Source organism: Pararge aegeria, chromosome Z (genome assembly GCF_905163445.1).
Source record: "Pararge aegeria chromosome Z, ilParAegt1.1, whole genome shotgun sequence".
Classification (NCBI taxonomy): Eukaryota; Metazoa; Arthropoda; class Insecta; order Lepidoptera; family Nymphalidae; genus Pararge; species Pararge aegeria.
In genome coordinates this window covers 7,992,683-8,053,630 of record NC_053208.1, presented here as the reverse complement: position 1 = coordinate 8,053,630, position 60,948 = coordinate 7,992,683, and the positions used below count along the sequence as shown (strand labels likewise).

The 60,948-nt window shown below is 36.0% G+C and overlaps 1 protein-coding gene across 1 annotated transcript; it reads right to left on the bottom strand.

Annotated features, from left to right (window-relative positions):
• Nucleotides 1–2,279: 2,279 nt before the first annotated feature.
• On the bottom strand, nucleotides 2,280–40,913 carry LOC120636280 (leucine-rich repeat and death domain-containing protein 1). Its single transcript, XM_039907692.1, has 8 exons — nucleotides 40,552–40,913; nucleotides 9,609–9,777; nucleotides 8,513–8,719; nucleotides 7,473–7,661; nucleotides 6,386–6,613; nucleotides 4,736–4,957; nucleotides 4,196–4,394; nucleotides 2,280–3,583 (listed from the first exon to the last, which is right to left on the bottom strand). Exons 1-8 carry the CDS (start codon nucleotides 40,875–40,877, stop codon nucleotides 3,156–3,158), a joined length of 1,968 nt encoding a protein of 655 aa, XP_039763626.1. The 5' UTR covers nucleotides 40,878–40,913; the 3' UTR covers nucleotides 2,280–3,155.
• Between the last annotated feature and the right edge of the window lie 20,035 nt (nucleotides 40,914–60,948).

The following is a 60,948-nucleotide window of genomic DNA, read 5'->3' as shown; positions in this document are numbered from 1 at the left end:
CAAAACCCCTATAAAGCCTACATTGCATGCAGAGCATTGTGTCCACAAGCAGCGAAAATGCCCCGCGCACGTCTTACTTAACACAAATTGAATAGCTCACAAATTTTATAAATTTTCCCCATTTTATGGTACCTATAGGTTTGGAACATTAGAGGTAAAATAATCACTATCAACTGCTAAATGGAATTAAGTGACTAACTACTACTACACTACTAAAGTGGAGTGGTTTTTGATGCTTCAATATTAGTCGTGTGCACGGTTTCTGTATGGTCTTAATTCTATTGTTTTAAGGTTGCATAATTTAGGAAGTAATCAAAAAAGAATATTATGGGACGCACGCGCTTACCTCTAGTGTATACTATAGTATAAAAGAGGTCAGTGGACGCATGGAAGCGGTCTATGAGTGAGGTATCGGACTGGCTAACATTAAAATGTTACCTTAAAGACTATTAAGTTAACGCGGGTGAAACCGCTGGAAACGGATATTTTCTAATATGATGGACAAATAAATCCCCAATACATCTATCTATAGTTATAATCAATAGTTATGTATGATAAATTTGTAACGGGTCGAATCATGTAAATTGAAGATATTTGGATTTTTTTTAGAGTGCACTCTGTAATCGGCACTGAAGACAAAACTGTTTTTTTTTGTTTGTCATTTAGCAAAACCAATCTTGACAAATTTTAGTATAGATAAAGCTTCAGTAGGTGTTGCTTAATATGAAGCCCAGCAAAATAAAATAAAAAAGGTGAAAGAAATCGCGTACAACAGCTTATTTAAAAATAGTTTGTCACACACACACACACACACACACACACATCTTCCGATTAATTGCAGTCTAATGTGATAGGGAACAAGGGTTTAAAAGGTCACGAAAAACTGTAATAATAGGTTCCTGGCTCCTAGTGACTCCTTTGATGTCGTCTGTCCACCTCGGGTACCCAGCAACACTGCGTTTACCGGCTCGCGCAGTCTCGGGTCGCGCCACTTCAGTACCTTGGGACCCCAAGCCTTCTTATTAAGCTCATAGTATTTGACCGCGTTATAGAGCCGTAAGTAATCGTCACTGGCAACATGCAAAGTTCGTAGAGGTGCACTGACGAAGAACTTGACTGAAGGTTTCAAAATATAATAGGTATATATGAGCACAGAATTAAGAACACACAGAACCCTTATTCAGCCATTTTTGTATGCAGTGCATTGTGTCCAAAAACAGTGAATACGCCCCGCGCACTTATCACTTGCTACACTTACACCCGCGGAATGTTGCTAGCTCACAAACTTTTTCTCATATTCTATGGTAAACGTGTCGAAAATTGGAATGAAGTGGTATGAAGTGACTAACTGTTTGTTTGAGAATCACTACTAAAGTGGAGTGGTATTTGATGCTTCAGTATTAGTGGTGTATACGGTTTCTGTATGTTCTTAATTCTGTGCCTATATGATTCTCGCTTTCTGCTTATTATTCTTAATTATTCACACTATTAAATCTTTTGTGCCTTGGGTATCAATTCTACCTTAGGTATTCTTTTATTAGGTTTCATCGCTGTATTGACTGTCTGTACCTACTGTATTATCAAAACTGTTTGTTAGTATCTAATTCTGGATGTAACCATTGAGGAAGGAAAAGATTATGCACCACTACGCTGGCTGCTAACTGTGGTTGATGCGGTCGAAACGGTAGTTATAGCAAATTAATAATAATAGTAGGTACAATCAATAAGATAACTGCTTTTCTAGCTTCGTTTGATAATTGTATCTGCTTACTCATCTTTAAATGAAAACTTTCTGTTGATTTAATTTAAAGGAAAATAACACATACACAAAGTACCTACACACCATTTTTTTCTATTTTACAAAAAAACAGATGAGATAGGTAGGTAGGGTTAATATTTAGTAAACTGTTTCGGACTTATAAATAATAATAATAATAATAATAAATATATTACGACAATACACACATCGCCATCTAGTACCAAAGTAAGCGTAGCTTGTGTTATGGATACTAAGATAACTGATAAATATATTTTTTTTTTAATGAATAATATACATAAATACTTATAATATATAGATAAACACCCAGACACTGAAAAACATTCATGTTCATCACACAAATATTGTCCAGTTGTGGGAATCGAACCCACGGCCTTGGACTCAGGAAGCAGGGTCGCTGCCCACTGCGCCATTCGGCCGTCAAATCTTTTGGTTAGGTCTGTTCTTACATAAGTAAGAACTTTCAAGTGAAGGTGAGAAACTAAGTATTATGAACAACGGCTCTTTCATGTATTATTTATTCCAAACAACAACTACAATCGTTATTTTATCTTCATACAGTGAAATTATAGCTATAATTATAACGGTTTTCCTGTTGGTAGATTATAAGTAAAAGACTATTTTTGTTTAGTATTTTTTTTAGATTACATGTTAATATTGTACTTAGTAGGTATACAATCAATTGAAAGAAATATTTAAAAAAGCGTGTCTGTCTAAAAGATAGATACAATTGAATTAAAAGCATGCGTTTTTGTGTAATTTTATATTACTAAGTATTGCCAGAAGCAAAACATTTCTTCCAGTCCTAGTATACATTAAGACATTTCCCCCGCCATATTGTTAATTGCCAATATAAATTAAATTAATATCTATATTCTACAATTAATAATATTACATTACATAAATAATTTTAGGTAGGTACAACTTTATAGTTTATACATTAGCTGAGAGATTGTTAGAATAATCCACGGATGCGACAATTTTCTACACGTTAATAAAACTTTGCGACACCAATGTTTTGTTTATAACAAATAGTCTAATACACAACATAAGTAATCGAATTTATTGGCTACAAATACATCGGATACACAATCACTCAAACAATCATCGAAAATAAATCATTTATCTACACATTCAGATTCTATATTCTAGGTATAAACTTAGTTATGTGCATCGCTCGTCGCGTTTAAAGACTCCAAATGATAAAAGATGCATTGAATTATGTCTTCTATATACATCGCGAAGGCTTAAACAAGGAATTCCATGCATCCAAACGAAACAGAAGATACTCTGCCCAGGTTAGGTCAGTAAGTTTTCTAAGGCGAAGCACTGAGTTCTTAGACGTCGGCGTGCGGCGGCGCCGGTGAACGACACTCTTTCACTGCGGGGAGGTGTTAAGATCACGAAGACGCAGATGATCCGCGAGAGGGTGAGATTTGTCTCTCCTTTCATCCGGCCATTTGACAACCACGTTAGTGTTTTCCGGGGGCAGCGTAACTGGTGGGTCCACGACGACCGAGATACCGTCTTCGCGCTCCGGCATAACGTGCCCAATTAGCGCGCCGACGCGTTGATACGCAAGCTGGGATGGTATTGTCTCTCGTCCTTCCACGACTTGGACCCCCGTTCCTAGTTGTGTGACGACAAGAACAGGAGTATCGGGAACTATATCATTGAGCGCCCTCATCAGAACGGGCGCCGAAGTTTGTGTAGCGACACAAGTTGATACGCCGCTGAGTCGGGCGTTTAAGCTTCCCAGTATTGTCATCAACTCGTACAAACGCTCGTCGCATAACACAGGATTATCTGAAATAGCATTACTATTAAGTAATAAACATGTAGCTTATAATCGTGTAGTACATTTTTCATGCAAAATATTTATTAACGCGCCGCGCCATAGCATTAAGATCGCCCATCTGTCGTTGTGGCTTTACTTACTTTGTAATCATATTTTGTTGTTGACTATAGTATGTAAATATATTAATTAAAATATTTAGCTATTCACTTTTGTGAAAATGTGATTTGTGATTCCTATTTTTCCCATCACGTATACTATTTCATATTTGATTTAACTATAGAAACTCTATTTTATGTTGTATTTTTACCATATATTTTTTTCCTTTTATTTTACGAGATTAAGGATTTAACAAATTAATGATGTATGATATTTAAAAAAAACAATAATTAATTGACTTAAGAAATTAAGTGCGAGGGTTAAATATTGCTAGAAGTTCGCAAAGCACGCTTTTCATAAAACTATAACATATAGGTTAGTAGGTACATTCGCAATAAGACACAAAAATGTAAATGCTAAAAGCTTGGACAAGATAAAATAAATAGGTACAAAATGCATAACAGGAGATATAAATAGTGTAAGTTATCAGAAATAATGTGGCATTTAGAGTGGGTTAAACCAACCTTGAAGATAAATCTTCAATATACTGGGCACTCCATTGATCGTACATCTTGATTTCGAAACGACTTCATAATTCACTGACTGAATCTTATTATAGGATAGATCGGCCTTGCACAGCGACGGCAGGCCATGAAAATCTTTGTCCAACATGGTTATGTTGTTATGGTGAGCGATAAGTTCCTCAAGCGATGGCAAAAACGTCTGGAAGTAATTCAAAACAAATTGCAATAAAATAAATCAATAGTCTAAACGCAAAAGCATTTAAACTATTAAATAAGTACTCTTTAGATAATTTAACCACTTCTCACTAAACTAGTTACTGTACAAGTCATATCCGCGTGGAATGGCGCCTAGAATGCTAGCTGCATTTCCGCGCTGAAAAGCCAGGCTGATCCTTTCCGCAAAAAATCAGTAAGCTCTTCTTTCACCAAAGAGGCAAATCAACCGCGGTGTAACTTAATTAACGTCTTAACTTAACTTGATTTAATTCGCAAACGATCGCAAGCGAGAATAATTTCACAATACTTCTTAAAAAAACAAACCTTCGAGGTTTCCTCCAAAGTAGTAATATGGTTGTGAGATACATCCAGGTATCTCAGATCTTCTAGGCCGATAAGGTCATCAGGTGATATTTGTTGTATCTGGTTGTTGCTCAAATTCAGCGTTAGGAGTCCACGAAGACCCATCAGCGCTCCGCCCAAGTTCAGAATATGATTGTGATCCAACCGCAACTCTAATACTCTGGTTTCAACATCCACAAGATTCTGTAGCAGGTAAAATTCACAAAATATAAAAATTAAGAATGAATAATCCATGTACCAAAATAAAAATAAATTAAATCTGAAATGTCTCAAAACCATCTCAACGAGGCATTGTGCCAAAGAAGCTGGCTACATTCAGCTTTGGCTCTAGATATTTTTTTTTTATCTTTATTTTTTTTAGGGACTCTTTTCCTCCAAGACATGCCAGCAGCTCTAGGTAGACTCTATAATCCTTTCAGACAAAAAAAGAGAGTCTCCAATCCAAAAGGGATAAATTGGATTAAGAATAAAAAAATAATTCTCTCATCATGATTATCATTCCCAGAGTATTAATGTTCCTTCTCTCTCAAAAGACAGAAAATTTTAAGAGCATAGTCCTACCACGCTGTTTCAATGCGGGTTGGTGGGCTCGTATTTGTGATAATAACCGGGACCGACGGTTTAACGTACTCGCACGGGAGTTGACAACGCCAATTCGCAAACTTCGGATTGTTACTGAGTACTTCTTAACAGAAAATCCTACACAAATCACAATTTTTGAGAGTGATAACTCTGGACCTTTTGAACTGTAGTCGAATATTCTATAATGAATTCGTTTAATTTATTTTTCCTTGCTTGGTCTTGTAAATTTAGTTATGTAGATATTTGAGCCAATGCCCTTTGAAGTGCATAATAAATTCTTGCTGCAAGTCATGAAGTATGCTTAGCTTGATAAAAATAAAGCAACTCACACTCGCGACAATATTGTGTTATACGAGTAGTATATTACGAAACAATACGCTGGTCTTCTAGAATAATCTCGCTCTCGTTTCGGTAGGAGTTATAAGGCATCCTCAGCAGATGTTGTCTTTACTAACCAATATTACAAAGCACACGTGGAATGTGAAAATATTTTGCAAATTCTTTTTGATGTAGCGTATAGACAAAAAGTTATAGGTACCGTAACGGTTTGGCTTGGATCTCGCAGATTATAGCAAATTATAAAATGAAGTTCTGTAAATAGTAATGCTTGTTTACATACAAGGTTTTATTTTTGTAGGTAATACTTTTAAGTGACATCTTTTCATTTGCCTGTTCAAGACATCTTACAATAGATAGATTGATACATTCTTTATTGCACGCAGTTGAGTGCCGCATGTACGCGCTGGTAAGATGTAAGGATAGAATAAGTGAAGAAGATCTAGCAAACCACTCCATAGGAGATATTGTTAGGTTCACAAAAGGGACTGGTAGGTTTCAGGGGGGGATGTTGACGGGACACCAGTAAAACCTGTGTCTCAAACATTGGAAATAGGATGGAATGGTATTTATATAGGACAGACCGTCCGTCTGGCTAAGGCAGGCGTGCCCTTAATAAATACAATACAACATCTTTCCAACATCTGAAAGTATGAATAAATATTAATAACTGCTTATATAAAAATAGGTTACCATATTTCCGGTTATGCTGGTTATTTTGTTGTGAGAGAGATCTATCACAGACAATCGTTTAAGTCCTTTGATATCTTGTAAGGAGAATTCAGTGAGAAAATTGTGAGTTAAATTTAAATAGCGCAAAGATTTCAAATTTCTTAGAGAACCATTCAGAGACCGCAATTGATTATATGCCATATCCAATTCTGATAATATTTCTGTTTCAGCAAACTCATCTTCGGCCAACTGTAAAAAAAGATAAATGAGATTCAAAAACAAAAATTAGTAATGATTCTTCCCTAAAATTATTGTTGATGAAAAATGATTGTTGAAAAAATAAACAGAATGGAATAGAAAAAAGAAAATATTTACTAGGATCAGTAAAAAAAATCAGTACAAAAAATCTTTGGAAACCTGCCCCCCTAAAGTAGGAATTGGGATTGAATAATTGAGATAATGGCTGGTGAACTTTTAATTGAGCATTTTTTACAATGGTGTGTAGAGTGAGAATAGCATGCCGACTTAAACGCAGGTGCATGTTGTTATATGTTTGTGGGTATGTGTGCGTGTGTGTTTGTGTGTATGTGTGATGAAATGATAAACCCTTTACTAAAATTAATGACTTATCCGTGATCGTGCTGAAATCAAAGTTGCCGTCTGTGGAATAATAGATAAATAAATAATTAAGATCTAAATATGTTCATTTTATAATTGAAAAACGATATTTCAAAGAGAATGGTGTATAGATTTAAATTATAGGTTTTGTAAGTTTATGCTAATTTAAACCCATGTTAATACGTTGTCTTATGCCTATTCCAAGGTCCAAGCAGGTTCCAACTCCAGGCTTCATTTAAAACAATCCAATGCTTAAAAACTATAAATAAACTAAAATTATGTTGGTGGATAAAATAACTAACATTTCCAGAGTAGGTAATGCGATATATTTTTCTAAACAAAACTAGGATGGGTCTTTTTCGTGTCGAGCCTGGGTGCAGGCAACATTTTGTCCAATTTACAAAATAGTTTATTTATAAAAAGAGTTGTGAGATGTATGTAATGAGATAGATGGACGCAAAGGCATTTCTCGAAAAGCACAACAACTTACACTTTCAATTTTATTAAACGACAGGCCTATTCTTGTAAGCCTTTTCGACTTTTGCAGCGCTCCGTCTAGTGATTTGATATGATTGTCGTAGAAAAACATGGCTTCCAGCGACGGCATTTGCGTCAAATCTTTCGGCAAATTTTGCAACTCGTTATGGGCAGCGTGTATGAGCGTGATCTTTTTGGCTTTCTGGAAAATATAAATAAAGATTCTATTATTATTTAAATTCATAATGGTATTTCACGGTGTAGACCTGCGCCGCAGAGCACACAGCTTGCAACTATCAAAACGAAGTGTGGAATGCACTATACGTTGCAAGTTTTCCGCAGCGGCGTTTCTCTTCTAGGGTTTCCATTGTAATGAATGTGCTATTGCAAATCTTGTCTCGAACAAATAGTCAAAGACGTTTTTCTGCGGCATGCTCCCGATCAGCAGTGCACACTTTATTCCTTTAATAACTTATTGCGGAAGTTGCGAAACCGTGCGAGAAGTAAACGGGGGGTTGCGGGGTTTCTCACAGAAAATGTATGAACTCTCTTATACAATGTATGGCAGCCAAGATACGATTATAAAGGGGACTCTAATTAAAATATCACAAAAAAGCCGCGGAGGATAGGATCTAAACTTAAAAAACTCCTAGTGCAGAAGCTTCGTAAGCTCATGAACACTGTTCTGCCGATTCCGGGCACACTTCTCATACTTTACTAAGATTTTACGATTTAAAAAACGAACTACCGTAATACGAATATGCAAGCTTATTTTGACCTACACCCGGTTTATGACATTGAGCTGCTCTGATGATAGAGTCAGAAGGGTGGCCACGGGAATTATGTAATAAAATGACTAGACACCATCAATCTTCGGCTTGTTTGTCTTGTTTTGACAGAGGCTTTATAAAACAAAACAAAAAAACATATCTATGACAACTATGTTTAAAAATAACTAAACATATGTTACAAGTGTTTTAATTGTATTTATTTTCAAAGAGTCAACTAACATAGCAGTTTTTAGCCTTAAACTCTATCGCAGTGCGTACTTACCACAGGCAATTCGTTGTCGATAGATTTTAGGTGATTCGCGTTAATGAAAATCCACTCCAAATAATCCAGGTCCCGCAGAGCTCCGTTCAAAGAGCTGAGTTTGTTAATTCCCAAATGAACATGTTTCAATCCCTTCGGAATAGCGTGCTTCTCAATTTTGGATATTTGATTGTCGGCGACCACCAGATGTTCCAATTCTTGAATGTCCTTTAACAAGATACATTTCATGTAAAATAGGTAAACCCTTGATTAGGCTATTTACATAATATGATTTGTTTGCACTTATAATATACCAGCTTCTGTCGACTTCGTCTGCGTGGATTTCAGAATTGTGTCTAAAGCTTCACTCGTTAAGAATTTTAGTCATTTCACGAGAACTATTTGAGAGATCGATGTAGAAAGTAAATGTCATTTTCTATAGCATAGGTGACATGCCTACCAAATTTCAAAGCTGTTATAGCTTGTGAACAATTTTCAATTTTCCCTCGAGAACTACTTAAGAAATCGGGATAAAAGGTGGCCTATGTTCTTTTCCATGTCAAAGGCTGCAATTGACTGAAATTTGGCATGCATGTTACATTTCATCCAAATTCATTCAGCCGTTTTTGCGTGATTGAGTAACAAACATCCCCACTTTAACATTTATAATATTAGTTGGATTTATCATCATCATCGTTATTTAAAGTCGGACTCAAATCACACAGGTAAGAGCAGTCTTGTAGCAGTTGGAACGTGTCCTATAGACGTATGCAGGTTCTAATTTCATTTAGATTTAGTCATTGCATCGGACCTGAATAGGTACTGTGATAAATGCCATAGCACAAAAAGTAATTTTATGTAGCACATATGCACATATGGTTAGAACATCCTGTAAAACCTTACTCAAATACTACATCTTACATCAAATGTGTTCTTAGCAATTATTTGTAATCTCACATACGAATGTTTTGAACGAGTACATTCATATTAAATGCTACGACTTCCGATCGTTGGAAGATGAATGCCGGTGTACGGATCAACCCGTCGTGGTTTTTCTACACCGTCTTTACGTAATAAACTATTTAAATAAATAAATAAATTCCTCGAAAAGCCTTACTTGAAAATCCTCCTCCGTGAGTTTGGTGATCTTGTTCCTGCAGAAGTCAAGGGTCTTGACGTGCGGCATATGTCGGAGTACGTGCCTCGGCATTTCCGTAAACGAGTTATCAGCCAAGCTGAAGTAGTCGAGTAAATCTAGCTTCGTGAAAACGCTCTCCTTCAGATCACTGAAAAGAGGCGATAATTCTTTATTCAAACATTTCCGATGAATATATTTGTAATTAGTAGGTATTAGAGTTTTTGTGACAGAGCTCATCTGTGGAAGTACTTCCACCCTGCTTATATCTGCCTCAGGCAGCGCCACAGACGAAGGGTGTGTTCTTTGAGCCAGCGGAGTGATGCTCTGTTTTTAAGCGAGGGTTACTCCTACCATCGGGTGGGCCATCCGATTGGTCCGTCAAATTTTACTTAAAACATATGAACGTAGTATTTATTCTATCTCTTGACTAATAATAGGGTACAGGGCTCAGGAACACAGGGTACACAGGGTACAGGGCTCGATTCCTGGAAGCTTTACCGACAAAGACGTGCTGCTAAGCGATTTAGTGTGCCGGTGCGATGTCGCGTAGAACCCTATAGGGGTATGACTACCATACTCCTTAACAGGTTCCATCTTAGACTGCATCATCACTTACCAGCAGAAGAGATTGCAGTCAAGGGCTAAGTTGTAGTGGAATAAAAAAAGACTGGAGAAACCTCATCTCCAGTCTTTTCCTACTGAGAACTCTCCTTCTTATCTTTCATGTTGAGAATATGTGACCCTCCAGAATTAAATTTATTTCCAGCCACGTCAATGTTCCTAGCTGCCCTAAGGAGATAAAAAGTACAACCTCGTTCTATATTTCGGGTTGCACTGCATATCAGTTAACACAGCGTCGACCGGCGAAGGATAAAAATAAAACTTTTGTTTAAATATAACTTTTATCGTATACAATGTAACGAGAGACGTATATAATTATTATTATAAAGCATATTTTGTTATGGTTCTTGATAAAATTTATAGTTACCTATTTGTTCTGCTCCTACAGATCACAGTATGTTATCTATTCGAAAATAATATCGGGTTGAGCGAGCTTTGCTCCGAGAGACGAATCCAATTTTCCCGCAGAATGGATTTTAACCTATCAGTTACAGATTTGAAATCAATATTTCGACAGTAAATCTAGCAACGAAAACCCTTACTGTTTGATTGGTATTCATGCATTCATCGTTTTCCCACATTCCTTGCGACTTGCTATTATTTGTAAATAGTTATGTCCTTTATCTCCGACAATATTTATCAGATCTTCATTAAAATTAGACAAAACATGTTTGATATTGATCTTTTTTTATTTGAAAGTGTATATTAATACACTTTCAAATGTTAAAAGAATTATTAAAATCGATTCAAATTTAACAGAGCTATGAAGTAAAATTGATAAAAATTATCATCCCGTTTCCCGGAGGAAACTTACTGTTTATCGGGATAAAAAGTATCCTATATGTTGACCCGGAATATCAGCTACTACTATACCAAATTTTATTTAAATCCGTTTAGTAGTTTTCACGTGATGCCCGGACAGACAGATAGACAGACAAAAATTAAATAAAAATCTGTTTGGACTCAGTATCGATTATACGCAACCAAATTTTCAAAATATATTAAATTTTTATTACAGTTTTATGATAAGTATATATTTATAACAGATTTTCTCTTAATCGTAGTTAATTTTATAAAAGTAACAACAATAATTTGTCAAACACTTATTCTAATTCAAAATGTATTAACCTATTGAATCAGCATTAATATGAGATTATTTTAAATGGGCTTTCAAACTTCAAAAATTTAAACCTACTTAAAAACTTCTAATACATTTCTTTCATATTTATGTAATCCAGAGTACGTATCTGATATTTTAACGTTCATTTCATTAAGATACTAAAGAGGTCCACTCTCGTACGAAATTGAATATCCTATTCTCCTTTCAAGTTGATAAAATTAGCCCCGCAGGTCTAAACTCACCTGCGGTACGATAAATAAATTTGAGTACGTATATGCTAGATTTTCCTTCAGGCACGTATCGTGAATGCCAGACGTATTCAATTACGGGCAAAGGGGAATATGCTTCACAAATTTGCAGTTGAAACTTAATTGTAGCGTATTCGTTCACGTAGACTTTATGCACAGCTATTTGACGATTTATTTAAGCCGGAGTATTACGGTGGGTAGGACTTCGAATCCATTTTCCTGGGGGCGTGTTCAAAACTCCAGCATGCATCTCTAACTTTCAAAGTTAAGTACGTTTTCTGCAATTGAAATATCTTAACAATTATTCATTGTAAAGTCAACATCTCCTGAGTTTCGGAGCGAACGAGAAATTGTAAATTGCACCATAAATATTCTACTGCTTTACGCGGAGTATAGCAAATTAAGCTTGATTTTCATAATATATCATGGATTTCCGCAAAGTAAATTCTTCTATCCAATATTAAAATATCACTTGGTTCAACCGTGTAGGAAAACGTCGTGAGGAGCGCTGCATATATGAGAGACTAGAGTTCTCCATAATGTTCCCAAAGGTGCGTGAAGTACACGAATCCGCAGTCGGCCAGCGTGTAGGACTACGGCCCTAACTCCTTCTCATTGTGTGAGTCACGAGAGAAAAATTATCACTTGCTTTAACGAAGAAGGAAAACATTGCGAGGAAACCTAGCGTGTTAAGTCGACCAATGGCCAGCGTGATTTTCTAATTTTTGATGTGCAATATATTTTGGTCGTCTGCGCAGTACCTAACGACTCTCATGCCATCTCGGAATCGGCATAACGTTCTCTGTTGCCATCTTGGCTCGGGTTATTTACGTATCTTGTATTTATATCCATTATTATTGCAATTCAAAATATAAGAAAAATTGTTATTTTAATTTTTATATTAACTAATTCAATTTAATATTTCTGTTTTTAATTAAAACTTCTGCTTTCAACTTTAATGTTTTACATCTTCCCAGAGTGCCGTTTTTTTTGTAATCTATTCTGTATTTAATTAATTTACCACAGAAATAAGAACATACGGAAACGGTGTATATGAACTAATATTGAAGGGAACAGACGGTTAGTCACTTCATACCATTTCGCAGTTGAAAGTAATTATTATACCTCTTATGTTCTCAACGTTTACCATAAAATGGGAAAACGAGAAAAATTTGTGAGCTAGCAACATTCCGCGGGTGTAAAGCTAGTATGTGCGCGGGGCGTTTCACTGTCTTTGGACACAATGCACTGCATACAATAATGTCTGAATGAGGATTCTGTATGATCTTAATTCTGTGAATGAAGGTAATAATATAAAAATTACAAACTTCAACCTAGGTATTGTTTTACGTATTTTACAATTTTACGTTTAATCAATAAGATATTGCTGTGTTTTGGAGACTTATTTTTTGGTTCCGAATATGCTGTGTTTAATAGACACCAACCAGTTCTGGCTTCGCATATTGACTATCGAGATAGCTGAAGGGTAGCGCTCGGAAGTTGTGAACACGGAAAAATTACACAAACAGGTGTAAGTGCAAGGCGACTGGCATCAATTGTGCATATAATGCCTTAGTAAACACAAATGCGAGGTCAACGTGCCGGGGTTATCGTAGCAGGGGCGGCGCCAAACGGTCGCTTGTACAGCGCACACGCACTACTAAGTTAGTGACGCTGCAATTTGCAAAAATGCAACTACACTAATATTTGTCGAGTTGCAAGTGCCGGTGACGTAGCTGCTCTTACGGGCCTTCTATCTCAGCCGACAACAGAAGGTTTCCGGTCTTTCGTTATGATATTTTTGAGCAGGCAGCAACAGGTTGATATTTTTGGTAGCAGGCATCATTTTAATTATTATGTTTTGATATCTATGTTACTTAAGGGATAATGAGGCTGGCAGTGGCGAGCATAGAGGGTATGCACAGGGTATGCAGATTATATAAAATGAAGAAAGTCCCCAGTACGAGTTATAATTACTTAAGAGTAGGCTTTTTATAACTTTTACGATGCACATCCTTAAGTTTTTTATAACCCGTACTGGAGATTTTCTTAGTTTTATATCATCTGCATACCCTGTGCATACCCTCTATGCACGCCACAGCACGGCTAGCATGGGCAGGAGACAATTATATCCCCGGGGAAAGGATATAAATATATCTCCTCCCACAGCTTTATAAACTCTCAGAGTACCTACTGGCGCACAAGTGGAAATAATATACAAATAATATATGTGTATTAAAAACCGGGGGTAAACTTCGCCTAGGTATTCCATGTTCCATTGGTTTAGCAAGTGGGTTGTCAGGGATATAATCGGGGGATATCATTTTTATATCCCGCCCGTGCTAGCCCTGCTGGCATATCCTTGTTGGATAAAAGTCACTAATAAAGAAATAATAAAAAATGTGAGAAAGTGTCAAGTGATTAGTTAAATGATCCGTATGAACGGATACACATTTATGTTTGTCACTTGACATGTTTACTTAATCACTTGTCACCTGCTTCGATCAATAATGTACATAACAAAGGACTTTCAGCTAGTTCTATGTCATCAGAGACAGCATTTCGTATACTAACTCCGTAATTATCCTTTGCTTTTCTTGTGATAAACGATACCTACGCTGCTAGTTTCAATATTTCTAGTATCTATTGAATGAGTTTTATTGAAATTTCACCCAATCCCTTAGCTTCGATTGAGATTTCCGTGAGTTCATCAGTTATATTCTTGAAATTTATTATTATTATTGATATTGTCATAAACATGTAAAGTATGTAAACTGAATATATCTCATATTATGCAGTCCCATAGGAAATCTAGCAGTAAAAGCGACGAAACCGTTATTTATTTTTATTCATAGTTATTTGTCGAATAAATGTCTTTTAAATGAATTAAATATAACTTACTATATTTCTAACTTAGAATTGAAAATTGTTAAACGAGATGCGGGTGAACTTCATTGGCACCGGAGAATTTTGTACCTATCTACGAACGTAGCAATGACGTGTATAGTTTAAGCTGAGTGGGTGGTTTTCATAAAGTTTTTGTAACTTACTTTCATAAATAAATAAATGAATAAATAAACTACGACAATACACACATCGCAATACAGCCCCAAAGTAAGCATAACTTGTGTTATGGGTACTAAGATGACTGATGAAAAATTTTATGAATAATATACATAAATACTTATAAACATTCAGACACGGAAAAATATTAATGTTCATCACACAAACAATTTTCAGTTGTAGGAATCGAACCCACGGCCTTGTACTCAGGAAGCATGGTCGCTGCTAACTGCTGTGTCGTCAAAGTAAAATTGACCTAATATCGCCTGTCTTGAGGTCGCGACCACTGTACTTTTGTTTTACAAAAGTTCTGTCAATAGTTCTGTAATTAAGTTTACATGACGTTTTGTAATTGACGTGCATAACAGTCCATGTTTTGGTGTGTGTGCTATGTTTAAATCGTGTAATATGCATGTTGTTAGTGCTCTTAATAAAAAAAATAGCCCTAGCTAAAGAATTGTTGACAAAATTGAGCTTTAATTCAATGTGAATAAATAGATTTTACTTCGATGTTCAAGTCATTCCATACTCGAAAACGACTCATCGAATGCGAGCGAGCAAACTTGTGGATACTAAAGCTACAGATATTTTATTGTAACGAATTCAAGGGAGTCCGTTAGTATATTATAATCACATTTAAAACAATAATCATAACATTTTTACATACCCAAATAAAGAATCTTTTATTTCCCCTATGCATTTTTATTTTGCTTTGTGAGATACAAATAAAATAGGATGCAAGGATTAAATTAAAAAAGGCCTAAAACGCCTAAAAGCCCAATCAAAGAAGATACCTAGGCATACATCTACCTTTCACCAAATTTACCTAAATTTCGAATAAAAAAGTTACAACGTTGAAATATGAACGAAAACTGTAGTTTCGAAAAACTTTTCGATCAGAATGTTAGCTGAAATAATCAACAACAGGCAAAGTTAAAAGTTTCCTACAGCTTCGTTTCGCTGTTACCAGCTTTTATTTAACTTGCGTTGTTCCGACGTCTATCCGAATCATAATTGGTTTTTTGAGCGTTTGATCGCATCCGATCGTACATTTTCACTCCACGTGTTTTGATTTCAGTATCGGATCGTTATTATAATGTAGACTTATTAAGTTAATCATCCAAACACTATTAAAATTCCAATGCTAAGTTTTAATTATTAAAAGTATGGCAAACATGACACAACATGATTTATGATCTGTCTACAAAGATATAAAATCGAGTTTTGTGGGTCATGCATATGACCCCCCCTGGGAGACAATTATATCCCCGGGGAAAGGATCAAAAATTGATCTTCTCCCACAGCTGTCCGAGAGAGTTGATACAACTGGCGCACAAGTGGAAATAATATCCAAATAATATGTGTAATAATAAACGAGGGCAAACTTCTCCTATTTCATTTTCCCGTGCTTTAACGGGTTAACCATATCCCTTGTCAGGAGATAATCGGGGATATAATTTTTGTCTTCTGTCCGTGCTAGCCAGGTGCCGCCCTATAGTTACGCCGGCAACCACACCCTTCAGATTCAACATGCCAAGGGTATAGACTATGTATCTATCTATGGTTAGCAACGCGCTGAAGGCGCTCATCTTATATATGTTTTTTGTATTCAATTAAACCTATATCCCACCATTGCAACTATGCTGCTTACCAAAAGAAATAAGCGTGACGATAGTACCTACAGCCGTGGCGGGAGCTCTGACCAAAGACTCCACTGCTACTAAAATTTTGCAATGATGGGTACTACTAGACCTTCCTACTTCTTCTTCCCTTCGAGTTTGGAGATAAGGAGTATATTTGTGTTTGCAGAGCTTAGTATGCAGTTCTGAGAATATTCAAGATTACTTCTTTATGTGCATATATAGAAGTAATGCACATACTCGTTCGAAGCTACATATAATCAAGGATGCCCCAATAAAAAATTGGAAAATCCCTCCATTAATATATTTGCTTAACAAATTATTGTTAATTATTTAGTAGTCTTATGTTATGGCCTTTATGGTCAAGAACTATGAGGCCTCTTAGAATCTGAGAAGGATAAGTTATAATCGGGTGTATAGTCATGTTAATAAAATAGATAGATATATATAGTACACACATACATACATGCCCTGTATTGCAGACGAATTCAAAAAAAACAACACTAAATACAGCAAAATAATACTTTCACAAACATAGTTATGCAAAGGCAGTCCTATTGCCAGAGCAATTTTTTCAGACAACCCTTATTAGCTAAGTTATTCAAAAATTAAAGAGTAGTGGCGCATAATACAAAAAATATTTTGTATTATCATCGATAACATAAGCATTAGCGTCGAACTCTAAATAAATAATCTTTTGTTTATGTCGTTTATTCTTTTTAGAAAGCTTTTAGCAGAGCGCTCGACATGAGGTAAATCTTATTAATTCTGCTCGCAGGTGAATCGCACAGGATTTATTTTATGTTCTTTGTCTTAATGCACTCTTATGAATACTATTAAATACCAGTATATTAATATACTATTAAATTAAAGTTGCTTTCCAATGCAATTCTAGAATAAGCGGAGTATTCGTCGGATGCTCATAATTCAATTTCATATTACAAAGCATAGCGAGCTATGAATTTCAGTTTACCGTTACAATCTACTTTAGCGTTTTGAATATACTTACATGCCTTACCTTTATGAAACAGGTTTTTTTATAAGACATTTTTAAAAGATTAAATACATATATAAGTCGATAAATACTCGTACATATAGAAAAACATGTCAGAATGTCCATTTACTTGTTTTGATAAATTTTATAACGTTTTTTTGTTTGAAATATTTTAGCGCCATTTCAAAAACCTTCTTAACACTATAAAGTATTGTTTTTTTTATATTTGCACAGTTTAGAAAAACCTGCCAAGTTCTAGTCTGTTTCTTTTACGAACGTTGCGGTACCATTATCTGTAAAAACGACAATAAAATCGCGTTTGTTGTATGGGACCCCTTAAATATTTATTTTATTCTTATTTCATTATCTGTGAAAATTTCAACTGCATTACTATCACGCTTCATGAGATAAAGCCTGGTGACAAATGACAAACGGACAGATGGACGGAAATTAACTATCAGGTAGAATGGCATCCAGGGGCTAACGTGGAATTTAATAAAGCGTATTGCGAATATCATGAGAGTAAGTGAAGTGGATTACAATATCGGATATTCGACGTGTAGATATGTATCGAGAATTTATTATTTCATTCCACTGAACTCGAAGCGCCTGTTCAAAGTATTCAAATAATAAATCCATAAATCTTGCACAAATCACATAAACAAGCTGTTTTAATTCACTTGTGAGCATGCATTGACATGCATTACATAGCATGTTTAAATGATTGGTGTTTTTGTAACTTTTGAACCAATTCTTGTTATCTGAATTGCTTTTATTTGGTAAATCTGTATAAAACCGAGAGCAATATAATATCTATCGAACTAACTTTGTTGCGGGCTTGTTTGATCAACCCTGGTGGCAGCAGTATGTAGCGTTCCACCTGACACACACACACAGGTGTGACACGACATTATTATAACATTTTTTATTAAATTTAATACTGATACAAATGCTATAAATTTTCACAACTTTGTGACAATAAAGATTATTTCTTTGTCTTTTCCTTCCTTTCCTGTCAAAATTGCTCTTCCTATTAAAATTGTGTATAGGTGCTCAATTTTATTGTGGTACCCAATAGCTTTAAATGAATAAATAATAAATAAATATACTACGGCAATACACACATCGCAATACAGCCCCAAAGTAAGCATAGCTTGTGTTATGGGTACTAAGACAGCTGATGAATATTTTCATGAATATAATACACATAAATACTTATAATATACAGATAGACACCCAACACTGAAAAACATTCATGTTCATCACACAAACATTGTCTAGTTGTGGGAATCGAACCCACAGCCTTGGACTCAGAAACCAGGGTCGCTGCCCAATTCGCCAATCGGCCGTTCTGTCAAATGTAAAGATTGTTATGGTAGTAGAAAAAAGGGTAATATGAAACAATTCACACACACGTTTTTACGCAGACTTGGGTTTGTCAAAATATATATAACTCAGCCTACCTACGTTAGAGCAATATAATAAAGCTGAAAAGTTCCTTTTTTTTGTTTGAACGCCCTAATCCCTGGTACTACCAGTCAGATTTAAAAAATCCATTATGCTTCCAACATAGAGCATTTTTTTCCAGTTTATGAATATCAAATAAAAACGAAGCGAACATACACGTGCACATATTGATTGTCATCAACATCAGGGTACTGTAGTCACCCTTAGTACGAGATCATGCAACGACGCTCGATGAATTTAGAGTTAAACACAACCAGTTAATATAGAAATAAATGATATACAAACTAAAAAGTAAAAAAAAATGTGTGTATTGGTGTACACACTTGAAACTTCTTTATGACACTTTTTTTTTTAATTTTGTTTAAAGAAATAATTTTTTTTTTTGGGAAAAAAACTTAAAAGTTTTTTTCTATTTTTATTTTAGTAGGATATATCACACTCTGTCTACACCGATATTACTTAACTTCGGTGATCGGACGATAACCGGTGTATTCAACAGAACATGACGATCTGTCAGATAATATACACACAAGGCATATTTAGCGGAACACAAAAAAAAAGGAGACGTATAAGGTTGCTGGCTGGTTTATACATTTAATTTTAAAAGAAATATTTTCAAATTAAGAAAACAACTGAACTTTTATGCAATTGTTTTAATTTTATTCAAATACACCTTATCTGTAGCGAATTTCGAGTATTCCTTCCTTCTGAGTTTGATTTAAAATTTCATTGAAATACTGTTTTTTGTTATTTTTAATCGCTTATCTATCTGGTCTGAATTATGCCTTAGCCCCAACGTAGATTGCCAGGGCACTCGAAATGCGAAGAAATGGTCATACCTACAGCGTGATATCCAGAGATCTTCGTCAACCAGTTGCAACGATCCATCGCAGTATCCAACGGTTCAGGGAGACTTATGTGAGAAGAGCAGGACAAGGCAGATAAAGACGCACTTCGAGAAGGGATGATCGTTTCATTCGGCTTCGTGTACGTAGCCCCGTTTGACGGCCGCCCAAGCCCGACATGAGTTAGCAGTGCGGGGTGTAACCGTAAGTGAGCGTACGGTACGAAGAAGGTCCGAAGAAGCTGGTTTGGTAAGCACAAAACCCTTGGACACACCCAAAAGGTGTGTCTAAGGCTCGAAAATCATCGTAGAAACAGGTTAACTTTTGCTCAGGAACATCGACTTTCGAACGCGGACCAATTTAGTAAGGTATTGTTTAGGAATGAGTGCAGAATTCTCTTAAATCAAATTGACATTCAGACAAATTTTGAAACTACAGTTGCATACGGTGGTGGATCAATAATGGTTTGGGCGGGCATTTGTTTAAGAGCTCGCACAGACTTGGTTTGACAGACAGTGTGTTTTGTAGTGATTGACAGAGGGATTCTGACTGCAGACCGCTATATCAGAGAAGTTTCAGAAGAAAATGTCGTACCGTTTGCCCCATACATCGGTGACGATTTTGTTTTTATGTAGGATAATGCTGGGTCGCATAACGCTCGGGTAACTCAAGCTTATCTTAATGATAAGAAAATTACTGTTATGGAGTGGCCGGCGAGATCACCGGATAAAAAAAAAAAAGAAGAGTAAGTTTTCACAGCGGTTGCACCTCCTCTCGTTAAAAGTGCACCTCTCCAATATCAGAGGAGTGCACTCTAATCTCCTTGCAGTCCACCACCATCTGGAGACTGAGAGGCCGCATTTACTCTTCTTGACGGAGACGCAAATCGGAAGACCAGCGGATATAGCATACCTGCAGTACCCCGGATACACGCTTGAGCATAACTTTAAATCACGTGCGGGGGTATGTTTGTTTGCAAGAAATGATATCTGCTGTCGGCGTCTTCGCAACTTGGAGGTACCCGACTTATCTATCTTGTGGTGCTTATTGGATACGGGCATGGAGCAGATCATTTAAGCGCTTCGCATCTTTGAATAGAATAGAATAGAAAAACTTTATTGCAACACAACAAAAAAAAAGGAAAATACAAGGAAAACAGTAATAGTACTTAGTGCTAGGGTGCAAAGGCGGCCTTATCACTAAAAGTGATCTTTTAAAGGCAACCTGAGCGTACGAAGCCGATAAAAGAGTGGAAAATGGATGGTGCATAAAGTAAGTTACAAAAAAAAACAAAAAAAAAAAGAAATGTTATATAAACTTACATGAACATACATACTACATTTACATATTAACTACACAAATACCAACATAAATTTATATATACTATGATAGATATATGTGATATATATTTATGCTATTATAAACTTACATACTACTCAATTACATAGATAAGTAATAATTCTTTAAGCGATGTTTAAACAGGTGAATGGTTTCGGAATGACGTATTTCCCAGGGGATCTTAGTTTCTAATTCGCACCGCTAGGATCTGGAATGCTCTTCCAGCTTCCATTTTCCCCAGTTCTTACAACATTAGTACCTTCAAATCAAGAGTGAATAGGCATCTTCTAGGCAAGCGCGCTCCACCTTAGGCTGCATCATCGCTTACCATCAGGTGTGATTGCAGTCAAGCGCTCGTCTATAAATATAACAAAAAAAAAAAAAAAAAAAAAAGGATATGAACCCAATAGAGCACTTTTGGGACTTGCTGAAAAGAAAAGTTAAGTCCAGTATTCCAGCACCTGCCAACGTGGGTAAACTGCGAATTGCCGTAGTTGAGGAATGGCGGAGACTATGCCAGGAGACCATCGATAACATCATTCTCAGTATGCCTAGACGGGTAGAAACATTAATAAGAGCACGTGGAGGAAATACGCGATATTAATCACATGCATAATTAAATTAATTGTTATTTTAATATTATTTTTCACTTTTCCCGGTTACATGAGAAGTTCCATAACGTAAATTTTTCACAAATAGCCTTTACTCGCAAAATCTGTTCTTAATGTGATCTCATTTTAAGTAAAACTAATGAAAATTGAAATAACAAATAAATGTAATTTGATTTAAAATAAAACGATATTTTAATTATGGACCTTTTTTTGTATTCCGCTAAATATGCCGTGTTAACAAAGATAATGCTGTATACACTTATAATTGATTATTTTAGTGGCACTAGACAGAATTTGTAATTCTAACACATAATTTGATGTTTTTATGAATGTGGTTACAATTAATTGCTTGTGTGTCTTATGAATGAATAAAAAATAAAATAATATAAATACCCAACCATGGCAGCGTTAAGCGTTTAACGCAACCTTGTTAGAAGTCGCATTAGAAGCTCCACATCAAAAAATATTACTATAAATCAAGCTTGAATACTAAGTGCTTATTTACTTTTACTGGCTTTCGGTTGCGAAAATTTTTGCAACTACTACTAACTTTGACAGAAAATGTGGGTGTACCCCGGTCCCCGACAAACATGAATACAATTACGTTACCCTTTTGAGTGTTAATGCGTAAACAATGCATATTTATGCCATAGCTGAAATCGTGGTTGATTGTCATTTTTTAATAGTTCCGTTTTCATTCTCCAAAGCTCTTTATCAGATCTATCTGAAATTTAAATAGGACTATTTCATAAAAATAAACTAAGTAATTTCTCAAATAAAGTTCAACAAACGTTAATAAAAGGGTTCATTATTTGATTGTGCATTAATAAGTAGCTTATCATCCAAGCTACTAATTAAATTAATTAATTTATAATCAGGTGTACACATAGTTCAAGAATAAAGCATTGTTATAAACTAAAGGGCACGTGTAAGATTTATCTCGTAAATAACGTGTTTCATTTTTAAACTTCATTTGTTATAAATAGTTACTTTATTATACATTTTTCTTATATTTTGAAAATTAAGCTTAATTTAGTAGTTGGTAGTCCGTGAAAACCAGGAGAATCTGTATGGTGTTATTTATGTGGTTTAGAAAACTTTTCACGAACAATTATTTATTGTAAAGCCAACATCTCCTAAGGATGCTCCGATGTCGGAGCGAAACGTGCGTAACGAGCAGGTACATTGCCGAAAATCTGTTTGGTGTGTATAAAGACTGAAATAATGATAAATTACACCATACAGATTCTCCTGCTATTCGCGGAGTAAATTAAGCTTAATTTTTTTTGTATGCCACGGAATTCCGCAAAATAACGCCTGCTCCTATCAAATATTTTTCTTATAAAATGCACCGTTATTCTGTACCTTTTTTTATAGTATAAACTGACCCACCTGCGGAAGGACAGTAGCTCATAACCACCTTTAAAGTTGTAACGGAGTCAACGGGAGAATGGGGCGAGCGTGAAAGCACGCCATCAGAAGGGTCCTAGGGCTCGATGAAATAAGGGGGAATGTTGCACTCGAACCTATAGGTGACGGAACGTGACTCTATATATACGGACGGACTCTATATGACGGAAAAACTCTAGCCGATCTAGTTTCACGCACCATGGATGCCTTAATGGATGCTCAGGCATGCTTCTGTAGATGAGCAGGATATCAGGAGAGCGCACTGGTATAGACAGATATTAATGATAAACTTAGATGAGGTTAGTAAGAAAATAAGAAAATCGAGATCTTTTTACAGCGTATGGTTTCATATTTAGTCAAAAATGAGAACTGTTTGGCGTTCACAAATGCGTAGCTATATTTTTTATCGCTAGATGATAAGTGAAGAGGGTGTTTGTTTATTTAAGTTACGTAACATAGATAATTTTCGCTAGAATTTAATTAATCTCTCGCCGGATCTCTGAATTTACTCTAAACCATAAACTAAGCTATTAAGCTTATATTCCTTTATAATATATTCGTACCTTTATCTCAGCATTAGCGCAGAATGCAAATATCTTATAATATCTAAACTGAGGTTATTATCAGTACGATTTCCTATTCGTTACTAGATAATAATTAACATGGCGGGTTTCCTCTACAACAAAATAACATTAATTAACCATATTTATTGTAAGATAATCAAAGGGCGTTAACGTAGCCCCGGGGCAAATCGACGTGGTGTTATTAGTTTGTCGTGTCTGTCTGAGGAATCGTAGCTTCTGAACGGATGAACCGTTTTTCATTTTGTTTTTTTTTTGTTCTAAAGTATAGAGTTAGTCACGAGTGTTCTAAGTTAGCTATGTTTGATGAACACCAGTCCAAGATGGCCGCCACAAAATGAAAAATTACATTTTGTTTTCACAACTCCCTAATATGAGTAACAACTAACAGTGCCGGGGGTTTATTAAAATATCAATTTAATCACTGACTCATTTTACTGAAAGCAATCGAAGAAGAGAAGCGTTTATAGCCTAGTGTGTAGGATTTTAACTCCACTTTCGGGAGGCTGAATTCGATGCACAGCACGCACCTCTTACTTTTCTAAATTATGTGCATGTAAGCAATTAAAATATCACTTGCTTCAACGGTGAATGAAAATATAGTGAGAAAATGAACTGAACCCTCAGAAATGCAGGTTGCATTTCTGAGGGTTCTCCATAATGTTTCGAAAGGTGTGTGGGGTCCACCAATCCAAACTCGCCCAGCGTAATGGACTACGGCATTTTCATTGTGGGAGAAGAATCTTGCCCCGTAGTGGGCCAGTAATGGGTTAATATGACGTTGATGATGAATCGCAACCACTAATCAAAGTTACAACAGAAATGCCTTAGGCATTTTATAGTTGTATCGAGTCTCGTCGGTAAGTAAACAACACCGGTGTATAAACAAATATCTACCCATATAGAAATAACCGATAGCTATATGACTTCTTTACACAGTATAAAACAAAGTCGCTCCCGTAGTTTGCACTCTTAGATCTTAGTAACTACGCTAAGGATTTTAGTGCAGTATTCAGCAATAGAGAGAGTGATTCAATAGGAAGTTTTATATGTCTTTAATCTTGCATATTTTATGAGAGAAAAGCAAAGAAATTTAAACATTTGTAATGTGATGTCCTAACAAACATATTATTGTACTCTTACATTGGAAACGCTGGCTAATCCTTACGAAATAGATTATAATAATGTTTGATGGCATTGTAATATTATGATAATATAAATTAGCAATCCAAGAACAAACATTCAAAAACAAACTTTAAAAAGCCCCTGGTGTCCCAAAAGCAAGTAATCTTTTGAAAAATACAATTTGCAGTAGGTAATAACTGACATTTAACATTTTCATATTAAAACAGAGTTTAAACAAATTAATAGTTCAAAAAAACTAAAATACACGCTTTTAGTTTAGTTTACTTATAAAAGCGTGATTTTTTAGTTTTTCTTAAACTACTATTTTTATTAGAGCAAAATTAATCGGTAAACCATTCACCATTACATTTGTTAATCGGCTAATGTTTTGAAATTAAAATTAACATCATTCCTGCCTTATCGACTATGTTAATCATATAAATTAACAAAAATCTTATTTTGCAAATAAGGAAATGGAATGAGCAATTAGCAAAATAAGATTTTTGTTAATTAATGAAGCTAAAAGCGTGTAAAAAACTGTCTTACGAATACCATCAATGTTTTCGTAGTATATTCGTAGTAGGCAGCTGTACTACAGTAATATGAGTGTAGGTAGAAAGGGGGGTGGATGTTTCCCCCTGTTTCCACCTGGACCGAATTCGAATACAAAGGGGTTAAAGTTTCGGAGTGAGTTTCGCAACAAAATTGTAAAATGAAATCCTAACGGTGGGACTTTATTATCATATTTCACAGTGCAGACATTCATGTAACTACAAATGCCATCGGCTTGAAATTGCATTGTTTATTTCAGACATTAATACTACAAATAAGTACCTATTATTATATTCAAAGGAAGAATTTAATAAAGAGTCAAGTTTCTGAAATATAAACTATCCAATTGCTATCATTGACTAATGAAAAGTAAAATTAAACATGAAATTATAATTCTTCTGTCGGTTGGGCTGTTAAGATTGTTTGTCACCAAATTCCTCCTAATCCACCTATTTGGATGAAAGTTGTTATGGACAATGCATTCTTAGATGATATGGAAACACAATTAAACCCGGTAGATGGCGTTTTGATTCATCGTCATCATCATCATCATCATAATATCAATCCATTTACCGGCCGACTACAGGACACGGGTCTCCTCCCGCAAAGAAAAGGGGTTATAGGGTCGATTCAATATCATTATCGTCATTTTCAGCCAGTTCAAAAAGCTGGCTGAGTGCGGATTGCTAGAGAACAATTCTGTGGCTGGGTTTTAACACGTCTGCAAGGTCCGACATTTTTTTAAATATTTATAAAATCAATTTCTAAACTAGAAATTAATGAAGGTGGTTTACATGACAAGACAAGTAAGCAAAAATGGAGCATACTAATGTTATATTCAGACACGGCGGGAACCGCGCGATCATAGAATCGCACGGAAATCGCGCGGGTCTTATTTATATGAGTTATAAGTAATCGTTCAGACATAACCGCGCGGTTGATCAAGCCGCGCGGTTACCGCAACCCAACCGCCAGAAAATAGAATCGCGCTGCTCCCGCGCATTTCTATTACTATGGAGTCTTTACTTCGCGTTCAGTTGCGTTGCGGATATCGCGCGGTTAGCACCTCACAGCTCGTGAGTTCGCCACGGATCGTTTCGAACCTGAACTATTTATTGATGAAGTGGAGAAGACACCTACAATATGGGATCTTCAGTGTGAAGATTAGTCAAATAAAATTATCAAGAACCGAGCTTAGAATGAGTTGGTGGAAATATTTGTAAATTGTGAAGTCACGTTGGAAAGAAAGAATATATTAAGTAAGTAGGTTTATTCACCAAAATGCACTGACAGAATTATTATCTCTACTGCATTTTCAAACTGACGTTATCCCCGCACGAAAATCGCATAGTAACCGCCGGCGTCTGAATAGTATCACAATTTTGCGGGTTCAAGCCGCGCGATTCGTAAACGCGCGGTTCCCGCATGTCTGAACTAGCGCTTAAAAGTACATTGAAGTCGCGTTGCAGCGTCACTGTTGTTTCGATGGAGCAAATATAAAGAAGAATCTTTTTATCAATGAAATTATCACTGTGGCACAAGTATGGCCGCGCTCGGGAACGATTCATAATTGTCGTTGGCTTAGGCCAAAGGGTAATTAAATTACAAAACGGGACCAATTATTAAACGGAGCGCTAGGCTCTGCCCGGCGTGATTGTACTGAGACCTACATAATTGCACAGTGGCCGAGACACACATCGAAAAATTTTAACTTTTTTGCTATCAACATTTTTTTAAAACTAATCCACACTAATTGTTGATCCACTTTGCTGGTGTCGTGGGTGGGAAAGGATAACACGTTTGCGAAGTATTACTGAAATGTCGTAATGATAAGTTGAAGTATTTTATCTATTTATATTGTCGCCTGCGATCTCGTTTGTTTCGGTTTTTAAATAATATAGCGTGCGCTTTCCTTGGATGGTTTCATCAGTGGCGAGCATAGAGGGTATGCACGGGGTATGCAGATAATACAAAATAAAGAAAATCTCCAGTATGAGTCATAAAAACTTAACGGTAGGCTTTTTATACACTTAACAACCTAAGTTTTTCTTTACTCTTACGGGAATATTTCTCCATTTTATATCCTCTGCATACCTTGTGCATATGCCCTGCATGCACGCCACTGGGTTTCATCATTTTCAGACTTTTATTTTTATTTGTGCCACGGTGACTTTTTTCTATGTACCTAGAACCAGGTAATCTGTCAAAAGTATAATGTTCAGCGGTAAAATAAAGAAACAAGAAAGTAATATTAAGAAAATTCATATATAGCTTGGGGCATAAGAGGGATCCTATACCGAGTGTCAGGATGCGGTGAGGTAGCGTAAAAGATATTCGAATATGTAATTTGATCAGCTGCTTCCAATTTCTAAATACAAAAATGAATGTTTGAAACTTTACCTTATCACTGACGTACCGTGTAGTAAAAGACTCGCTTAAACCTCTTTGACTGGTGGGGGCTTCGATTATATTCAACCAATCCCTTTGAAAAATACATCTTTTACCGTGGGATTGGTTAGATATTTTTATAGTTTTTTTTTATAATTTTTTATTTATTATATTATATATTTTAAATATTTTTTTTTTTTTAATTAATTCTAAATTGTATGGTTTTGTTCGCGGTACTAGATCCGGCTAGTTTATGTCACAGCTTGATGGATCTTGCAGCTTATACTCTTATGTCTCTCTTCTGAATCGTTTTTTCTCATTTATAACTGAAATTCTAGTTTTTTATTCGCAAGTTGTGGCAGACTCTAAGTGGGTCTACAATATTACATTAATATGTTTTTTTCATTTTTTGTTTAGTTTTATAAGAGTTATTGTAAGCTTGTTTGTCGATTGAATAAATAAATTAAAAAAAAATATTACCGAAGCCCCCAGCGTTTTAGCGTTCCGTTACGATGCCGCTTAGAACATTCCAGGCTACCATCTTAGACAGCAACACCACGTACACAAATAAAAGGCTAACTTGTAATGGAATAACCATAAAAATAGCAAGTTTTGAAACTTTAACACTTACAGCAATTCACGAGTTTAAGAAAGTACGTAGTCATGCATAGATAGTCCAAATTTGTAGCACTTATAGATTTTTATATGTTTAGAGAAACCAGTCAAAAAAGACAAAGGGATAATCCAAACAAATTCGGTAGTGGGTCCTATATAATTAATTGAAAAAAAATTACCATAGTAACAGACACGTTCTGTTTATCAAATTATTTGGTTAGTAGGCATTTTATAACTTAATCGTATGAGGTGCTTTTGTAGATTTACTCTTGACCTAATTAGCTCTTTATCAAATGGCTGACGTATCGTGTAATAAATAATTTAAAATCTATTTATTACGAGCGCGCGCGATTTTATCCGCGTTTCTTTCGGTTTTATAGTATTAATAATATATTACCTTATAAGTATACAAGGTTTTGCGAAGTCAACACTATAAACTTGTAATCACACACAATGGAATACAACCATCCTTTTTTTTTCCTTTTTTGCACCAAATGCAAAAGGATCTTTAGTTTTTATGAATATACTTTTATACCCTCTATTTACAGTATTAGCTTTATTCATTAATTAGCAGTGTGGAGTATTTATACATCCTAAAACATGTATTTTATTGAAAATAAACGGATCCCCCATTTGTATTGAAAATTTAAAAGGCCCTAAAAAAAAGTTTTTTTGAATTCTGCTGGTAGTTAAAGACATGAGTTCGTTCAAACTCTTATGCTTTATTATAACCTACTAGCTGTTTTCCGCAAGATAGTCCGCCTTTTTTTTCGGTTATTGAACATCAAACGAGAGTCGTTTCTATTCCCGAAATAAAAAGTACCCTAGGTGAAAAAGTTGTTATGCTGACTTTTTGTAGGTAATTCATCCGAGTATTTCTATTTATCACTTCAGAAATTTTAAATTAGGATTGCGAAAGTGGTAATACTCGTAGCTGGTGCATATTATGACTCGAAGCATAAATAAATGTTGGAGTCCAAAGGTGCTACAATGGCGACCCACCGATATATCGCAGCATTGCTAGAGACTCCAATAGTTTTACTGAGGGCATCGAGGGCTAGTCACAGGGAGTGGCTGGGCCAAGCCGAAATCTATTTCTTATGCTATTCGCAACGATCGGTTTTGCTGTGAAACTGTGCATAGAAAATGTATTCTATATTCTAATCTGCGATCACACGGCACTAACTAAAAGTCGTAATGTAATAATATTAAAGTTTAAGAACCGCTCACTCCTAGATTTAAATTAACCAAGTCATGTCTAGCGCTAACTATCGAGCCCAGATTTTATATGACGTTATTTAAGTTTCTAAATATCTCCTAAACTTCTTAAAGCAGCGGTGAGACCAGTGGCGTACACTGCAAAAATTGCATAAAACGGCATAAATTCTCCTCCTATACGAGTTATATTTCAATGAGAGGGTAGGCAGTGCTTTTGTGTATGGAGTGCACGCCACTGGGTGAGAGCTGATGGTTTTTTGAAACCCGACACGGGTAATTTTTGACTTTCTAACTTATACCCTTCGGCCGGCCAGTTACCACACTACCGATAAACACGTGCCACCAAGCGATTTATCGTTCCGGTACGATTTCGCGATGAAACTGTTAACGTGAGAATGCAGCTAAAAGCTATGTCATAGTTTAATAAAAAAGTATGCATTCAAATCAAATGCTGTAAATGGCATGAGATTGTGTTATTATAGGTATAATTACTTTTGATGACGTTGGAAAAGCATCTTTTAATTTTTAATTACTTTCGACATAAATGCTTTATTTGGCTTATGCATGATTTAATAGATAGGTGTAAGGCTTAACACACTTTTTTCATTTAGATTAAATAAAAATATACTTTTCTGAATTGAAATTATTGACTTTACATCATTGAGAAGTACCCAATAGGTTTTGATAATACTCAGCCAATGCGTTGGACACTTTTTGTCTGCATTTATTCAGACGCTTAGAATTTTCACACTAATTAAAAAATGATGGCCTTTAATATTCAGTATAAGTATCAAGTTCCACCTGTATTTCTGCATGCAAGCACAATAGCACTGCCTACCCAAACTTTACATATAACTTACCCACTTATGCTTATTACACCACTGATCTAAATCTATCGTATCTGAAAAAATGGAGGGGACACATGGACGCAAGGACATACAGTCTACGGAGTGATCCTTTGAGGGTTCAGATTCTTTCAGAAAATTAAAAACCAGCTAAGAGCGGGTCAGACGTGCTCGTAGGGTTAGCGGGCGTTAGAGCCCGCTTATAATTTTTATTTTTTTTAATTATATTGGACGAGGCTCGCCATTAAGAGAATGCAGTGGGGCAAGATGGAGTAGGCCTCTACCCGCAGATGCGTACCCAAATAACTTTAATGTATGTTTATAATTTAGATTTTTCTTTTTTTTTCCATTTTATTTATTTCTTTATTTCTTTTTTGTAATTCGATGTTTAATATGTTTAAAATATTTCACTAACTATACTTTAAATATTTCAAGTGTAATATAAAAATAATATTTCTAATATAATAACAATATAATATATTTTTAAACACGCAAAACACGTGTACGAAATCGCTGGCATCAGCTAGTTCACAATAATAATACTACTGTTTCTTCCTTTCCTATCTATATGTGTCGGGGAAAATAACTGGGTGTTACATATCGATAAACAGTGTTTATAAAATTCGCGAAAGCTTTATGATAAAACTTGTACCGCAGCGTAGCTATCTAAAATACCGTATCTTGTTGGATAAATATTTGATACTAACTGTACCCAGCCAAGGTAGGCTGTGGCTTAGCCTGATTACAATTCGTAAATGCGTCCCGTTCCAAATTGTAAATGCAAACACTTACATATTAGAATGAAAAGTTGAGTAAAAATTACAAAGGCATTACATAGAATAAGAAGGATACAAAAGGCGGCCTTATCGCTACTAAGCGATCTCAATTCGAGAATTTTTCAGTACCTATCTCCTAAACCATGCAACTATATAAAATACTGTTAAGTGCAAGGTTTATCTCCATATCATTGTGTATTGAAGGTATAATGACTTTTGTGTAAGAATTAATATTCTATGCTTGCAAAAGATTTTAATTGACATTTTAATTTCTTTTTCCTTATAGATAGTTATATGGCTCCGCGTTTTTGTTGTATTTACAATCTAGCAAAGTATTTATATTGTAGGAGGAAGGGTATTTACTAACTTTATTCTTTGAGTAATTTACTTATGAAAGTTTATTAAGTCAGCGCACGCGGATACAACATTATTTTAGGATTAAATATTAATCTCTGTATAAAAGATCTTCCCAAATAGGGAAAGAAAAAGATTAAAAATACTTTAGCAGAATATTTTTAATCTTTTTCTCTCCCTCACAATCTCCCTTATTACAATGTAAAAAAAATATTATTACTAGTATCATAGATTCTATTGAAGTTCTATGTTTTGAAATTTGGAGAGATGAAAAACGTTTTTAAGTCATACACTACCTATATATGTCGTTTTGAATCTCTCATAGGGGTAGCAAAAATACGATTCAAATAAAATGCCGCGAGTAGAATATACAATTATTGTAAAAATAATATATTGACATTGCGAAATTATGTACGTTGGCTTGTCATTCGATCACGCAGAAAATAATCATCGTTTATTTGTGAAGAACTAGGAAGTGGCATAAGATACTTTTGCCATTTCCCAGTTCTTCTTATCCCGGATTCTTTTCATGCCGGAATCCACTTGAAGTCATGCAAATACTAAACTAGCAAAACAACTTGCCACTCCCATGTTTAGGTATATTGATTTCATAGTTTACATGCAATTTTCGAAATGCCATCCATTTTACATCTATTATTATCTACTTCACAAGCTCAGTTGGTCTTTAAAACCGGCTGCTTTTACACAAGTTAGAATTGATTTGCTATGATCTTTGTTTTCTTGTATTGTTTTTAGTATTCAATTACAATCTGTTCGGCTTAATTTTTGGACATAATTATTGGAAGGTTTATGTGTTTGTTTGAAGGAACAATATCTCAATGCTATGCAAATATTTTTCATACAGCTTCTTATGTCGTCGAGCCCTAGGGTTCTTCTCACGGCTAACTTTTGCGCTCGCCCCATCTCCATCTGTATTGTTGACTCTGTATTATCCCCTCAGGTCGTTTTCCGAAAAAGGGAAAACTAAGGAAAGAAATGGCGTATCTACGTACGTTTAGTTTCAATTTTTAATCCAACACGGGCTGTTGTAAATTAGCAACTTTTCAAATTCGAGTAAAATTATATTTATTTAAAAAAATAATAATATGCCGTGACATAAAAAATTTAGGGTTATATATAACCTATAGGTTATATAGGTTTCATAAAAATAGTTATTTTTTTAAATCCCCTTAGGTAAATAAAATGTGTGCCATTAAAAATATTTTATTAATCTATTTTAAGGTTAGGCCGATACATAACTGACCTTCCTGATCTTTGGTGAGCCGTAATGAACATACCCGACTTCTTTACAGATACCAGATTTGTTATTATGCTTTTGTAACTTAGTACCAATTTAGCTGCCGAAACATGTATCACTATTATTTTAAACTGTACCTATAACATTGCACAAACATTGGTTTTTTTTATTCCACTACAAGGTGATAAGTGTTGATGAAGTTGAAGATGGTATCCTCCTAAAACACCGCTGCATCTGGGTATCTAAAGTCCTAACCATCATTAGGACTTTAGCTACCTACGAGCTCAGTTAAACATGGTTGGAAGTATCCCAGAAAACTACTTTCAAGGTTAAAAGTGGTGAGACTTTCACTAGCAAAGTTCTTCTAAAAGTGGTGCTATTTCATAGATAGCCCCGGAAAAACAGAGATTATTTATTATTTTATTATGAGCATAGTAAGATTTAGACGTTGATAAGACGAGACAAAATTTCCTTCATGATTAGTTCGGATAATGAGTAAGAAGATTTCAATTCATAAACAAACAGAAATAGCATTTACAATAAGAAAAATTTTTTTTTTTTAATAGTATGTAAGACATGATAAATTTTGGGAAAAGCAAATGTGAATTATATTTCAAAACTAGCTGACCCGCGCAACTTCGTCTGCACCTAGTAAAAAACCTAGAAACTAATTGCAGCGCTACCTACCTACGGTGGATCTGTTTTATTTCCAAACTACGAAAATGTTATTCGCGGCCGTATAAGTTATTCTATACCCGTCGCAACTTCTAAGCGATAGGTTCAATTTGAATATTTTAAAACTGAATTTGCAGGTATATAATCAAACTTAATATATAACCATATGCGACTTGATGATATCTCCGACAGTATCTATCAGATCATCATTAAAATTGGACAGAACATGCTTGATAGTATATAATTTCAAATAAAAAAAGAATTATAAAAATTGGTCTAAACTTAACGGAGCTATGAAGTAAAATTAATAAAAAATTTCATCCCATTTCCCGGAGGAAACTTATTGTTTATCGGGATAAAAAGTATCCTATACGTTGACCCGGTATATCAGCTACCACTATACCAAATTTTATTTAAATTTAAATTCGTTCAGTAGTTTTCACGTGATGCCCGGACAGACAGACAGACAGACAAAAATTAAATAAAAATCTGTTTTGGACTCAGTGTCGATTATAAAGCGTCCCCCGGTCAAAATTTTCAAAATATATTAAATGTACAGAAATCTTCCAGTTACAGTTTTATTATAAGTATAGATTATAAAAGCTAGTTGTGACGAGAAGACTTGCAAGCTTTCAGAGTAATTTGCCTTTTAAACAATTAAATACTAATTGCTTAACCGATGAAGAAAAACATGAGGCTACCTGCATGTCTGAGAGTTCTTTATAGTGTTCTAAAAGGTTTGTACAGTCTACCTATTATTCTGAGAGGATTCCCGTGCCCTTTAGTGAACTGCAGCTTGTTGATAATGAAAGCCAATAGCTATATGAAATTTTAGTGCTTTTCGGGGTACTGGGTTTTATTTGTTCCCCAGCTATAGGTAATGTACACAAGGTTACATTATCAACATCGATATATCTTGTGATCTCTCCATAAATGTAACTGACACAAACGTTTGTTTTTGCTTTTGACGAACGAGAATTTGCAATTTAAATTGGTAGGATATTTTTAAAATGGTCAGCGATTATAGATTATCCACCGTTTGGGATTGAACGCAAGGGTTTAGAAAATAAGATCTTTACGTTATAGTTATTCGAATGGATATTTAAAACTGTTTCTATTTATCTATTTTAACGTACTTAAACTTACTCTTAGAAGTACGCGCGAGATTCCAGCGCATTATTCAATAGGGCTGCTACATTCACAGTTTCATCAACATTAAGTACCATAGGTGATTTTGTTATTTTACATTTAATTGCGTGTTGTACTCGATTGTTTGCTAATTACAACGCTGTATATTATATTTATCTGTGTCGTGTAGTGACGGCAGGTCATAATATAGTAGTCACCACACCTCCTCTTGCTTCAGGCATCGTACAAGGCAGGTAAGGGGTTATAACGTCCCATCTACTGCGATAACCAAAATGTGGTGATTTTGGGCAAACCCAGCCTATTATTCCAGCAATGGACTTTTAAAGGCTATTAATAATAATGATGGTGATGATGATGATATGTTTTGTGATGCAAAATATTAAAAGAATTTTCAAATTCTTTAATACTATGGTGAAACAAATGTTTAACATAAGTAAGGCACCATTAAGCATTAATAAAAAGACACAAATAGAACGGTAGAACGTTTGTTTATGTTTTTGAAGATTAAGAGATGACCGGCGAGCGATAATGTGACCTGACGACGATGAAAAGCTGCATTGGTTAGTAAATGCATCGATAAAGATCCACTTTATACTGAGTACCCCACAGAAATATTCACGTGCTATGAAATAAAATTTGGTCTGTCTTATACATTTCTTTTTACACCGAACCGGACTGATCGAAATATTCATACTACTATACTACTACTACTATTTTGACAGCCGATTGGTGGAACCTGCTTTCTGAGACAAAGGTTTGATTCCCACAACTGGAAAATGCTTGTGTGATGAACATGAATGTTTTTCAGTGTCTGGGTGTTTATCTGTACATTATAAGTATTTATGTGTATTTATTATATTCATAAAAATATTCATCAGCTATCTTAGTACCCATAACACTACGCTTACTTTGGGGCTAGATGGCGATTGTGTATTGTCGTAGTAAATTTATTTATATTTATTTATTTTTATTTTCCGGAAAATGCATGTAAAAAAAATGTATGCCTACTTCTCATTGAGACCTAGTGTTTTATAGGAATAATTTATGTACCAAGTATATGAAAATGTTGAAGAAATGGTTGCAAAGGAAAAATTTATACTCCGTAGATGATTTTTTTCCCAATATGACAAAAAACCACTGTGACATCATTTTATTTTGACATTGAACACGAATTTTCAATTTATGCTTCTGATTTATAAATTATTTTTTTTACTCTCATTATTATTACCGCTATTATTGTACTGTATTCAAATTGCATGTGTTTTTTTTAAATTGATTCTATATGTTGATTACAACCAATAGTTCGTAAATTTGTACGCAAGCTAATGGCAATACACTGTGACTTCGTAATTGATATTTAAATGAATGAATAAATATCTATCTATACATGAACAGAGCAACACTGAGCAGAGCTTGCAAGGAACACTTCCTGCAAATTGCCGTTGTGTGTCTGTGTTAAGCTTTATGTGCCTTTCATCACACCGGCAAAAATCAATGCTGCTTGGCGGCTAAGCATGGCGGTAGTACCACTACTAGTAGAGCCATACCCATGTACATTTGCGTAAATTCTTCAGGAGGACTGATTAGCCTAGCCTAGCCTAGGACTAATGAGTACTTAGAGCGTAACGATATATTCTATACATATAATAAAGCTAGGATTCCTCTTAACATTTAAGCTAAGCATTAACGATTTTTATTCCGAAAAAATGAGGGTTTTTACAGGATGAGGTATATATGAAGATCTGGTAAATATCATTAGAGATAGAGGTCAGAACTCCTCAGCAAACAGCAGTATCATATAACCCATGCACTAAGAGTATGTGTTACCACATACGAACATACATAAAGTGCACTCGCATGCTATATTATATGGAGGCGATACAGCTAACACTTAAAAAAAATGGAACTTTATAGCGTAACATGTTGACTCTTAATTACTATTAATTTAGTTTTAGTGACTAGTGATAGAAGCTGAAACCGACGTCGCAAAATTCAAATCCTCAAATTTTGTCACAATTCCATTTACTGACTTCAGTCAACGTTGCTTACCCAATGCAATTAACTATTTTTTACGGCTACTACCAGACGACACTTACCTCGATTATTATTTGTAATATTCAAAAATATAATAGACAAGGTGAACCGTAGTAAGTCCCGGGACGGTCATTTGCGTATGACACTGGTGATTGTGAAAGTTTGTCTGTCTGCTGGTTTGTTATTTATGTTTGGCTCAATTTTAAGCGATCTGGATGTAATGTTGCCCAAAATTAGTCGGCATCCTGAATACAGACAAACGGTTTTATATCCCGGAAGAGCACAGAGGGACCATTTCCACATCGTTAATTACTTAACCATAACCTATAAACACGTCGGAATGAATAGTGACAAAATCTTGCATAAATATGGCTTGCATCCTGGAGACATACTTCTCTTTTAAAATAAACCTTTGAAATTCTCTTTGTTTTTTTTTTAAATAAAGAAATCTTTATTGTCACACATTTGTGTCATAAATTTGATAAAGCATAAAAAAAAATGTGTGACAAAGGAGCTGGCTCAGTATAGCTGCATACTAAAAAGCGCAGCACTGGTTTTCAGCCAGCCCCTTGTTCCCTACTTCACAACTCTAGTTCCATCTCGGGGCTACTTACAGTCAGGCAGCTATATATTTTAACCATAGTTCTAAAATGGCACAAAACTCCACTTCCAGAACTGCATTTACTGGAAATCAATATCCAAATTCTCCGAATTACGAAATACTGTTGAAGGGGGCATAAATTTCATAAGGAATCACCCTGTAAAGATATTAAATCAAAGGAAGCATATTTATTCTTTCATACAAACGAATTCAAAACATTCTACGTGTTGACAACCCTATTAAAGATAAAAGACCGACAAGCGCATAGTACCTACGCTACGCACAACGTACCCAATAAAGTGACTGTGAAGTGAAAGTGGAGTCACTTCATTTTAATTTGCATGTGATGTTAGGGCTGTATCTTATTTCTCAGTAAAACTGAGGCAGTGGTTTACTCAAAAACTATGAGCGTTTCGGTTTCACAGATAAGTCTCCGAGACAGTAAATAATGTATCTATAAAGCCTGTGCAGTATTATTTCGGGTATAAATTACACGTATTAAATTAATATTAAATAAATTTTTATTATCATTAAATTATAATTAAATGGAATACTTATTAAAACGTATAATAGAATACTAAGTATAATAATAGAGCGTAATCACACCGGCTGCGACTCACTCCGCAAAATCAAACACATACAAACTCTCACATACATACATACATACACACACGCACACCCACACAAAACACAACACACTTATATATTGTAATGTCCTTTTCAAATACAAGATTATGTTCTTTTTGTACATCTACCCTCCTTTTTATTTTTATTTCTTGTTTTGAGAGAGTGGCGTCTTCTGACACAGGATTAGTAATACTACGATTACAGTTATTATTTTATTTACCCAAATAAAGTATTTTTATTTTTAGTTTATTTTCTAAAGCTTAGTCAAATTAACTTATCCTACGTTCTTTAGAAACTTTATCAAACGCGCACGAAGTCGCGGACAACAGCTAAGATATAATAGTCATATAGCCTACAACAGTCCACTGCTGAACTAAAATGTTCACACAACGGTAGAATTTGCTCATAATCATCACCCACACTGGGCAGAGGCAGGTGGTGTCAGGAGATGGTAGTAGTAGCACAGAAGACGCCAGAATATGGGCAATGACGTTCCCTTCATACATGCACAAAAGCACTGCCTACCCTAAAATTTATTTTTAACTGGTATGAGAGGAGGATTTTTGCCGTTTTTCGCAACTTACCTGTATGCATACCCCGGTAAGAAACCCAGTGCACGCCACTAATTGGGGTGGTCATAACTGTATTCTGAACCGTGTTCTCCACTCGGGACCCGTCTTTAATATTATATAATATTATATGGGACATAATATTTTTAACTGATTCAAATTATATAAAATTATATAATTGGAATAAGTTTAAACAGCATAATACAGGAAGAATACGGAATGCAGTAATTAATACATGTTTGTATTGACATTTGTTACCCTCTAATACAAAGTTATTTCTATACAAGATAACTCGCGTGTATGTCACAATATTATTGGGTAGGTACCTATCTATATGTGCGGTGTGGTGACGGCAGACCAGAATATAGTTGTCACCACTCCTGTTCTTTCTGCGGTTGGTGTACGATATGCTTCTGTACTACTCTAACTACCATCTACTGCGACCACCAACCAGTCTTTCGTTGGAAGAGGCTTTTATGCCATCAGTGGACTGTTATAGGCTACTGATGATGTTTTCGTCGAAGCTAATGTATAAAATGAACGTTTTTTTATGTCAAGGATGCATTGAAACAATACCCCGCTTTTATCTGCACACCAGATATACTGTCCTGTTGTACATTGAGAGTCTTTTAAATGAGCAACTGTTGTTGACTTTTTCGGTTTCGGCCACTCGGTTCAACTTGCTTTCTGAACAAGTTTTTGAGCCAATAAAAAAACCGACGAAAGAGAGATGCTCAATCGAAAAATAAACGATTCAGTATAACTTGTAACAAAATATAGAATAAGTAACAAAATGCAACCGGACATAAATTCCAAAGAGAAATGTTTACTTGCAAATTGTTTAACTGGAATCTGGATTTGTTCATTTGTCAAACAATAACACTTCGGCAAACAACGGCCACTGTAATTTGTTAGTACACCATTAATGGGTAAATATAGTGAATACGACACGACCAATGTGATATCATTCAAGTTTACTGCTTTAGAACCGACCTGCGATAACCCTGCGACCGCACTGCGTCTCCTAGATGCGATCCCCGTATGTTATTGGAATTTATGCCGACTCTACTAAAAGATAGCTACCTTGCTTTCCTCGTCTCATATCACAATTTTAATTGGCATATCATTGGCTGGTTATTAGATGTTTACAATTTGAATATTTGACGTATCAATTTTTTGACCAACTCTCAAAAGGAGGATATTGGTGCCAATTCTATTTTACAGATAACTCTAAATTAACTAAATTAATAGTTCTATAAAAGTAGTTTTTACGATGTTTCCCGTACTACTAGCAATGCCACTTTTGGTAACCAGATCTGAACGGATTTTGTTTTTTTTTTTATTACCTGTAGTTATCGATATTAAAATGGGACTACTAGTGACTCCACTCCGATTTGATTATGATCTGATGAACATGTACATAATAGAGTTTGGACTTTCTCAACGGCCATCAGAAAATGACTACCAGTTATTCGTTCGTTATTATAAGTAAACTTATCAGTAAATACTTTTTTCGTTTTTAAAAACCTTACTGCTACCTAATTAAAGGCAAAAAGGGAGGCGGTTTCTACACTAGTAGGTCGATATACGAACGAGTGCTATACGTAGGTACCGACTTTTAATGACTAACAATATTCCGTATAAATTGGAAGCGATAGAGTTTCAGGGAAATTGATATTTTTGATGTGTTTTAATAAGGGAATTGATATAGTAGGTACTGCATGATGAATTGTGTTTAGAAATACCTACCAGAAACTTAATTAATATGATCAGTAAGGGCCGGGGTGATGGGTCACGGGCAATATAATTGTTTTTCTTTGGACACCAGAAATACTGGAGCAATAAATTTAAGTGCTTTGTCATATTTATTCATAATGACAAAGATGAGCGACATAATTAGAATATAAAAAATCAGAAGCGTAATAATCGTGTCCCTTAGTTATTCCTGTGGTTTCAGAGCTATGGATTCGCAGCCAACCCTGGAGAGGGTGCCGCCTACGCTTTCGATAACGAAGCGATTCTCATCGCTGTCGCTTCTCTTATCACAGACCTGTTGTTTCTCTTTCAACTCACGCACTGTTTTGATGTTTTATTATCACGATTCAATATGTTATTCGACGACCGTTTTACACAACAAAGAACTTACACATTTCGTCAGAAGGGGAGCACATTCGATGGCATAGTTAAAACCGACTTGCCTTAAGTTGTCGTAGTTGAGTTTGAGCCTCGTTATCGAGAGCCCGAGTTCACGGAAGCTGTGGTCGGCGAAGTCCGGTAGCTGGGAGTAGGATACGTCAAGACCGATTTTGGTTTCGGGGCTGAATTTGCTCGTGAGGGCCCTCGCGACGTCCTCGTAGGTGCTGATGCGCTGGCAGATGACGAGGATGGCGCCGGTACCGTGGTCGTCTCTCCGGCAGGTGCAGGGGGATATCTCTCGGCGCATGGCACAGTGGAAGCTGGCCCCAGCGCCGGGGTGGCCGGCCAACGCGCACAGCAGCGCGGCGGCGAGCGCAAACGCAATCATCGTGTGTACCGGTCGGGGCTGGTCGCGATACTGCGCGCACGCAGCCGCGCGCTCTTACCGCCGCGCGCCGCACCCGCACCGCCACCACCTCCTCCATCGCCTCTACCACCCTGTCTGCGATCTACATCTATCACCCACGTCACCGGAATAACGAAAACATGCGAAATGCAGATTTCGAAGGCCAAATATTTTTAAGACACACAAAAAGACGTGAGACAAGTAGGGTTAAGATGTGTGACTCAGGAAAAAATTATATCTACGCATTTTCCCGTATTATTTCCCGGAAATTAGGCTCGTGGTTTAAATTTTTTATAAAAGTAATATCTCCCTTATTATCCCTTACGATCTATATATTAAATGCCATGTAGGGCTGCCTGGAGGCAGAAATGCTAATTTGTAATTTTTTTTATTCCAATACAAGTTAGCCCTTGACTGCAATCTCACCTGGTGGTAAGTGATGATGCAGTCTAAGATGGTAGCGTGCTAACCGGTTATAAAGTATGGTAGTCATACTAATTCCTAATCGGTCAAACACAAAATCGTTTAGAGGCGCGTCTTTGTCGGTAGGGTGGTAACTAGCCACGGCCAAAGCGTCCCACCAGGCTAGAAAAGCTAAGTTTTTGATTATTACTGTATTTAGTTATTCTGTTAATAGTGTAGATGGGTCATAGTTACCAAATAAAAAGTTAGTATTATATTATCATGTGAATGCAGAGTAAATAAGTTTATTCAGAAACCCTTATTGTTGTTGTTTATTCTATATTTTATGTATATTCTGATGTTTGTGTGCAATAAAGTATTTCTTCTTCTTCTTCTTCTTCTTCTTATTGCGACCTAATCACCGTCCGAAACCCTTTCAGTTTAATCGTCCCCTGAACAAAGGTTCGGCCTCACATGAGGCGCCCTCAGGGTCCAAACATTTCAGGGCTGAGCCCTATTCCGAGGCACGCCAACAAAGTGTTACGCTGTTTAAATCATTAGGGTTAATCAGCTACACACAGTCCGAAAAAAAGAGAACCTTAATGACATTTATATGGGATTTTAATTTTGTACTTTTAATATAAAGTTAATAAGTACGCAGATTATACGAATTCAACAGTTAGCCACTCCCTCAAGTTTACAAGCACTAATAAACGTTTCACCGGAAATCAGCTACGAATTTGTCATTAATATTTATTGCTGAAAGACTACACGTGTATTACTCGATCTCTAGATCCTGCGTCTTCCACTATTGATAATCGCTACCTTGACACTACACCACGCACTGTCTTCTGCGCATATCGGCCGTACATCCAATTCAATGAATAAAAGCGTGTTTACGTTGGAAAGTATTTTTGCCGGTAACTTTACCCTATTAATGCTACACTTCTAGATACGAGGGATAGGAGAGTATAGGTCCTGAGTGCGGAAGAATGGAGAAGGATTCAGAGTTTCTTGCCGGCTCTTCTCGGTGAATCTGCTTCCGAACCGGTGGTAGAGTAACAACAAACAGACATACTTTACGTTTCAAAATTGTTTATAAAGTAGGCCAAATTAATGAATTTTTAATTTTTAATAGAGCCTAGACCAAGCCTGGACCCTCTACCCAGCTCCGCATGTTTTGACGCTTTTAAAAGGCTTCATGTGCTTTTTGAGGTTATATTCATGGCAACATCTTCATTTCTCAAAATGAAAATCCGAATTACACAAACAACTTTTCTTCTCTAGGGAATATAAATAATAATCAATATGGGAATTTTTCAAAATAAAGGTCAAATAAACAAGTCACATTATATACCTACTAGTTCTCATATAGGGACTGATAACGAAATTACATCACGAGTAGCAAGTACATAACAATTCCAAGAAAATAACCAATAAGTAGTGAATGATAACATTCGCATAATCGAAGAGCGTTTATGATATATGTGAAATTATTTTGTTATAGTACATTCACCCTTCACTTTCTTTACATTTTAATTGATGTAGGTACCTGCCTGTGCCGATTTGAACTCGGCTATTTTTGTTTTGTCGTAAAGTTGTTTTTTTTTGCATAAAATACTTATCGGATAAATTAAAAAAAAAACCAATTAAATAAATATAAACCAACCGAATCGTCGTCTTTTACTTTGAGTCCTTCAACACCTGGTGATGCAAAGGGCCAGGACTACTTTTTTCCATCCAGACCTATCCCGAGCTGCAGACTTAATCGTGTTCCAAGATAAGTTTGCCTTCATTTACGCTTTCAGAGACCGCTTCCATGTTGCTTTTGGCCTTCCATGTCTTCGTTTGCCTCCAAACCAACCGAATCGTAGGAAGTACGTAAACTTATTCAGATAATGTTTGAGTATATCGCGTAGGTAACATAGTATTTTAAAATGTTCCTTTGCCACAATTAAAAAGCACCACTATTATTGGGTTTCAAGAAAGGAAGAAGAAAATAAAACCTAAGTAATTTTATAGAATTGACGTTACATTAACACGTGTATTTGTGTGCGTTAGATCTCATCCAGTTTCGACATTCAATGTATAACTATTATTATGGTAAACGAATTTACCCAGCGACTAAAAATTGGAATTCCAAAAGACTCTACACGTCTGATTTGCACGTTTATTTCATGTCTTAAACTTCTTCAAAAACATATTAAGTCTTACCGCAATTTTGCGCAGCATGCAACCTGAACGATGATATAGGATACTTTTTAACCCTTTAGAACAAACTATTCCTGCGGAAAGTCGTTAGTTCTCCATTATCTTTGTAGCTGCGTCTCCTGCGCTGCGTATGTTTTTTTTGTTGTTTCGCAACGAAAATCTACGTCATATTTAAGTATGGAGTACTGGATTTTAAGTTAATCGGTTGGGTGGAGGTGAATATCCCTAAAAATAATTTCTCACAAATCACAATATTATCTGTTTGACGCGCGACTTTTCGTTTCATTTAGTAAGCTACGCCGATTTAGGTCAGTAACTGAATGGGGATACGACTTTGTAGTTTTACAGCTAGCAGCTAGTGAGAAAATCCTGCGCAATTCTATCCTTAAGATTTACCCATGATTATCGTTATACTCAACAGTACCTGGAGGGTGTATGACTTCGTAGAGCTTGAATGCACTGCGAAAATCTTGTTTGCAATTTTTAGCCTAACAATATATAACCCGGGCAAGGAATTTCACTTAACACGCAATGCATATTTTCCCGTCGATTTCTGATAATTTTGTGTTAATCACGGCAGAGAAACGCGAATTAAATCCACATCCATGTACCAAGTCAATGGTCAAATTGTATCAGACAGACACAGACAGACATTTTCTCGAATTTTAAATGTGAGTTTATAATGGAGTATAAGGGCGTGTATATGTCGAAGGGAGGACGGGCGGTGGAGCCGAGTGATTCTGGATTGGCAACCGCGCACTGGACACAGAAGCATTGGCCGACCACCAGCTCGATGGAGAGATGATATTGTAAAGGAAGTAGGGAAGAACTGGATGCAGCTAACCAGCCATAAACCGAGATGGCGTGCAAATGAAGAGGCCTTAGTCCAGCAGTGGACTGAGATAGGCTGATGATGATGATGATGTATAAGGGAGGTTATTACGCCAGGTAGGCTGTATAATACGTAATACAGCCTCCCTGGTAGTAACAGCTGTGTTGTTTGGCAAGGGCTTTGTCAAACCCTTGGCGGGACTACGGTAATACGAAAATGCATTCCATACTAACGCCCATAGGTCCTTTGTGGGACACATAGTTTTTAGTGTGTTCAAATCCCACATAAGCACTCCGTTCCACCCAAAGGTACGTTCTGAATAAAAAAGGAGCCTAGCCAGGCAGCCAGCTGCCAGAGGGGCTGTTATAAATTAAATTTCCAAAAAATGTATTTTAATAGTTTCAACAGCAAATATATTGAGACGGTCATTTGTCACGTCAAAATGGGCACTTTTAGGAAAATAATTATGGCAAAATAAGTATGATAAGCTTTTTAAAATTTTTGTTTTTTAATGTTTTTCGCTTTTTAGTTGACCCCTTAGCATTTCGTGGTTAATGTTATCGTTTATGTATAACTAAGTTGTGAATACTTTATTGATTTATGTGATAAAAGAATATGGCATAATTATAATGTGTAATAGTACTGGTTGTTTCCCTGGAAAATCTAAAAAATAAATATATAAATTAAATAAAACAATAATAGTTTATAAGCCAGATTTAGGGCAATTAACAAAAGTAATATATTATATGAGATTTTTTTAGAATACGACCATAGAAATAATTTATAACTAAGTAGTTTAATTAAAATATTGTAAGGAATTTCTTGCATCATTAGGAAGTATTTCTTAGGTACTCTTGTTATTTGCATTATATCACGTTCAGCAAAGCAACACTCGTACATGTTACCTTTTTCACAAACTGAAAATATCTTTAATACCTATATAATATTGTACAATATGCCACCATAATTATACATTTCTATATACCCTAGGGGATGTAAGTGGGAGGCTAGTACCAGTCAGTCTCCCGAATTACCAACCTCACCTGCCCGTGATGCACTATGCCGTCTAACCTACGAGGCTCTCGCGACCTACAAGTGGCGGTATAACCATTACGAATTGCCTTGGCAAATGGCACAGACCGATGTCGGGCAGCAGCGACGCCGGTGTGATCAGTTTAGCGATGACCTACCCGCTACGATGACCTACCCGCTACGATGACCTACCCGCCTGCCCAGCGTGGTCATTATCGGGCATAACTGTAATGGGAAGGAGAAATAAACCATTTGGTAACGGCTGGGCAAGGGGTGCTAAGAATCTCCGGCCGAGATTCCGCTGCCAACCACGAAGACTTAACCTGGCAACATATGGACGTTGGGGTCCCAAGGTGCTGGAATAGCAACCCCACACTGGTACGCGCAAAGTTGTTCAACCTCCAACGAGGTGGACCGACGACATTAAGCGCATCGCAGGTAGCCGCTTGCCCGCTAAGCGGCACAAAACTATGGAATTTGGAACTCCCTACAAAAGACCTATCTATGTCCAGCAATAAACGTCTATCGGTTGATTTGTGATTGCGTTAACCATGCATGCATATCTATGCCATAGCCGCAATCGCGGTTTATTTGCTGTCATTTTTGGAGAGTTCAAAAATGAGAGCAAATTTAAATGTAACCATTTCTGAATAAACTTCTTTGGAACAAAAATAAATTGTAAATAAGTCTGTAAATGATCGAGTTCTACCCGAATCTCTATTATATTATAGTATACTGTATTAAAGGTCAGTTGCACGAACACACATAAACAACCGAACTAATGAACTCCTCCTTTTTTAAGGAAGTCATTTAATATTAAAAAACTTTTCTTCCACAACCTTTTTAAGCGAACTCTATTCTCTCTCTACGAAATCTGAACATTTCAGGAAAAAAAGCATTGATAACAATAACATCAGTTGTGTTTAAATTTATGGCCAAAATGAGTCATGGATGAGTATATTAAATTCAAATTCAATTCAATAACTTAAGATCATAAACGCCCAGATGCACTAGGAAAAAGCAAATGTGATTTCAAGCCACTACAACAATAAGTTAAAGTGGTTTAAGTACTTTGTAAATATTCTAAATAATATAACTATGTTGTAAGAAATTATAAAATCATTAGTTCTCTAAATAATTTTGTACCTGTATCAAAGATTTAAATTATCTTAATTGTACTTTCTTCTAATTAATTCAATCTCTAAGATTAAAGAATCATTCATTTAAATAAATAAGACTCAAGTACTTTAGGCGAAAAACCCTTCCAATTGAGAAAATTAAAAAAAACCTCCAAATCCAAATCATGTCGCTTTCACGGAGATATGGAGAAACATAGCTGTATGTTGCTCTATATGAACAGAAGCTAAAAAAGGAATATTTGCCAAATTGTCACAACCTTCAAAATAGAAATAGTTATAACATCGCAACTCATTATTGCCATATGCCAATGTCATGCCTTGCCATAAAAGGATAAAGCGGTGAGAGCCTAGGAGTTACTACTTTGGCCTCCCTTTTGGGGTGTGTCTGAGTTGGTTCCCGGCATGCAACTCTAACTTTACGGAGTTAGGTATATCTGCGTTTTTTTAATAAAATTAAATATCATTTGCTTTAACGGTGAGGGAAAACATCGTGAGCAAACCTGCATGCCTGAGATTTTTCCATAAGTCAAAGTCGTTCTCAAAGTCTAACAAAGCATAAAAATATTTTCTTTTTTTTAAACCAGCCAGCGCTTAAATCTGCGAGTCTAGTAATTATTATTATTACTGTTAATATAATAATAAAAAGAAAATAATTCAGTTCTACATTTCAAATTCATTTATATAATTCATTACATATTTTTCATTTGCGATGGTGGTGATAATTTAAAACGTTTAAAATAAGATTCTGAAACACATACTAAAGTTATGACTTATCCAAGGCGAACGGTCTAACAAGGGCTTCTTATTTTTACTTTAACTTACTAACTTAGTAGTTAGTTAAGTTCTCTTTTTTTGTTATGACCATCTCACCGAATAATATATGTGCAATAATTTTTATATTCTTATATGATAACCTTTTTCGATCGCTGTTAAATAATGAGGAATGAAGTTAGAGCAATTTGTAACAGATAAAATATTAGCATCATAAATGCATACAAGAAAGTATGTGCCATACGGCAACTCTTTTCAAATTAAGCAAATTTTTCAGGGGGAGTATGGAGTTTGCAAAAAATTACGATAAGTTGTTTGGAAACCAGCTAACAATCATTGTGATAAATTTCACAATCCGGCTTAGGTTTCGACCCACACCTGGCCTTCGAAAATTAAATAGTTATAAAATCGTAACGCACCGTTGCTTTTAAAGTCATCAAACTTCCTTATAAGAAAGAAAATATTTTTTTGCAAAAAACCCACCTGTGCAAAAGTCTGCAGGCCTTTTGAGAATTAAATTAAACCTAAGATTCAGTTTCTTTAACTTCTGGCCCCCGAAATAATACTAGTTATAATATTGGAACGCACTTTTGCTAAGTAGATACAAACTACAAACAACCTTCCTTAATTGCAGTAACAAACAAAGATTAACTTTTTAATAAAAAAAACCGCCTGCCCTTACTGCATACCAAATATGCACACCGGCATATTTAGCGGAACACAAAAAAAAGGCCCACAATTAAAAAAAATATGGTTTTATTTAAAATTCACTTACTACACTTCTTTTGTAATTTAAAGTGTCATTTGTTTTACTTCAAATTAGATCACATTAAGAACAGATTTTGCATGTAAAGGCTATTTGTGAAAAATGGTACATTATGGAACATTTCATGTAACCGGGAAAAGTGAACATTAATGTTAAAATAACAATTAATTAAATTAGAAAAATGGTGATTAATATCGTGTATTTCCTCCACGTGCTCTTATTAAAGTTTCTACCCGTCTAGGCATACTGAGAATGATGTTATCGATGGTCTTCTGGGATTTTCTTTTCATGAAGTTATCCAAGTTTCAAAAAAAATGGTTATCTGCCCCGGTCCGGGGAATGTATGTCTTAGACATTCCAATTGAAGCTCCTCTAATTTCGAAGCCGTCTGTGTGGTTGTGGAGTGTGTGGTCTAGCGGTAACCTGAAGCCTCAGTGGCTTTGAGCGATTAAATTGCCTCGGTTGTTTAGCAGCTAGCTTTTATCATGGTTTACAGTTGCTGGCAATAGACATCGCCGGAATCGTCTGGGTAGATTAAGAAAGCTGTTGTGAACGGCACCGACATTAAGTAGTCCACCACGCTTACAAGTAATATTTTTTGAGTCTATTTTCGGTTGTGGTAGGATTGGGCTGGTTCACCAGGGTTCATCCATTGCGATGAGCGTTTCCGATAATAGTACATTTGAAATCCCTTCATTATTTTATTTTTCAGTTTGCTTCACTCAATTCCAGTTACCCACCTTTCTAGCTTTTCCAATTTCCTTTAAGTAGATTAAAACAGTTTTATCACTTATACCGTAGCCTGAAGCTAGCTCGGACGTGGTTTGCGATAGATACTCTATACTATACTCTAATAATCAGAAAAGGTAAAAACAAATAAAGAAGAGTGTCAAAACACATAAGCTTTTCATAAATTCACAATTAGCTGTATAATTTTGAATTTAGAATTTCTTAACAAAGAGGAGACAATTGAGACCAAGATGGCCATTACGACAAATAGCCAATATCAAATGTAGGGACCTAATATACGAGTATATCCCGTTCTAACTTGTTAACGGTCTTATCCACGAAACTTGGTATTTCGGCTTTTACTTTAAAATAAAAAAGAAGGTTCTTGTTTTAGGTTTATACTTTTTTAATTTTTTATAATCGATGAAATAGCGCATGAAAGTTGGTACGAATGTTCTTTATTATTCAAGGTCACATTTACCAAGCTATGCCCACAAACCAAGTTATATTGGCGTTTGGTTAAAATGGAATAGTTATCTACTGTTTCACAATTTTATCTCGGAAAGCGAATAGCTCTTAATAGCTTCTCGCTCTTCTTCACTAAGCATAATAAAACTTATTATAGAACTAATAGTTCCAAACAACAAACGAACGAGCTCTATTACAGATGGAAAATAAAATGCTGTTCTTCGATATCATAATATTCCTATAAAAATCTTTCCCAGCAAAAAAAACTTTGTTGAATTCAAAAGGAAATAATAACTTGGCATACAATATGTGCATCGCACAATGGTATAAATCTAAGCAAATGGAATCTTTGCGAACTCGCAATCAAAAAGCAAAGCAAGAAGAGTTAGAAATGCTACGCGGAAAAAACGATTACGCTGGATTGAAAACACAGTGGGTACCTACTCACCTTCAATGAATTGCCTTTAACAGTTTATATCAGCAATGTAATCTTATTAGGACTATATGTTGTTATATGTGGGCACATAGTCGGAGAAAGGATGGACGTTGGGGTCCCAAGGTGCTGGAATGGCAGGCCCGAACTGGTAAGCGCAGCGCCGCTATCCAAGCGGAACAGAACCGTGGAATTTGGAACTCCCTACAAAAGACCTTTGTCCATAGTGTGTTGTTGTTATATATGCATAATTTGAAGCTGCGCAACATTTACTACACGCTTTTTATTAGCCTCTTATGTTTGTTTGTATGTTCGTTTGTTTGTAACTAGCTCTTTTGGGCATGATTTTGCCCTCTTCAAACGGTGTGATTTCTTTTAAACTTTTTAAAAATATCTAGGACAAACGACAATACACTAATTTGATAAGATTATTACATTTTTTTTTTTTTTTATTTTCTATTTGTAAAATGAGATTTTTGTTAATATATAATTTTTATCTATAGTTAATAAAGCAGGAATCGTGTTAATTTTAATTTACAACCATTATCTTTAGCCTAATATTTTTCTAACATTAACAAATTTTATGGTGAATGATTAATTTGACTGTAATAAAAATAATAGTTTTGGAAAAATAAATTTCACAATTTCATAAAAAAAAACCTTTTTTACACCACGCGTGTTTTTTAGTTTTAAAAAAAAAATTACAAACAAGTTCTTAACTGGAATCTCGTGCAAGTAATGATACCACTAAAGACCCTGAAGATCAATGGTATGGCAGATGGCAGTAATATAAAATTCTTCCCTATAATACCCTCCGTGGCGTGGTACCCATAAAACTTAAGCGAGGGTCATAACGTTTTGCTTTAATCGTTCAACTGCAGAGATCTGATGTAGTAGAAGTAGAGCTTTTTGTGATAGAGCTAGTCTGGGGAAGTGCCTCTGATTTGCCACTGCCGTTGATCAATACACCTTATTTCTGCCGCAAACCGCTGCTGTTGCCAAGCACCGGCTGTGCTCCGCTTTAAATGGCGTCGTTTTCAGTGTTACCGCCACTTGCTTCATATTGACAGGGTGGCAATTTTCAGGACGCGATGGAGATATGCCACCTGCTCGGTGCGTCAATAATTACCGTCGTAATTAACAGAAAAAAATTGTTTTCTTGAAATATGTGGCCAAGCGTCAGCTTCATCACTTATCATCACGAATGATTTAGGCGGTAAAGAAATACTTGATAAAATAAACCAATTTAATGCCATATTAATTCTGAACAATCAATTTATATTAATCATAGCATTCGAGAACATAAATAATTTAAAGTTATTAAATTGATCTCACACTAACGCAAGGGGGCAAGAGGTGTGAGATTTTCTTATTCATAGTTTCGTAGTAGGTAAACGCACATCATGCACTTAATATATTATATTCCATAAGACTTCCGCCCTAAGTAGTGGTAAGTGAAAGATAACGGGGGCGACACAACGCGACGCGACGCGACGGGAGTTTCTCAAATCGATGTAATTTCTTTTTTATGTTTGTTACCCGATTACTCGAAGACGCCAGAACCGATTTGAAAATTATTTGTTTTAAAGGGCATACTTTCCATGTGCGACCATTTAAATTTTATCGAAATCGGTTCAGCTGTAATTATAATATCTCAAATAACGTAGGTAACCCAAAGTAGCAAATTTTTGCGTCTAATGTTCATTATTTGGCGTGCGCTGGGAAAATTATTAATGATACATAAAAAAACTGTACTAAATGATTAAAGTACTCATACCTACAAAAAAGTCCACAAGGGAATTCATCTCACTATCATATTTAGGTCACAGCAGCGTTTATGTTCCAAAAATTTAATTAAATCGCCGGTAGAAACAAAAGTTGGTTACACTCGTATCGAAGTATTTTTTTTTGCTTTTTAGTTCCTACGCATACGTTGAAGTCGGTTTTTTTTAAATAAAAAATATTTTTTTTCTTTAAATCTCAGTGTCCCCGTTAGTGAGAATAGATGGCGGGGACGCTGCAACTATTTTCAATAATTTTATTCAAATCCCAATGTAGCCGTTATAATAGATAGATGGGGACAGTAGGACTATTTTGAAATAATTATACCTATTTCATTGCCAGCGCAGCGTCCCTTTAACTGGGGACGAGATTACATTATTGGCCGTTGTGATCGCCTCGAACGCTACTCGTTGAGTGCGGCTCTCGTGGACCTTGCGGCTCTTGCAGTACTCTAGAAAAACTTTAGTTTGAAACAAAGTTTGGTTTTACCTTCAGCTGGGTTTGATATTCAAGTAACTACCAACCTTCATCAATAATCTATCACAGTCCACTGTTAGACTAAAGGCCTCTCCCAAAAAGGTTGTCCGAGCTGGGCAGACTCGTTGGCGATCCTACGGGTCTCCTGCCACAATGAGAAGAGTTTTAGGCCTTAGTCCACTCCACGCTGGCCCAGGCCAGGAGTGGTGGCCTTCACATTAACGAGAACTCTCAGGCGTGAAGGGTTCACGACTTTATTCAGCAAGTAAAATTTTAATCACTCAAATGCACATAACTTTATCACGGTGATACTCCAAGTTTAGCTCTCTCCATTACCAGCTGAGTGACTATGAGTTTTCTTATTTTTCATTATATCAGCACAATACAGACCAACTAAAGGGCACGGGTCACATCGTAAATTGAGAAGGATTTTGTCCTGAGTGCACCAAGCTGGCTAAGTGTGGATTGGTGGACTTTGAATGCCTGCATGCAAGGCCTGCGGGTTCCCTCAAGATGTTTTTCCACACCGTTGAAGCAAGTTATATTGAATTGCTTAAAACGCAAATAACATAGGAAAGTTAGAGGTGGGATTCGAATTTGGCCCCCGAAAGTGGAGCCTAGGTCCTAAGGCTATTATAACTGCTTTGCAGCACTCTAGATAAACTTTAATTCAAAGCAATTTTCAAGTCTGATGACCTCTTAGCTCCGTTTGATATTTAAGTAACTATGGACCTTCATCAATAACCTACACTGTCATAGCTACTGGACATCTTCCTTGGATTCTGATCTGCCTCGATCTGGTGTTCTGGAATGCCATTCCGGCTTCCTTCTTCCCCAAAACCTGCTATATGCGTTCCATAAAATCAATAGTGAATAGGCATGTCCTAGGAAAGCGCAAGCCATCTTAGGCAACATCACTTATTTTCGGGTGTGATTGTGTTAAAGCGCTAGTATATAAATTTAAAAAAAAATGCCCTCACCACACGGAATCAATCTATAACGGCCAACAATAGACTTTACCGACTATAACTATCGAGCTAATCCTAACCAAATTAAAGCCTATCAACTTCCGACCGAAACCATATTTCATAAAATAGCAACATGTACGGTTCTGATATCCTGGTAGTCCATTAGCTAATTAGTAGCCGAGGGGCACCGAGCCAAATTGATCGCGCAAATAGGCGCAGCACGTTTGTGATTGGTTTCGGCGCGAATCAGTGAAGGATTAGATTCGTGGTAATTAGTATTAAACCACATTTATTATTAAATAATTAATTAAAGGCGAAAGTGTGTCTGTTCGTTTGTCCTTTCTTAACCCAAACTAAGCAAGAATTCAACTTGATTTTTGGCATGGAATTAGTTGAAAAGACGGAAAGTAGGTAATATAGGTTACCTTGTGTCCCAGAGAAACAAACGGTTTCCACGGGATTTATAAAAAGCCGTTATAAAAGCGGACGAAGAACGCCAGCAACAATTAGTAATATAACATAGGTATGTCTTGGTCCTCATCAGTCATCTACATCTGGGTTACTAATATGATCGTAAGTCCTTTCTTCTCAAGGATGCTAAGTGCATGCGTGCCAAATTATATCAAGATCCACAGTTGAGCCGAACAAAGGTAACAGACACACTTTCGCATTTATAATATTAGTATGGATGTTCAAACAAAATAACAATAAATTTAAAATTTAAGGACCCTGTCTTTCAATATTTTGGACATCATTCTAGTACTCACTACCTTTCGTTTGATACCCATATTGAGGGAGTTGTGAAACAATACATAATCCGCCATTTTGTGGCGAAACATAGCTAAGAACACTCCCGACTAATTCACGTTTAAAACAAACAAAACATATTCAACACCGGTTCATCTGTTTCGGAAATATAATGCCACAGAAAACACACACATTTGAAACTTATAACAACCCATCTTTTTGCGTCGGGGTTCATATACGAAGTTCAACTGCTATGCCACTAATAGGCATAGTACCCACAACTTTATTGCTACTCTGAATTGATAGACTAAATCGTTGGGCTAAATAAGCACCAGCTTTCTGGTCACCAGACTTGTGGATATATTTTCGGGACACGAAATTACTGAAATGCGTCGTGTCCGATCGATGACCATGATCATAAAATCCTTACTTATATTTTAAATGCGAAATTGTGTTCGATTGTCCTACTTTCGCGCAATTAAGAAACTATTTAACTTAGTATAGAGTTAGTTGAAAGGACGGAGAGAAATATAGGCTAACTTTTGTCGCAGTAAAAACCACGGTTCCTACGGGATTTGTAAAATATTGTAATAAACGCCCACCTTGTGGAGCCAACCAACATATTTAGCTTTAAGTCGGAATAGTTACGGTATGGTCAGTGGCGTGCACTTCATACACTCAGAAAAGCACTGCATACCCTAAAAATTTTGTATTACTCATAAAGGGAAAGGATTTTTCCATTTTATGCTATTTTTCTTCTTTTTGCATACCCTGTTCAAAAACCCTGTGCACGCCACTGGGTATGGTAGCGAAAGGGAGCCAGGGAGATTTTTGCCACCCTGGTAAATGTCCCAGCTCCCACACCACTAAAAAAAAGAAATAAAGAAGTATTTACAACTTACTATTTCCGTGAAGCCATGTGGCAAGAGCCAAGAATACACTATAAACCTCTAGCGGTGTTGCTAAGTCATAACGAGACGCTCCGGAATCGCTACCTAAAGCTTACCTATTCTATCTTAATTAAAGACTGCGTTTAGGTTTTAATATCGAATGCCCTCTTGCCATCTTGCCTAATTTGAATATCTTACAAGGTATTGCGAAACAATTTGTTTTTCCGTATTAACGAACGATACTTACAAACGAGAATTTATCTTGCTAATACTCTGAAGTCTGATAGTTCCGCGGTAGCAACCATAAGTCATCTATCATCATGAATGACCAGTATATCTGTGGCAGTATTGTATGGACTGGCAATGCGAACAGATTCGACTTAAAGTCCGAAAAATTCCCCGATTTTCCGGCTAACTGGTTACTCTAGATGTATTGGAAATTTGCCTCGATTCTAATAAATGGAATGCGTTGAATTCTGATTGCGTATCGATTCAGTGCGCCTTGATTGAGAATATGTACACAAGGCTGTATGTTCAATTTCCGGAGACGTATTAAATGTTGCGGTTTTAACAGTGTTTGTATAAACCGGGCATATAGTGATGAACGGGAAGATGTCGTTTAAATGCGTTTATATAAAAGTATGTACCGTTTTTTGGCCTTCGTAAACCATTTTGACTGAACACCGACTCGACTCTGATTTAAGCTATGGAATGTAAGCTTTATAATTTTTATTATATATTATAAAGTGTTGTTCGAAGTTTAAAACCCGTTTTCAGTCGAGTCGGTGTTGAGTCGATATGGTGTGCGATGGCCGTACATTAATGCCCACTTATATAAATAGCTACGATATATAACTTGGTGTGGTTAAGAGTTTATGATTTATTACCATCGAGAGGTCGGCTATAACGTAAAGTCCCAGATACAAAATAATAATTATACCGGTAATGGGTGGTAGCGGTAATGATGAAACATGTTTTATAATGTTTCATGAATATCCACTCATTACCTGTCCACTACAGGGCACGGGTCTACTCTCACAATCAGAAGGGTGTAGGCCGTTCTCCACCACTCTGGTCCAGTGCGGATTGGTACAGTTCACACGCCTTTGGGAACATTGTGTAGAAGTCTTCGGTATGCAGGTGATATTCATAATCATATCTCACCAGAAGGGGTTAAGCCCGCAATCCAGCACGCTTGCTCAGTGCGAATTGTTGCACTCCGCACACCTTTTGGGACCAATACGGAGAACTCTCAGGAATGCAGGTTTCTTCACGATGCTCTCCTTCACCGTTAAAGCTAGTGATATTTTAATTGCTTAAAAAGCACATAACTTATTCTAAGTTAGATGTGCGTGCTGGGATTCGAACTCGGACCTCCGAAAGTGGCCACATATAGGTAGTTAAGTAACTCCGGAAAGTTAGAGGTAGTTATAACCTATGAAATGTTTAAATATTAAATATGCAAAAATTGTTTTACTTTGTAAGTTCAGTAAGGTTTCCACGATGACGAGTTTTTAAAAGTCGTGTCAAGAAACCTGATCAATGCGTCTATTGACCCAAGCATTATTCACTAACGACTAAGCCTAACAATTCAAAAAGGCAATAAAGCCAGAGTTTTGGGTACCTACCATGGCTGTGAATGAACCTATGGATGACTTAACTTAAACATATGGTGAATATTTTGTGTAGTAGGTACTTACTTCACCATGATTATAAAAATATTTTGTTATTCTAACTACGTAAAATTGTATTTTCTATGTATAGATTTATATTAAAATATGATTAGCTCTTACGCTGCCATACCTGTCAAACCGAGACTCATTTTAAAAAATCCAGCCTAGAAGAAATTCGCAATTATCAGTCAATCTATACTTCAGACCGAACTCTAGAACTTTATTAAAATTTACTATCGGGTTATTGTGATAAAACACCCAAAGCACGTGCGGGCTTTTGGGTGTTTTTATACGCTGCTAAGACAGAATAAGAAATTCTAATTGAGTACCAAATTTAGAAAACTTGATCGCTAAATTCGGAAGAAAATCCCTATCAAATACTGCTCCATGAATTATATAAAAAAAAACAATTAAAAAATAATAACATTTACCAAGTACGCATTCTAACCGGTATATATTCCTAATGTGAAAACCAAAAAATAAAATAATAACCGATTAAAGCTTGAATAACTAAATAAAATCGCAAAAGTAATAATTAAGGAAGGCTACAAACATTACGTTTTGTCACTGTTAAATTTATTTAATTATTTAACTCACAATACAATTGCTGTGGCAACCCAGTTTGTATGTAGATAGAAAAACGATGGCGACATGCATTTTCCAGATCAACACTATTTTTAACAGATTACAGAGAGAGTTTTTCAGTTAGACCTGTGGTTTTTAGATATAGCGGAGTTATGTGATTAGTCTGCCAAATATGAATTGATTTTAATGGTTTTGGTATGATGACTGTTTTCGTTTTGTAACAGGGCGCCAGTCTATTGATTACGAAGACCTTCGACCCGAACCACAATCTATTTCGCTCCCTCTAATTTAAGGGATCGTTTTCGCTTTATTTCTGACTCTTCTCATTCCAACCTTCGATCCCGCCTTGGTGACCGTCTGGTACTCCCATTTTGTAAAACGAAGTTCTTCGGTAAATTATTAATAAACGTGGTATAACTTTAGAATAATAACGTAGAGTTTTGTCACCTTTGACCTTTTAAAGGTGATGTCAGTTGTAGTGTAACAAAACACTGTGTAATTACTTTGATGCTTTGCCACGTTTATTATCAACCAATCAAATCTAAAATATTCAGATGGCTGTTTTAATTCAGTAGTGCTTATCTTTGTCCATGCGGAAATAAATAGACTTTATGATATAAGGAGGCGAGAGTTCCCGTGGTCAGAAAAAAATGTTGTAAGTAATCGGATGACATTATAGTTTGTCTGTTTGTAGATGACCTTAATCTTTAACAGGCATAAACACGCTGTCGATACATTCTTTCACCCGGACACCAAACAAGTTCCTCGGAAATACCTAGAATATGTGAACCCTGAATATATTATATTACTAAAATCCAAATTAAAACTATACTTGTCACAAAAGGTAACTTTACGAGTGTTATGACTAACCTGAATTGAATTTTCACGGTCATATATTAATTTTTAATTATAATTTAATTACGGCCTTCGGCAAACTGATGAGAAAAACAACAAGCTCGTTTCTTACATTCCACCGAACTTAGTGGTATGAATATGAAGGTATTAGCAGTCATAATGAACCAGAATCGGGTTATTATACAATGTGTCAAAAATGTACACTTAGCTGGAAAAAAATTAAAACAAGACCGTTAATTTTTAGGTATCTAATGTCTAGGTTCAGTGATAAATAGGCCGCGGTCAGATGATCCAATCGTATCGGACAGCATATCAAACAGATTTTTTAGGTCCGTTTCTTCCAGCCTACCAAACTTAGTAATGCGAATATAAAGGTTTTAGCAGTCATCAGAACCCTTAAAAAATAACTTAAAACAAGACAGATCTTTTTCAACTGCTTATTATCTAGTTTCAGATGATCCAATCGTATCGGACAACATGTCGAACTATTTTTTTAATAATGGTAAATGAAAAACCATACCAAAACCGCCCGGCGACATAAGCCGTTGCCTTTATTAAGTTCAAAGTTATTATAAAACGTAAACATACAGAACATTCCTATTCTTATATTATAAAACTAGCAGATCCCGCGACTTCGTCCTCCTACGTTTAGAACACTCGTAGCTGTACTTTAAATTAACCTTGTAGTTATCACCAGCACCCAGTAATAATAGGACAAAATTTGTATGAAAGTTTTCATAAGAAATTCAAAATACAAAAAAAAAACAAATTTCGTTAATTTCTAGTAGGCCTAATATAAGCACTTTTGAAACGTCAAGTCTGTCTGTGTGTAGTGACAGACAGACAGATCCACCGGTTCGGAAGGCAGATTCTACCGAGAAGACGGCAAAAAACTCAGCAGTTGCTCTTTTCCAATATCAACAATTTACATTTTACACTTTAAAATTCATTTTTCTATCTTGTGAGAGATAAAAGCGGAGCCGAATGCTTCCAAGCAACCTTGTCAGGAAATTCATCAATTGTATAGTAACCTCGCTGTAATAAATGTGTTTTAACACATTCTTTAAACTTATGCATTGGTAGGTCCAAAACTACTTTAGGAATCATATTATAAAAGCATATACTCAATCCCACAAATGACTTCTGCACCTTTCGCAGACTATATGCAGATGTCACTAATTTATGACCATTTCTTGTAAGTCGGCTGTTTATATCCACTTTTTTTTGTATAGACTAATATGTTGTCTTACAAATACTATATTGTTATAAATATATTGTGAGGCTACCGTAAGTATACCTATTTCTTTAAATTTTTCACGGAGGGATTCACGTGATTGAAGTTTATATATTGACCGTACAGCTCTTTTCTGCAATATAAATATAGTTTCAATATCAGCAGCTTTGCCTCATAATAAGGTCCCGTAAGACATCACACTATGAAAGTACGCAAAGTAAACAAGTCTTGCTGTTTCAACGTCAGTAATCTGTCTAATTTTCCTGACGGCGTAGGCAGCCGAGCTTAGTTTAGCTGCTAGTGTATCTACATGGGTACCCACTGAAACTTACAAGAGAATAAGAATTTTGGATTTGATTTTCACTGGATAAACATACAAATATGTATGAAAGATAGTTTTTCACAGCGATACTATAGCAGCAGAGAAATCATTACGTATAACAATATGATAATAAAGAGAATAAAATCCCAACGTGTAGGTTAACTTCCAACTTTTGTTGCAGAATCCTATATATGTTTAAGCTTAAAGATTTTCTCTTTATTTCGAGCGGATCGTAATCCATGCCAAAGCATTGCAATACACGAACGGCTTGTCGTATCAACCCACAAACACAAACGATGCGATTAATTTAATCCAAGTTTCGTGTTAAAAATTTCCATCATCATTCCCCATATGGTTTACACTTTGAAATATTCAATTACTAGCTGTCCCGGCGAACTTTGTACCGCGGATTATTATTTTTTTTTAATGAATGTTATATTTTAATACTTATATATTTATAAGTATTAAAACGAAGTTCAACGTACGTCATGTTGTCCAGCTCGCCGTACTTCTCTTTCGCACTCCTGAGCTCCTCTATCTTCCTTCTCAGTTCTTCTTCGCTGAGGCTCTTGGCTTCGGCGGCGTGTGGCTTAGACGCTTGCCGGCTGGGGTGGTCATCGCCACGGCACGGGGTCAACTTCCTCTGTAAGATAATAAAACTGTAACTGGACGATTTCTAAGGCAAGGTGAGACTGGAGTAGTTTTTGACGACTTCCCTGGCGCCACGGTGAGCGCTGTGGATTTAAAAAGGATGTCGCGGTTTTTCCTATCCTATTCCGGTCTAAGAGAAATCCAATAAATCAAATATCATAAAAATTGGTCCAGCCGTTCAAGAGTTATAAATTGTGTTAGTTAGACAACTTTATTTTATATATATATAGATTAATTTAGCGTATCTCACTTGGTGAGACGGCTCTGCGGTCTTATAAATCTAGGGGCTCCGGATTCGATCCGCGGCAGAGGTAGTTTAGAATTTATAATTTCGGACTTTTCTCTGGTCTGGTCTGGTGCGACTTTTCTCTGGTCTGGTCTGGTCTGGTGGAAAGCTTGTAGTTACCACTCTCCTGACAAAGACATGCCGCCAAGCGGATTCGGGATTAGTAGTAATAGAGTTTTTCGTGTCGGAGCTCGTCCGGGGAAGTACCGCCATGCTTTTTTCCACCGCAAAGCAGCATTGCTGTGCTCGGGTCTGAAAAGCGTGGTTGACAGGTGGACTTCACACGCCTTTGAGAATACTATGGAGACCTCTCAAACATGCTGGTTTCCTCCTTCAACAAACTGTTCTACAGTTCGACAGAATGTATATTATTTTCTTACTGTAGTTACAGGAAAAGAAAATCAATAAACCTGACTCACTATCGTAACTGAAAAATTAAGGATCAAAATTCAACAGTAGATATCGAAGTTGGTAGTGCCGGTGAATTCTAAATTGGCAGCACGCTGTCATTAAAAGGGTAAAGCAGTTTGTTGAACCCGTATCAATTTCTAAACTTGTTACCTGTATTCAACTTCATTTATTTTTTATTATTCATCATCATCATCATATCAACCCATTGCCCACTACTGGGCACGAGTGACATGCTACCGCAATGAGTGACATGGTTGATTTTTGGCATAGAGACAGTTGACAGGCTGAAGAGTAACATAGTATATGTTTTATGCTGTTCCCATGGGATTTGTAAACAACAATTATAAACTCGGACGGAGAAGCCGCGGACCAGCTACTTTATCTATACA

Coding starts and splice junctions, on each gene's coding strand:
- LOC120636280 (XM_039907692.1), bottom strand. CDS start 40,877: ATGATTGCGTTTGCGCTCGCCGCCGCGCTGCTGTGCGCGTTGGCCGGC. Junction 8,720..9,608: donor TCACGGAGGAGGATTTTCAA/GTAAGGCTTTTC, acceptor ATCTTGTTAAAG/GACATTCAAGAATTGGAACA. Junction 4,395..4,735: donor CTTTGGAGGAAACCTCGAAG/GTTTGTTTTTTT, acceptor AATTACTTCCAG/ACGTTTTTGCCATCGCTTGA.